General features: G+C 43.0%; 19 protein-coding genes across 19 annotated transcripts; 9 read left to right on the plus strand and 10 right to left on the minus strand.

Moving 5' to 3' along the window:
• Positions 1-18,475: 18,475 nt before the first annotated feature.
• On the minus strand, positions 18,476-20,733 carry P153DRAFT_395411 (uncharacterized protein; the record flags this gene model as incomplete). Its single annotated transcript, XM_033671400.1, has 5 exons — positions 18,476-19,776; positions 19,813-20,269; positions 20,324-20,392; positions 20,446-20,499; positions 20,665-20,733. 5 exons carry the CDS (start codon positions 20,731-20,733, stop codon positions 18,476-18,478), a joined length of 1,950 nt encoding a protein of 649 aa, XP_033525406.1.
• Positions 20,734-22,894: 2,161 nt separating this feature from the next.
• Positions 22,895-23,140, plus strand: P153DRAFT_272161 (DnaJ-domain-containing protein; the record flags this gene model as incomplete). The annotated part of the gene is made up of 1 exon (XM_033662912.1): positions 22,895-23,140. A coding segment is annotated over one exon (246 nt), but the record flags the coding sequence as incomplete, so codon positions are not given.
• Positions 23,141-23,265: 125 nt separating this feature from the next.
• P153DRAFT_365636 (PAPA-1-domain-containing protein) lies at positions 23,266-24,981 on the minus strand. The gene is made up of 3 exons (XM_033667863.1): positions 24,820-24,981; positions 23,681-24,554; positions 23,266-23,625 (listed from the first exon to the last, which is right to left on the minus strand). Exons 1-3 carry the CDS (start codon positions 24,909-24,911, stop codon positions 23,359-23,361), a joined length of 1,233 nt encoding a protein of 410 aa, XP_033525408.1. The 5' UTR covers positions 24,912-24,981; the 3' UTR covers positions 23,266-23,358.
• A 208-nt stretch (positions 24,982-25,189) lies between these two features.
• On the minus strand, positions 25,190-27,253 carry P153DRAFT_384239 (uncharacterized protein; the record flags this gene model as incomplete). Its single annotated transcript, XM_033670322.1, has 4 exons — positions 25,190-25,787; positions 25,836-26,189; positions 26,249-26,562; positions 26,618-27,253. 4 exons carry the CDS (start codon positions 27,251-27,253, stop codon positions 25,190-25,192), a joined length of 1,902 nt encoding a protein of 633 aa, XP_033525409.1.
• Positions 27,254-27,495: 242 nt separating this feature from the next.
• P153DRAFT_209056 (uncharacterized protein) lies at positions 27,496-29,468 on the minus strand. Its single transcript, XM_033662553.1, has 3 exons — positions 28,797-29,468; positions 28,699-28,748; positions 27,496-28,642 (listed from the first exon to the last, which is right to left on the minus strand). Exons 1-3 carry the CDS (start codon positions 29,214-29,216, stop codon positions 27,595-27,597), a joined length of 1,518 nt encoding a protein of 505 aa, XP_033525410.1. The 5' UTR covers positions 29,217-29,468; the 3' UTR covers positions 27,496-27,594.
• On the minus strand, positions 29,354-30,277 carry P153DRAFT_208978 (uncharacterized protein). Its single transcript, XM_033662552.1, has 4 exons — positions 30,214-30,277; positions 29,870-30,118; positions 29,798-29,819; positions 29,354-29,723 (listed from the first exon to the last, which is right to left on the minus strand). Exons 2-4 carry the CDS (start codon positions 29,987-29,989, stop codon positions 29,491-29,493), a joined length of 375 nt encoding a protein of 124 aa, XP_033525411.1. The 5' UTR covers positions 29,990-30,118; positions 30,214-30,277; the 3' UTR covers positions 29,354-29,490.
• Positions 30,278-30,796: 519 nt separating this feature from the next.
• Positions 30,797-33,442, minus strand: P153DRAFT_313255 (polysaccharide lyase family 4 protein). Its single transcript, XM_033664873.1, has 5 exons — positions 33,034-33,442; positions 32,301-32,973; positions 31,281-32,232; positions 31,188-31,228; positions 30,797-31,136 (listed from the first exon to the last, which is right to left on the minus strand). Exons 1-5 carry the CDS (start codon positions 33,184-33,186, stop codon positions 30,970-30,972), a joined length of 1,986 nt encoding a protein of 661 aa, XP_033525412.1. The 5' UTR covers positions 33,187-33,442; the 3' UTR covers positions 30,797-30,969.
• A 120-nt stretch (positions 33,443-33,562) lies between these two features.
• P153DRAFT_365640 (MFS general substrate transporter) lies at positions 33,563-35,366 on the plus strand. Its single transcript, XM_033667864.1, has one exon. It carries the CDS (start codon positions 33,618-33,620, stop codon positions 35,118-35,120), a length of 1,503 nt encoding a protein of 500 aa, XP_033525413.1. The 5' UTR covers positions 33,563-33,617; the 3' UTR covers positions 35,121-35,366.
• Positions 35,367-36,225: 859 nt separating this feature from the next.
• P153DRAFT_271805 (uncharacterized protein) lies at positions 36,226-36,630 on the plus strand (the record flags this gene model as incomplete). The annotated part of the gene is made up of 1 exon (XM_033662908.1): positions 36,226-36,630. A coding segment is annotated over one exon (405 nt), but the record flags the coding sequence as incomplete, so codon positions are not given.
• A 943-nt stretch (positions 36,631-37,573) lies between these two features.
• Positions 37,574-39,002, plus strand: P153DRAFT_209110 (isoflavone reductase family protein-like protein CipA). The gene is made up of 2 exons (XM_033662554.1): positions 37,574-37,848; positions 37,949-39,002. Exons 1-2 carry the CDS (start codon positions 37,819-37,821, stop codon positions 38,807-38,809), a joined length of 891 nt encoding a protein of 296 aa, XP_033525415.1. The 5' UTR covers positions 37,574-37,818; the 3' UTR covers positions 38,810-39,002.
• Positions 38,818-40,441, minus strand: P153DRAFT_430286 (arginine N-methyltransferase 2). Its single transcript, XM_033672828.1, has 2 exons — positions 39,213-40,441; positions 38,818-39,160 (listed from the first exon to the last, which is right to left on the minus strand). The coding sequence occupies exons 1-2, from the start codon at positions 40,248-40,250 to the stop codon at positions 39,002-39,004; spliced, it is 1,197 nt and encodes a 398-aa protein (XP_033525416.1). The 5' UTR covers positions 40,251-40,441; the 3' UTR covers positions 38,818-39,001.
• Positions 40,442-40,802: 361 nt separating this feature from the next.
• P153DRAFT_337175 (DUF726-domain-containing protein) lies at positions 40,803-44,624 on the plus strand (the record flags this gene model as incomplete). The annotated part of the gene is made up of 3 exons (XM_033665732.1): positions 40,803-41,260; positions 41,352-42,169; positions 42,470-44,624. Exons 1-3 carry the CDS (start codon positions 40,862-40,864, stop codon positions 44,622-44,624), a joined length of 3,372 nt encoding a protein of 1,123 aa, XP_033525417.1. The 5' UTR covers positions 40,803-40,861.
• Positions 44,625-44,684: 60 nt separating this feature from the next.
• On the minus strand, positions 44,685-46,116 carry P153DRAFT_313273 (alpha-soluble NSF attachment protein; the record flags this gene model as incomplete). The annotated part of the gene is made up of 8 exons (XM_033664874.1): positions 44,685-44,932; positions 44,985-45,302; positions 45,358-45,369; positions 45,443-45,636; positions 45,686-45,784; positions 45,845-45,904; positions 45,958-46,021; positions 46,084-46,116. 8 exons carry the CDS (start codon positions 46,114-46,116, stop codon positions 44,831-44,833), a joined length of 882 nt encoding a protein of 293 aa, XP_033525418.1. The 3' UTR covers positions 44,685-44,830.
• Positions 46,117-46,441: 325 nt separating this feature from the next.
• On the plus strand, positions 46,442-47,059 carry P153DRAFT_374832 (uncharacterized protein; the record flags this gene model as incomplete). Its single annotated transcript, XM_033669542.1, has 2 exons — positions 46,442-46,457; positions 46,530-47,059. The coding sequence occupies 2 exons, from the start codon at positions 46,442-46,444 to the stop codon at positions 47,057-47,059; spliced, it is 546 nt and encodes a 181-aa protein (XP_033525419.1).
• A 2,128-nt stretch (positions 47,060-49,187) lies between these two features.
• Positions 49,188-51,789, plus strand: P153DRAFT_395424 (acetyl-CoA synthetase-like protein). Its single transcript, XM_033671401.1, has 4 exons — positions 49,188-49,308; positions 49,367-49,495; positions 49,544-50,066; positions 50,117-51,789. The coding sequence occupies exons 1-4, from the start codon at positions 49,299-49,301 to the stop codon at positions 51,411-51,413; spliced, it is 1,959 nt and encodes a 652-aa protein (XP_033525420.1). The 5' UTR covers positions 49,188-49,298; the 3' UTR covers positions 51,414-51,789.
• A 227-nt stretch (positions 51,790-52,016) lies between these two features.
• Positions 52,017-54,498, plus strand: P153DRAFT_313280 (uncharacterized protein; the record flags this gene model as incomplete). Its single annotated transcript, XM_033664875.1, has 4 exons — positions 52,017-52,380; positions 52,438-52,685; positions 52,733-54,200; positions 54,253-54,498. The coding sequence occupies exons 1-4, from the start codon at positions 52,081-52,083 to the stop codon at positions 54,496-54,498; spliced, it is 2,262 nt and encodes a 753-aa protein (XP_033525421.1). The 5' UTR covers positions 52,017-52,080.
• Positions 54,499-54,925: 427 nt separating this feature from the next.
• On the minus strand, positions 54,926-55,927 carry P153DRAFT_374836 (urease accessory protein UreG; the record flags this gene model as incomplete). Its single annotated transcript, XM_033669543.1, has 3 exons — positions 54,926-55,442; positions 55,498-55,638; positions 55,758-55,927. 3 exons carry the CDS (start codon positions 55,925-55,927, stop codon positions 54,926-54,928), a joined length of 828 nt encoding a protein of 275 aa, XP_033525422.1.
• Positions 55,928-56,799: 872 nt separating this feature from the next.
• P153DRAFT_355824 (uncharacterized protein) lies at positions 56,800-57,799 on the plus strand (the record flags this gene model as incomplete). The annotated part of the gene is made up of 2 exons (XM_033666600.1): positions 56,800-57,052; positions 57,108-57,799. 2 exons carry the CDS (start codon positions 56,800-56,802, stop codon positions 57,797-57,799), a joined length of 945 nt encoding a protein of 314 aa, XP_033525423.1.
• A 1,764-nt stretch (positions 57,800-59,563) lies between these two features.
• Positions 59,564-60,723, minus strand: P153DRAFT_209368 (uncharacterized protein). Its single transcript, XM_033662555.1, has 2 exons — positions 60,130-60,723; positions 59,564-60,076 (listed from the first exon to the last, which is right to left on the minus strand). The coding sequence occupies exons 1-2, from the start codon at positions 60,610-60,612 to the stop codon at positions 59,654-59,656; spliced, it is 906 nt and encodes a 301-aa protein (XP_033525424.1). The 5' UTR covers positions 60,613-60,723; the 3' UTR covers positions 59,564-59,653.
• Positions 60,724-60,948: the final 225 nt, after the last annotated feature.

A 60,948-nucleotide genomic window follows, 5' to 3' on the forward strand; every position in this document is an offset into this window, starting at 1 on the left:
GATAGATATAAAATATTAACTAATAATAATTTAGCTTATTATTTAACTCTACCTATTTAACAAACGTCTCCTATAAGTTATAATATCTACTAATACAACGTATATGTTGTTAATAAGTTAGTATACAGTCTAGCTAAGTAAAGAGGAAGAAGTTTATTTTTGTAAAGAAATAAATTATTAGGGGTTATTAACGCTAGAGTAAATACTAGTGTTATAGAAACGTACTAGGGTATATACTAAGAAAGGGAAAGAGTATAAGCTAGTTGCTTTAAAAAGGAGCAGAATTAACTTATATTCTCTAATAGATAAACTATGCGTAGCTAAAGCTATAGAACAAGAGTTAGCAGAGAATAAAGAGGATAAAATAGAAGATATAGAACTAATTAACGCAATATAATAAATTAAATAGGGTTATTTCTTGTAACATCTTTTAGATATAATAAAATCTTGCTTAACTATCTTAGCTATAAACTATATTTAGGGCAATAATACTATTACGTCTTGCAAGAGCAGAGAGAGCCTTTAGATCTTTTAAGATATATATTATACTCTAGGTTATACAGTTAGTTACGGTTAGGAGCTCTAGTTAACTGCGTAGTACAGTCTAATTAGCAGAGCTATACAGTCTTAACAAATAAGATTAACTCTTATATAATAAAGTATTGCCTAAATAGTTAGGTAAGTAAGAGGTTAAGGGTAAAGAGAACTAAATAGGCTTTATTGTTAATATATTATTTCCTAATTAAGTTAAATTAAGTAGACAGCCTTAATAGTTAGAACTAACAGTACTTTAAGGAATATACAGGCTATTAAGACTTACAGGCTGGTAAACGCTATTATAACAGTGCTAATAGTAGTAACAGCAGGCCTAGTAAGAATAGCAGGTATAGTAGTAACAGAGGAGAAGGAGTAGATAGTAGAGACAGAGGAGACAGTAATAGCAGAGGTAATAGTTATAACAGTTATAATAGTTATAACAGTAGTAACTATTATAACAGTTATAATAGTAGTAACTATTGTAACAGTAGTAACAGGAATAATAGGAGTAATAGGAGCAGTAGTAGTAGAGTTTGTGCTAGGGGTACTAGGAGTAACTAGGCTAACTAGAAAGCTTAAGTTTACAAAGCCTCTCTACACTCTAGGCAAATATTACTAGGCTAAACTCCTATTATAGACAACCTAGGTATTATAACTATAAACACTGTTACGCACCTTAATATATGCTAAAAAGACTTTAGTCTTGTAAAGGAACTTAAATGTAGAAAAACGGCTGCCTAGCTAGGCCGCTAGAGGGAAGAATATTCTAGGCACGGCCTGTTAAAATCTACTTTTGCTAACGTATTATAATCTTCTTTATTCTTAAAGTAAATTAAGATATTATTTAGATATACTATATAGGTATAATCTACTAAGCTACTTAAGGCTTTATAAAAATAAAATTAAAATATTACTATTATATTTACTAATCTAAAGAGTATAACTAGATACTTAAAATAGTTATACTTTATTTTAAAGGCTATCTTCTACTTATTACTCTTTCTAATCTATAGCTTATAGTAGGCTTTATAAAGGTTAAGTTTAAAGAAAATAACTACCTTTAATAATTAATCTAATATCTTACTTAAAAGTAAAATAAAGTATTAATTCTTAATTATAACTTTATTTAGTTTATAATAGTTTATATTAAGTTTTATTATTCTATTAGCTTTTAGTATAAAGAAGATTAAAGTACTTATAGGTAATTTACTAGAATAGATTTATTTCTTCTTTTAGGCTATATTAAAGTAGTCTTAAAGAATTTCTAGCTTATAGCTAAAGAAATTATAAATAAAAAGATTTAAAACTTTAGTTCTTAGCTTAAAGTTAATAAAGTAATTATATTCTTTATTAAGTTAAAGTATACCTACTTAATACTTACTAAATATAAGCTACTTATAGTATAGCTTCTTTAGTATAAATTTTAATTTATTTAGATTAAGTATATTATCTTTAACTACTAGATAAAAAGTATTTATCTTAATATTATTAGTTAGAATATAGGCTATACCTAGAGGTAGTCTAGTTTAATTAGAGTTCTTATTATATATACTAGTAAATATTTAATAAGCTACTATTTCTAGTATCTAGGCTAAGTCTAGATAGTTTTATATATAGTAGTAAAAGTAATTTATAATTTCTAAAGACTTATTCTTTAGCTAGAAAATTTCTTTTTAGTAATAGTACTTTATATCTTAACTTATATTTCCTTTTAGTTATACTTTACCTATAGGCGTAGGTATTCTAGAGTCTTTTTATAAAAGTTTCTTATATAGGTTTTTTTAGCTACTAACTAGAAGCTTATACGCTAGATTACTAAAGTAAAGAATATATACTCTTTTTTCTAGGCTTATATTATTAAGTAGTTATTTTATAGAAAGTAACTAAATTTTATTATTATTATTTACCTACTATTTAAACTTACTTATTAAGAAGTAGATCTTTAGATCTACCTTTTATAGCTAAAAGTACTTTAGTATAAAGTTATAACTTATAAAGTTTACTACTTAGAATATCTAAAAGCCTACTTCTTTAGTAGTTCTTCTTATATTTCTATTATAAAGTATAAGTTTATATAGTTTAAAAATATTTAAATAGTTACTATTAATAAAGCTTACTACTAGCCTTTAATAAAATAAACTATAAAGAAGATTCTTCTTCTTAACTATATATTAGTTAGTAATATTAATTTCTACGCCTAAGTTATATAGTATATAAAAGAGTATTATAGACCTATTAAACTTTTCTAAGATTATAGTAACTTTAATATATATTTATTTTCTTTTTAACACTAGCTTTAACTATAATTAAAAAAGATTTATAATTAAAGCTTTTCTTTTTCTAGGCCTTAGCTTTTTAAGTCTTAAAGTTAGTTAGTATTAGTTTTTTAATTTAATTTTTACTAACTCTTTTCTTTATTATTTTAATTATTACTAGTATTTACTACTTACTTACTACTTTAGGTTTAAGTTTAGAATAGAGCGCTAGTAAATTAGTTCTAGTACTATCTTAAGAGTTTTAAGTTATACCTTTTCTTATAACTACCTTAAGTTAGAAAGGTAGCTATTTATTTAGGCTTTATAAAGTTTAATAGCTTTAACTTTATCTTTATACTTATAGTAGTTTTTATATTATAGAGTACTTACTTAAACTTAAACTATTTAGTAATAGTTTTTAATACTCTATTATACTAAATTTCTTATTAGTAAGCCTTAAAGGCTTTTATTTATAGTAAAGAAATCTTTAACTTATTATTTATACTACTATTTATAAGCTTAAAAAAGCTTTAATAAAGTAGTAATTTCTTATAGTTTAGGTATAGTAAGAATATATTAACTAAGTTATTAGTATACTACTTAAAGTTTTAAAACTTTAAGTAGTTTTTATACTATATAAAAACTAGGTTTTATACTAGCTTCTACTTCTTTATATAGATATTAGCTTAGGTATAAATTACTTTCTTATTAATTTTTTATTAAATTAATTCTTAGTATACTCTATATTAGATAGTACTTATTACTTAGTAAGTTCTAGTTATAAAGTCTTTTAGTATTTAGGTATACTTAAATACTATATCTATATTCTTAACTTACTAATCTACTTATTAAGAGGTAAGAATATAGAATTTTATACCTAATTTAGGCTTAAAGTTTACTATATTAAGTACTTTAATTAGCCTTCTTACTATATTAAATACTAACTAGAAAGGCTTTACTAAGGTAGTAAAGTATTCTAGGCCTAGGTATTATAAAGTAACTTAAAGGTATCTTTTTAGAATTATAATATATTTTAGGCTAGTACTTTAAAGTTATTCTTTTATAAGCCTATTTAAAATTAATTAAATATATTACTTACTACTTAGTAAAGCTACTTATATATAGACTCTTAGAAGTAATTCTTAAGAAAGTTATAAAAAACTAAACTAGTAAATTACTTATAAAACTTTATTAATACTACTTTCTAGCTATATTCTAAAAGAAAGTATATAGCTTATTTTTTTAATTAAAGGTTATTTTTAAAAGTTCTTATATATTTCTTTAAGTAGCTAGTTCTTTATTAAAAAGTAAGTTACTTTTTACTTAAAGGTTTTTTTTTCTTTATTTAAGCTCTTTATTCCTTTAATATAGGTAGCTAGGCCTTATTTTAAAGCTAAGTTACTTTTAGTTCTAAATAAAGATACTATTAGGCTTTTTTTAGGTATAATATTTTATTCTTTTTAAAAAGGTATTATTTATTTATTAAAGAAAATAGCTTTTATTTATCTTAAATTAACTACTCTTTTTAAGAAGAAGTATAAAAAATTTAAATAATTAAAGTACTATAAATAAGTAATTAAAATATAAAATAAATAGGTATTTATTAAGAAATTAGATAAATTCTTAAAGTATAAGCTCTAGAGATTTATAAGTACTATATACTAGAGCTCTAAGAGCCTTATACTCTTAGCTTAGAAGTTTACTAAAGGTAGACTAATAGGAGCTTAGATAGAAATACCTATAATATTAATATAGCCTATATACTAAAAGTAAGAAAGAGTAAGCTAAGAGGCTATACTAGTAGAAAGCTAGTAGATATACTTAAGTAGAAGTATATTACTAATATAAAAAGGTAGAAGTATAGTAAGTTAATAAGAAGAAGGTTAGTATAGTAATAATTAAAGTTATAAGGTAATATATAGGTATTTTATACCTATCTAGTATATATACGTAGGCTCTCTAGAACTACTATAATAATATACTACTTTACCTTACTTTATATATAACTAATAACTATAAAAAGTTATTATAATATAAATAAATAATAAATACTACCTAAGATACTAAGATTATACCTAGTAAACTACTTATAAAGAGCTAATAAACCTCTATAAAAAAACTATAGTTATAAACTTTATAAAGAGTATAATAGGTATTTATATTAAAGTAAATACTACCTATATAAAATAAACCTTTAAGAAGGCTACTAGTAATATACCTTATAAAAATAATACTAGCATATAAAAAATTATATAAATTAGTATAAATACTAACTATAAAAGTAGAGTAAGTAAAGAATAAATTATTATAAGTAAACTTTATATTAAGCTCTTACTTTATATAATTATATATTATAAAGCCTTTAGAATAAGGCTAAGAAAGTAATAGAGCCTAATAAACTATTTATATAGTTAATAGGTACTTAATAAAGCAAAACTTATAAATATAAAGTTACTAATAATAATATATAGTAAGTATAACTATACCTCTAAGAATTATAATCTAGAGATAATAGTAAATAAAACTATTTATAGAGACCTAATAGTTACCTAATAAACTAAACTATACTTACTAAAGTTATAAAAACTTTATAATAAGAATATAGACTTAGTATAGTAGCTTTCTAGGCTAGATTTAAAAACTAGCCTAAAGAAAACTTAAATAATTTAGTAATAAATTTCTTCTAAACTATTTTCTTTCTATAAAAGGTTTTTATAAAGTTTAATTAAAGTAACTATATTAATTAAATACTTATTTATCTACTCTAAAAATTCTAGTAGTTTAGAATAAACTATAAGAAGAGAGAAAGCTTTATTATAGGTATTTCTATCTAAGCTTCTATTAGTCTACCTTTAATAGACTTCTAGACTAAGAGTATAAGGCTCTTAATACTCTAGTATATAGTACTTATAAATTTCTAGAGCTTATACTTTAAGAATTTATCTAATTTCTTAATAAATACCTATTTATTCTATATTTTAATTACCTATTTATAGTACTCTTATACTTCTATAGTAAAGATAAGGCTAAAGTACTTAATATATTTAACTTTAAATTTATATTTAGTAGAGTTAAGATATAGTCTAGTATCTTTAAGCTTCTATAGTATAAAAAGTATATATTATTTATACTCTTTCTTATTCTTACTATAGATAAGAATATTATCTAGGTATATAGTATAGATTTTATTAAGGTATTCTTTTAGTATCTTATTAATAAATATTTAGAAGGTACTTAAGGCGTTATATAGTCTAAAGAGTATAACTAAGTATTTATATAGGCTATATCTAGTTATAAATACAGTTTTCTTCTTATTACCTTTAGCTAAATAGACTATATTAAAGGCTATATTAATATTTAAAATACTTATTACCTTAACCTTAGCTATATATACTAGGGTTTCTTTAATAGTAATTAGTATATTCTAATTCTTTTTTATAATAGTATTTAGTTAGTAGTAGTTAATATAGATATAGAGTCCTCTTCTAGGCTTCTTTACTATAAGGATAGGTATAGTATATAGAAAGGTACTAGGTTAAATAAAGCTTTTACCTATTGTATTATTAATATATATCTTAATTACTTTAGTTTTAGGTTAGGTTAACCTATAGATCTTTAGCTTTAGTAGAAAAGCTTTTTCTATAGAAATAGTATAGTCTACTTCTAGTAATTAGAGTAGTAGTTTATTTACTATTTATAGGTTAAATAGGTTCTTTATTTTAAAGTATATCTAATCTAGTACTAGAGCTCTAATCTATTCTTTTATTATATAGAGCTATTTTATTTTATTTATATATTTATTATAGTTAGACTATAATATAGTAGAGAGTTAAGTAATAGAGTTATAAAATACCTTAGTATTAGTTTTAGGTTATTATATAAAGCTAGTTACTAGGTACTACTAATAATATAGTTCTACCTCTATAATATCTTCTAGTTAGTATAAAGCTATTATATAGGTAGCCTCTACGCTAATTAATAAGATGTTCTCTAATAAAGTAAGTATTTACTATATCTTACTATTAGGTATATAGTTTCTATATATAGCTTTAGAGATATCCTAGTATAGGTAGTTAAGTATATAGTATAGTAATATATATATTATTAATTAAGATAAACTAAACCTTATAGCTAGCTAGTATTAGTCTAACTAGTTTATACCTAGAATAAGGTTATAGCTACTAATATTTATAATATAGTAGAAAATAGTAAATAAGTAGAAGCTATATTTAATAGTAAAGTTAATAGTATTAGTAAGTTATTTTATATCTTTACTATTTATAAGAAAGAGTTTAATTAGCTTCTATAGTGTAATAGTATATAGTTTCTACTATTTTACCTAGTATTAGTTTATAAAGTAGGCACTAGCTCTAGTATTTAAAAAATAGAAAGCTTTTTAGTTTTTATTATTTAAAGTTATCTAGTAGTTAAATTTAAGTTAGGTAGTAGAATTAAGAGTAGTTTTAGTATTAATAGTAGTAGTAAATATATAGTAATATTTATAAAAGTTACTACCTATTAGGTAGAGCTTTAGCGTAGTAAGTTTTAGTTATTAGTACTATTTAGTTACTTATTTAGAGTTTCTATATACTTTACACTATTTTAGCTTCTATATATAGTTTAACTTAGAAGCTAATAAAAATATAATAAGTTACTAATATACTCTTTTTTATTATATTTTTTATTAAGTGTATTTATAATATAAAAAAAAGTCTTCTCTTCTATTTTAGATTTATTATTATTAGTATACTTAGAAATATTATACTCTATATTAATAGTATTAAGGTTAAGTCTATAAATCTAGTTAAATAGCTTTAATTTATATATAATACCTTTATCTATTACTTAGTACTTCTAACTACTATACTTCTAGTAGACTTAATTTATCTAGAGCTTCTTTTATTATTTATTAGTTTAACTAAATATATTAAAGTAGTAAGTCTATATTATAATTAGAGTATAGCTATATAAGCTATTATTAAAGCTATTATTTTATACTTCTAGCGTCTTATATATTAATTATACGTGTATTAATAAGTTATAGAATTACTAGCCTATATTAATCTTTATTTAGTTAAGTTCTTACTTTTAGGTATAATTAAAAAACTAAGCTAGTATTTCTCTATATATTAAACCTATTAAAGCCTTTAAAGTAAGTTATAGGTTTATTAGGCTATAGGCTTTAGTAATAAGTTTTACCTAATTTTTAGTATTTAAAATAGTAGTAACCTTTATAAAGTATATTTTCTAGGCTATAAATAATTCTCTAGGCTTATACTTATATAACCTATTATAGAGCTTTATATAGGCTTTAATAATATACTTATAAGTTTCCTTACTCTAGTAAGAATTAAGGGCTTTTAGTAGGACTTTAAAATAATAAGTAGACTTAGCCTTCTCTTTAATAAGGTCTTAGGTATAGTAAGTAATCTTTTTTATAAGGTATCTAAGTATATAATAATTATTACAAATAGTACTATACTTATATATAGCGTTCTAGTACTATTTATTATATTTATTACTATTCTTACTATTCTAAGCCTTAATATTAGAAAGTTTAAACGTAATAGAATAAGTAGTACTTCTATATATAAGAGTTAGTATAAACTTATATAGAGTTAATTATTATTAAAACTAGTTATTAAGGTATTTCTATTACTTATATTTATAAGAGGCTAACTCTAAGAGTAGTTACTAGTATAAATTAGATAAATTTGCTAAGGATCTATAGTACTAGTTTTCTTCTACTTATAGTTCTTCTAGTAGCATACTAAGAGTTTTTAAAGTATAGGCAGTAGTATAAGTATTAGTAGTTAGGCCTACTAAGCTCTAAGGCTTTACTTACTAAGGTTCTACTAGGCCTAGCCTATTATATAAGCCCTTCTCTAGTAAAAATTCTTATATTTTAACCCTACTATAATATAATATATTAACCTATTACTAATGCCTTTACTTATGTCTATACGTATATTTTTAGCTTTAACTTATATATACTTCTACCTCTTTTACTCTTCTTTATTAATATAGTTAATACTTATACTAGTACTATTTCTAGTAGTAAGCAGTCTACTTCTACTACCCTTATACCTACCTAGTATAAAAGGAAGAAGGCTAAGATAGATACTTAGAGGGCTAATCTTACTAAAGCTAAGGCTAAGCTCTCTACTACTACTTCTATATCTATATTTAACTTATTTAGTAAAGAACCTAGTATAAGTTTCCTATCTAAGTTTTACCTATTTTTTTACCTATTTCCTAATATTATCTAAATAGATACCTACTTTGTAGCCTACTAACTACTTTACTTCTATAGTTAATATCTTCTTTATTAGTAAGCTTAACCCTCTTTACTATATTAACTATATAATATATCTAGCTACCTAAAGTAAAATTTATAAGTTTAATAAAAGTAGAGCTACTTACTATTACTACTCTACTAAGGTAAATTCTATTTATTATACTATAAGTCTACTAGAATTACTTTCTTTTCTTTATTTATAGCTAATATTTCTATAGATTCCTAATAAACTTAAGCTTACTATTATTTATATTTATAAGCTCTTACTACTTATTAAAATAAACTTATAGTTCTTTAAGTTACTTAAGAATATTAATAAGGACTTTATCTAAGATCTAAAAGAGGCTTAGAATAAGGCTTAAAAGCTTACTTCTAGCTAGAAGAGGTACTAGGATAATTATACTTCTAACTTAGTTACTAAGGGTTTACTTTATAGAATTACTAATAAGTTAGGCTTAATATACGCTAGTATTTAAAACTAAAACTAAAGCCTTATAAACTTAGTAAGTCTTTCTCTTAGTATCTAAAACTTTATTTTATACCTATTTTCCTAGCTAATCTAAGGGTTTTTTAGGCTTTTACTATTAATAATTAGACCTACTCTATTACTTAGGCCTTTAAAAAGGTTATTAAATCTTAGAAGCTAAGCTATTTACTTACTAAGTTTAATCTCCTACTACTCTATAGCTATAGTATTAGTATTCTAGCCTTTAGTTCTTTTAGTAGTAGCCTTTAGGCCTCTACTATTAGCTCTTCTAAGTATCTTTTTAGGTCTAGATAAGAGGGTTTAGTTTCTATTATTTCTAAGTATACTATCTTTCTAGAACTTAAGGCTACTAGTAATAGTAAGCCTAATAGGTATATTAATAACTAGGAGAATAGTTTCTAGGCTATAAATACTAATTAGGAATAGTTTCTACTAGCGTTTTCTTAGGTTCTTTAGTATTTATAGAATAAATACTCTAGATATTTACTAACTTTAGGCTAGTTAGCCTTTTACTATTTCTTTTTCTTCTCTACTATATATAGGTAGTTAATTTTATTCTTATTAATTCTATTTTCTTATAGCCTTTATATCTTTTTATTTTTCCTTAGCTACCTATATTCTTAGCCCTAGTAAAAGTACTTATTAGTATACTACCTATAGTTTCTAGTAGTACTATTACTAAAATTACTACCTTCTCTACTACTTCCTACTATTACTAAGACCTTTAGTATTATTATAGTTTATTAGAGGAACTTTTATAGAACTTCTTTAGTAGTTTACCTATTTTATTTTATTTATTTTCTAAAAAGGCTAACTAGCTATCTAGTACTTTAGCTTCTTTAAGGTTTTCTATAGGTTTTTATAAAGTTATAGTATAATTCTTCTACTTAACTAGGTATTATTTTCTACGTTTCTTACTATAGTATTTCTATCTTTTACCTATAATTTTTTTAATTTTTTAGTAGTTTTCTAGTTCTCTATTAATATTTTCTAATATACTTTTAAGTTAGTAACTATTAGTATCTTATCCTACTAGGGGGTTTTTAGAGTATAGCTGTAGCCTATCTATATAAAATACTAGGTAGATACTAAAAAGAGTATTTAATCTTATAGTATATAGAGAGATTACTTTCTTTACTTAAAACTTTATATTTTTTTAGTCTAGTTTCTTACTTAGCCTACTATTAAAGAAGTATTTACTATACTATAGCTATACTTAGTTCCTCTCTTATAGTTATAGTACTTCTTATTAATAGCAGTTAGCCTAGATTTCTTAGAGTTATTAGGCTTCTACTATTCTTACTTATATATAATCTAGTATTTTTATAAATTTTATAGTAAGTACTTTAGCTAACTTCTTTAGATTATTAGGCCTTTAATATTATTACTAAATTACATATTCTATATCTTTCTATACTATATCTATATTATATCTATATTATAGAAAGAATAGGCTAATACTAGTAAATACTACATTCCTTCCTTTAATAGTAATTTAAGGAGTAGAATATATTAGTACCTAGTTATCTTATTTTTAATTAATATAGGCCTATAAGTAGAATTCTATAGTACTATTTATCTTTTTAGTAGTACTATTAGTTTCTAGATAGTAGCTAGTAGATACCTAATAAGTAATACCTAATTTTCTATAAAGAGTTCTCTAAAAATCTCTAATAAACTAGCTACTATAGTTAGATATAATAGTATCTAGAAGCTAATAGTAAGCTATAACTCTTTCTATAAAAGCTCTTATTACTATTTAGGTATTTAAGTCTTTTAATAGAATAAGTATTATATCTTTACTTAACTTATTTATAACTACTATAAAGTACTAGTACCTATTACTTATAAGTAAATTAATAATAAAGTCTATTAAAATTTTCTTCTATACTTTATTTAGAAAAAGAAGTAGTTTTAGTAGTCTTCTTTTTAGTTCTTTTTAAGGCTTAGTTCTTTTATATATATTATAGTTTTAAATAAATTACCTTATTATAAATAATATTTCTAAAAAGAAGTAGTTATAAGCTAGAATTATATAGGTATTTTTATAGCCTAGATAGCCTATAGCTAAAGATTTATAAGTTTTTAAAATAATTTTAGTATATAGTTCTTTAGAATCTAGTACCTATTTTTACTCTTAGTAGTATAGAAACTCTCTTTTATTAATAGTATACTCTACTAATAAGACTTTTAAGTTTAAGTCTAAAAAGAACTTCCTCTAACCTATTTCTACAGCCTCCTTTACTCTCTTATATATTAGGTTATTTTTAGCTATAACTTTCTATATTCTCTTAAGCTTCTTTAAGCTATTATAGGCTAGAGTAGAGTTAGTAGTAATTTTTATAGGTATACTATTAGGTTCTAATAAGAGGTTATTATCTACTAGAGGCGTATTATTAGGTTTCTAAGGCTATAGACTTTATATTTAGTAGTAGAATAAAATACCTACCTCTTTCTTCTCTTTAAGTTAGGGTTAGCTTTTTATATATAGCTATAAGAGCTAAAATTCTTTTATTTTTATATACTTATTATTTTAGCTTATTAGTAAATCCTTTTCTTTTTAAAAAAGTATATTAGCTCTTTTATTAACTTTCTTTAGGTAGTATATAAAGGTTAAATTAAATTAGCTAAGTATATTTAACTAGTATATATACCTTTTAGATAGTAGCCTTATAGTATAAAAATACTTTAGGTTTTTATAATTTATAATAATAGTAAACTTTAGAACTTACTAGAGTTTAGTACTTTATTAATTAATATACTTTATAATAGCTAATAGCTTCTTATTATATATAGTATAGTTTACCTTAGCTGCTGTATTCTTTACTAAGTAGTATACTACTATATAAAGTAGCTTATTTTTTCTAAACTATAAGAGAACCCTACTAGTTACTTACCTAGAGGTATTATATTCTATTACTATTTCTAGGTCTAGGTTAAAGTTAGCTAATACTAGTTTAAAAATAAAGGTACTTTTAAGTTTAAAAAATACTATTTCCTAAAGTTTTCTTTATTAGAATACTACTCCTTTCTTAGTAAGTTTAGTTAATAAAGTAATAATTTCTAAAAATCCTTTAATAAACTATTAGTAGAAGTTAGTAAATTCTATAAAACTTTAAATACTTTTAATACTTTTTAGCTATTTCTAAGTATAGATTACTACTATCTTCTTTAGGTCTATTTAAATACTACTACTTACCTCTATTATAAACCTTAGGTACTTAGTCTTCTTAATACTAAAGTTATATTTATTAATATCTAGTTATAGGCCTACTACCTTAAGTTTCTAAATAATTATTTTAACCTAATGCTTATAATCCTCCTATAATTTATTTAAGTAAATAAGTATATTATTTATATAGGCTAAGTAGTATATATCTAAGTCTTTCTAGAGTACCTAATTAATATATTATTAGAATATACTAAGGGTATTAGTAAAGCTAAATAAAGTAACTAGCTATTTATATAGCCTAAATTAGGTATAGAATACTATTTTCTATTTATTTCTCTCTACTACGCATATCTAGTAGAAGGCTTAAATAATATCTACCTTTATAAACTATTTTACTTTAGTAATTTAGAATAGTATCTTATAGATAAGTAGGAGGAAATATCTATCTTTATATATAATAGTATTTAAAGCTTAGTAGTTTATATAGAATTATAGCCCTTCTTTAGGTTTCTTTATAAATAGGATAGAGGTAGTAGCACTAGATTTACTTACCTAAATAAACCTATAGTTTAGGTATAATTTAAGTTTCTTCTATAATACTAGTAGTTCTTTTTTTAATATATTATATAGTAGCCTCTATAGAATTTCTGCTAGCTTACTATCTTTCTTTATAATCTTAATAGAGTAGTTAATAGTAGCTTCTTTTAGTAGTATAAGCTTATTAGCTTCTTCTTTTAGAAAAGTTCTAAACTTACTTTATAAATAGCTTAGTAACTTCTTCTAAAAGTTAACTATTTTCTTTTTTTTTAGCACTTTCTTAATATCTACTATAAAGGTAGAATATAGTTAGATCTATTTATCTTTCTAAAATTATTTAGCCTAGGCTAAATATACCTGTATACTAATAGCTTTAGGAACTTTTATAAGTATTCTACCTTCCTAGCTTTATATCCTAGTCTAGCTACTATAGATAAATATAAATTTCTTTACTAGTACTAGTATTACTTAGTATCTATCTATCTAAGGTCTTTTTAAAATAAGGTTATACTCTTTATCTCTTTCTAGCTTATAGGCTTATATTTCTTTCTTATAGCTATCTATATCTATCTATATTTAGATAGCTACTTTTATCTAAGAGGACTTTTCTTTTACTTTAATAATAGGTCTTTATATAATTATAGTATACTTTAAATTATTATTTCTTATAAACTTTAAAAAGATAACTAAATAAGTTAAGTAGCTAGTATTAATTAAAGTAGATACTATAGCTATATTATTTATAATTATATAAATAGTTAATAGTTTTTTATTTAGCTAGTTCTACTAAAATAATAAGAACTACTCTTTTCCTTAATTTAGTTTCTTATACCTCTACTTATATCTATATATAGAAGTTTCTAGTTTTCTAAACCTACTATTTCTTTATCTAAGGACTCTTTTAGGTTATAGGTTACTATAAGAGTAGCTTAAGCTAGATAATTAGCTAGCACTAAGAAGTACTTATTAGTATAGTACCTAGGTTTTTTATAATATAGATATAGGTTCTTTTTTTTATAGAGGGAGTACTCTTCTTTAAAGGCCTATTTAGCTTTATTCTAGGTTTTACCTATTACCTTAATTACCTAACTAAAGTAAGCTTTTAAAAGTTCTTAATTTATAGGGTTATTTTAAAGAAACCTTATATATAAAAAGGTAAACCTAATCTTAGCTCTAAAAAGATTTTCCTTAATAGTAACTACCTAAGTTATTAGTAACTAGATAGTCTAGTTACTTAGCACTTTTATAAATATTATTTAGTCTTATAGGTTAGGCTATAGGGCGCTAAAATACTTTATTTTTAGGTTATTAGTATTACTTTTCTCTTCTACTTTAAAGGCTAGCCTTATAAATTCTATATTAAAGTATTATAAGGAAAGCTTCCTTTACTAAAAGGTTTAAAGTTTCTACCTAGCTCTCTTAATATATAAGTTATCTATAAATTATTTATCTAGAAATATCTATAGGCCTTTTATAGTACTTATCTTATTATAATCTATTTATAATAAGGTAATACTAGCTATAGGCCTCTTTAATTAGTTAAAGATATACCTAAGGCCTAATTCTAGTTCTTTAATATTATATTCTAGCTTATAGTTTATCTAGGTTTAGAACCTCTAATAGTCCTTCTAGTTACTATTAAAGTAGTTAGAATCTAGTATCTTAAAGTTTTTTATATAGGTTCTAGTAGTTACTATAGAAAAGGTTAGTTCTAGGACTACTCTTAGTCTACGTACTTCTTTCTTTAATTATTAAACTTTCTATTTAGAAGAAGTAGGTACTAGTAGCGTATTATTTTTAAGAAGGTTAATCTTCTAGGTTAGTATCTACAGTATATTATATAGTTCTTCTAAGAAAGACTCTTTATTAGATCCTTTAATTAGTTATTTTCTAGCTACTACTAATAATAGGCTAGCTGTTAAGATTAGTGTATTTATAAACCTTATTATCTATTATTTATCCTCTTAGAGACTCTAGAAAACTAGCTAAAGTTTTAGTAGAACTTCTTATTTATCTAGGTTCTATTCTACTATAGTTTATAGGTATGTTTTAATTACTTCTTATATAAAGCCTATCTTTACTAGCTATAAAGCTTCTGCTTTTAGCTTAGTAACTATAGTATTTCTTTTAATAGATATACTACTAGTAGTTCCTAAGGTACTTCTAATACTTAGGAGTGTTTTTATAAGTAAATTTAAATATAAGAGGCTAACTCTAAGAGTAGTTACTAGTATAAATTAGATAAATTTACTAAGAATCTATAGTACTAGTTTTTCTTTACTTATAGTCCTTTTAGTAGCGTACTAAGAGTTTCTAAAGTATAGGCAGTAGTATAGGTATTAGTAGTTAGGCCTACTAAGCTCTAAGGCTTTACTTACTAAGGTTCTACTAGGCCTAGCCTATTATAATATTTAGGGCTTTAGAGTAGTAATATATTAAATAGGTTTAAAGAAAGTCTAGTAAGGTTAGTTATATATACTAGTAGGTATCTTTATTTTATAATAGGTAATAAAGTATTATATTAGCTACGTTTATTTTCTTATATTAAGCTAGTATTAAAGTTTCTACCTAGGATTTATTAATCTCTATATATAGAAATATTAGTATATAAATAGGTAACTATATCTTTATAGTTATACTTTAGGCCTTTATATTTATTATTTTTATTAGTATAATATTCTTTAGTTTATTTAAGCTAAAGTTATATAGTAGCTTAGTTAGTATTAGTATTTTACTAATTAGTAAAATACTAGTTAGCCTTCTTCTTTTATATAGTATACTAAGTATTAACCTTAGTAACTTAGTTAGTTAAGACTATAACTTATAAGTATAAGTTAGAGGTATTTATCTTATAGTTATCTAGTTACTTAAGTAAGCTACTAATATTATTTCTACTTAAACTACCTATATCTTATAGTACTATAATTTAGTAGATATAGTTATTATTAGTAGCTCTTAAGTTATTCTACTTAGTAATAGCTTCTTATAGAGCTTACTTATAATTAGTATTAGTAGAGTTAGTCTAGTCTAATAATACTAAAGTAGTAAGGTACTTTTTTTTCTTAATTTAGTTCTAAAGTTATTATACTATAGCTTCTAAGTAATATATATAATTTACCTTTTTATTATATATATCTTAGAGTACACTAGTAGTATTATTTAATAAGTTATTATAATTAATTACTATTTTTATATACTATAAAATATTATATATAGTTTCTAATAGTACTGTAAGAGTATTAAAAATAAATAGTAGGTTAGCTATTATACTAGCTAGTAAGTTATTACTACTATTAATCTTATTAATATTAGTAGTAGAGACTTTAGAAAATACGCTAAGTACTATTAAGAAGTTAGTAGCTTCTCTATTAAAGTACTTCTTACTAAGGTTCTAGCCTATTAGAATTTATTAGTAGTTAGTATTAATATTTTTAAGTTTAATTTATTAGTTATTACTAAACGTAACTTATATAGCTAGGTTATTAGGCTTAGAAATTACTTAAATCTAATTACCTTAAATAATAAGATTAAAGTAACTATTAGTATTTTTATTCTAAATTATAGGCTCTTAAATTAAATTCTCTTTAAGAGTAGAGAGTATAATATAGGTATTTTAGAAAAAGCTATAGTATATAGAGTAGTATATAGTTAGTTAAGTAGCTAGTAGTTTAACTTAGCTTATATACTAGCTTAAGATTTAGCTAGTATTCTAAGTATTCTCTATACTAAATAAATAGTTTAGATAGATAGTATTATAAACTATAAAGTAAGTTAGTTAAATATTTAAGTAAAAGAGTTAGTATTTACTTCTTTTATTTTATATTAGTTATAGGCTTTATACTTAATTAGTTACTAATTAACTAACTAATTTACTAGGCTTACTACTCTTTTTTAAGTAAGCTATTTTTTCTTCTAGTACTAGTATTATTATTTAGTAGGTTAACTTTAAAGTTTCTTAGTTTTATTCTAAAGTATATAGTATACTAATTAGCTACCTAGGTATCTACGTATACTCTACTTCTTATAGTTCTTATAAGTAATTATATATTATACGTATAAGCTTTCTAAAGAATAGTCTAATTAGTAGAACTTAATTTAGTAGTAGAGTTACCTAAAGTAGCTAGTAGTATTTATAGTATACTAAAAGTAGTAAAGGTCTTATAAGTATACTATAGGTAAGAAGGTTAATATAATATAGTATAAAGAAGCTAATATAGGTTATATAAAATAGATAAGATAAGAGTTAATTCCTTTAAAAAGTAAAATATTATATAAAATAAGTATCTTAGTGTATAGAGTAGCTTTAGTATTCTTACTAACTTAGTACTAAGATTATATAATAGTAGAGTAAGTTACGTAATAATAGGTATAGAGGCTCTAATCTATTATATTATTTTTTCTATTTATTTATAACACTTTATTAGTTTTCTTATATTCTAATAAGTTTTTATAATCTAATTAACTTTAGTATCTAGTACTATATAAACCTATAGAATAAGATCTTTAACTTTCTTACTTTAATATAAATACCTAATATTTTAAGTAGTCTAGAGAAAGAAAGAGAAAAGTACTTACTCTTAACCTTAACCTATAGAATAGGTTTTATTTTAATATAGTTATTGTTTTACTAATCTGCTTACTTATATATCTTCTTATTATATATTTATTTAAATAATAGCTGCTTTTAACACTGTATTTCTATCTATCTATAGATTATACTAATATACCTACGTAAGAAGCTTAGAATGTATAGTAAGAGTAATCTAATATCTAAGTGCTTTAATATAGCGAGTATTAAAACAGGAGGAAGTAGAGGTAGATTAAAGTAGATGTTAGTTGCTATACTGGGCATAGTAGTAGATATCTAGTCTAAAGTAAAAGTCTAGGAAGATAGAAGACGAAGATAGCTAATTACAAGATAACCTCTGCTAAAAGATCTAGACTGCAGGTATATAGTAGTAAAAACGTGTGCGAAACCATCTGCTTTTGTACGAGACAACATAAGATACTGTCAACCCACAGCAACCCCTTATATGAACCTCTCCTCGTTCAACCCTCTCCTCATGTGAAGTCATCCTCGTTCAAACCTCTCCTCATTCAAACTCATCCTCGTTCAAACTCACTCTCATATGAACTCATCCTCATGTAAGTTCCTCATTCGAATTCTTCTTGCGCGAACTCCTCCTCATTTAGACTCCTTCCCAGTCAGACTCCTCATCAAAGTCAAATGTAACTCCAGATGCGTCGCTGTCGTCTGAGGAGGGATCAGGGTCGTTGTCGTTTGAGGAGGGACCAGGGTCGTTGCCGTGTAGTAGGGCAAGGCCCCGCTGAGGCTTTACTGCAGGCCTGAGATACTTATTTGCAACTGGGTATCGACCATACTGGGCCTTGAACAAGGATCGGAGCGTAGTGTGGGTTAGTGCGCCTGTGCTCGATGTTTTGATGGTTGCGTATTGTTCCCATCTATTCTTCAACCAAGCCTCAAAAAGCGGAATAGAACCCCCGAAATTCGAGCGAAAGGTAGCTGCAATATGGGTAGGCGCCGTCGCAAGGGATCTGGCTCCCGGATAGGTGGCTTTCAGCTTCAGAACGCTCAAGATTGATTTAATATCCTGCAGGAAAAATCGCTTGCAGTATACTAGCCAAGCTCGAAGTATAGCTGTTGAGGCACAAGTATGCAGCCACAATAGTCGTACAACTGCGTTTCGTAGTTGGTTGCGAGGACAAGTGAAATCCGTGACTGGTATGACTTGACAAGTAGGCCAATATAACCAATAGTTATCTGAACAAGAAAGGTATGTCGGGCGGGGAGCGTAGCCGTACGCTACCAGGGTCCCGAAATCGATTAGCCGCTCTATCGCAGAGCAAGCGTGTCCCATGTCGCTGACAAAAGACGTAGCAAGTGATGAAAATCTGTGGAGAGGGGGTGGCGTTATGACAACTCGAAACACCTCACCGAGGATCTGGTCTTCAGAAGATGTGTACACCAAATAGACGGATCCATCTATCGACAGTTTGAGTCCACGACTGCCCTGTGCGCCGACTCTTGCAACCTCCGTCACAATCCATTTGGATGATCGTGCGGCGTGTAGAAACGAGCTGAAGGATTCTCTATCCCAGAGAAGGCATGCCCGCGCCTTGCTACTATGCCATAATCTTGTTGTGAGTCGTAGATCAGCAACAGTGAGATCGGCCATCTTTTCGTTTCCGAACGTAGATTTGTTATACGAAACAACTGGCGTTATCAAGCGACGGGAGATGACATAAAAAATCAATACCCCCTGTTTGGCTGATCGGCTTGTTTGTGTTTCCAGGCCAAGCTTTCGAAGAACCTGGGACATGCACCCAGAGCTGATGTCGTAGGCTGACCCATACCGTGGTTGGATTGTGACATACGCGGCGTAGTGGAGTGTGACGACAAGCGGGGCCTCTGTACTTCCAAAAGGCTTACAAAGCAGTGACATATCCCCATCAGGGGGGTCGACCTCTGCTTCGTAGTCGTGTCAGTACTGCTCGACAAGCGGACACATCGTGTCCTCAAATGCTGTAGGGTTTGCCGAGTAAGTTGGGATGGTTATGGGATGTCCAACTACTGGCTGGCGGAGGAGAAGCAGCTCTATCAGTGGTTTGAGCATAGCAGCTCTTCCAGCGCCAATAAGCGTGTACACATCCGATAGAATATCGGCGTTGCTTGGATTCATCGCCGACAGTCGTTCATGGGACACTGGCACGTTGGGGTTTATTGACTCGACGATACGCGGCAGTAAAGTCGCGCGATACATTGGTGACGTGATTGGCGGATTGCCAGCAGCCAGTCGAGACGATGTGCGGGCTGTCTGCACCACTGGTACAGGCGAGGTTATCTTTCGAAGCCAAGGTAGCCTTCCACGGCGAGACTTTGGCTTTTGGACCCTTCCCTCAGATACGCGACGCAGGACATCTTCTGCATCATCGTCGCTGTCATCGATGCTGATGGGCATGTACTGCATGACTGTCAGCGATGGTTGGAGTGAGTAGGTGGGAACTGCGAGACATACCTTGCTGCCTTGAGCAGGCGGCTCGTCTTCAGCAGTGCTGTCATCGTCGTTGTACTCGATCTTCGGGCGCTGTATGACTGTCAGCAATGATTGGAATGGATAAGTCAGAAATAGAGCCGTACCCGTCTCGATCGCCGAACTGCTCGTCGCTGTGGAGGGGCTACGGCGGGCCTCAGCTATTATGTTGTTAGTGTGAGAAGAAGCAAAGTATGGGATTGTGTAATACCTGTGGCTGGAAGAAGTCTCTCAGCAATGATTGGCGCGTTCCTGGTTGTGTAGCATGGGCTGCTTTGGCTGTCAGGTTGTTAGCATATGTAGAAGAGATGTCTAGGCTTGCATACCCCAGGTTTGAAAAAGGCAGTTAATTGTGTCTGCCTAGGCGACAGCAGGGAATCCCGGCGAGGAGCCATCGTTTGGTGGTATGCCGTGAGTTGGACGAATAGAGTGGGTTGGTCCAATACATGCACGACCTGAATCGTGCGTTAGCTGGCGAAGTTTGGCAGTAGAGCGAGTGGAGTAATTTTAAACGAACGCCTGTGGGCGAGCTGACGTAATTTCTAGCGAAAGATGCTAGCCCGAATTGGCTCTCTCACCTGTGAGCCCTCACCTTCACTCTTCAGCAAAGCACCGTCTTACCTGTTGTCTGATCACATGCTAACTCAACTCTTTTACTTCGGTCTACAGAGGTGATGAAGGGCGTGCATCAAGACCCTGAGATACCCACGTCGTACCAGAATCCCGCACTGGGGCAGTTGGCATCTTCCGGTACGCCAGAGCAGCCCGTCGACCTGACTGTGTCATCTCCCAGAGAGACCCCTTTCGTCGTGCGACCCAACCACCGGAATCTTGCAAGATGTCTGCTTACCTGTGCTTTGTAGACGAGAACATCCTCAACTCGGACTCATTAGGACTCTCCAGTGATGTGAATTCTGACAACCCTGAGGCGCCACTGCCACTTGAACCATCTCCACTTGGCGGTCTACCTACTGGATAATGCTCGCGTTGCGGATCGTGCAGATTCTGGGGACCCCACAAACTTCAGAGATCTCGCAGACCCTGCAGATTCGGCGGGCTCGTGGTACAAAGACGTGCCCTTAAGCGACGTAGAGTCGCAGGATGGTGAACGTGAGCTCCCTCCGCCTACCACCGAGCTTCCCTCGGTCCCTGAGACTGTTACGCCGACTGCTGCCTCGAGTCTGAGTGGCGGGATTGACGGGAATGCCAGAGTCGACACACCCACAAACACGGTGGATGCGGTCTAGGTATGGGAGAGGTACAGGGCTGCGGTGGACGCTTACAACTTGCTGCGGAAGTCCAGCACTATCTCCGTAGATCGCTTCAACTTGCCGACTCAATCATCGTGAGCACATGTAAAATCGTCGAGGTCTAAGTGTAATTGAAACCCTACTATACAGAATCCTACTCTTGAGTAAAACCGAACTGTGACATGTAAGTAGTAGACTCAAGTTTTCCCCACGACGCAAGGGGACAGGGGGACTAATTGATGTACTAATGCTCGTCACGACAACGTAACTATCACTCAGTTGCCATATCTCACCGTATACCTGGTATAAGCCTGGTGTCCTTTTCGAGTCTCTGAGCGCCTTAGTATGTGATGTCCAATTGCACAAAACTCTTTCATCTAACCTCTCAATCACCGTCCACGAGAAGCAAGCTATGAACCAACAATGGGCATCAACGTCACAACGTCCACCCGCACACGATGACCTTTCACCTCACTGTACCACCGCGCTCCCTATAAAAGATGCATAACCTCCTATGTGCAAAAATCATCGCAATCTAATAGCACAACGTCCCAACTCATCACCTCTACTCAATCACCGGGACCAACAAGTCCACACAGCAATAATGGCCCACCACTACACCACCACCCAACTCGACGACGCCTACAACGCATCGTACAGCATGTACGAAAGCCAAGGCAACTCCCACAACGAATGCAGGCGCAAGGCCAGAGAATTCGTGCGTAAAATGAACAGCGATAGCTTCGAAGCTGACGAGCGAAAGGGCCATAAACACGGACGTTCGCACCATGGCATGTCCTCTGCATTCGACGACTTCGGTAGCATGGCCTCAGCGCTTCCCCGCATGGAGCCCCGTACTTCTCGAGGAGAAAGTACTACATCCAGACATGGATACCAGAAGCCAACGCGTCACTCACCGCGTTCATCCAACTCAGACTTCGATACTGACTTCTTCTCCGACTCGGACTTCTTCTCCAGCGCCTTTGACGACTTCCCCAGCCGAACAAGCTTCTTTGGCGAATCCTCACGCATGCCAGGAACGCGAGGCTCCTGCGCCACCGAGGAGCGAGCGCCAAAGTCGCATCGAGACGCCCCGCCGCGACGCAGCCGTACGTACACGACCGAAGAGCGAAGTCCACGTGGTTTATTCCACTCGCATTTCTACTCCCCCCCCTCATTCCGTGACACTTCGCCGCCGCGCGCCAGACGTGCGTATACGAGTTCGGACCGTACCGCACCGCCACGCTCAAGCCGAGGGGGGTATTCCACGCAAGAGCGCCAACCGGGGACATCGCACTATTCTTCCTCGCGCCCGCGCGCTGAGCCCTCGGGCGTCAAGCCACCGGTGTGTTTCTATGTCGTGCTCGGCGTGTCGCGCACGGCTTCGTCCGAGGAGATCAAGAAGGCGCATCGCAAGCTGAGTATGCGGTGGCATCCTGATCGGGTGGCGGAGGCGGAGAAGGAGCGGGCGACGAAGAAGATGGCGGAGATTAACCAGGCGAATGATGTGTTGAGTGATGGGGCGGCGAGAGCGTTTTATGATCGGACGGGGGAGGTTAGGGGGGTTGATTTGTGAGGATGGTTGGGAGATGACGAAGGGGGGTTGGGTGTGAAATGAGAGTATCTTCCTCAGAACATTACGATGTAGAAATTGATCAATGGAATCATGTTATGTATCTCGTCGTTTTATTCCAAGTTCGAATAGATTGGATGTTGGGGCACTAGAAGCCTCTCAAAAGTCTATTACATACCTCTACAAATACAACCCCATCATGCCACCTCCTCCACCATACGCCCACTAAATGGGTTCTTCGAAGACGGGACACTCGGTCCCGCAAACAAGCTGCCCACAGGCGCTTGGAGCCACTCGTCAGGAACGGCGAGCTGTGTGCCCTTTGCGTTCTGAACATAGCGAACAAACAACGGATTCGCTCGGTCGACCTCCAGGTCCTCATCCTGGCCAGACTCTGTGATGCCCATAGATTTACGTCCACGTTTTGGGGGCTGTTTTTTGAGGAGACGATTGATGGTGTCGGCCTTGGGAAGTTAGTCATCATTGGGACGATCAAGTGTAGATGATGGAAATGCATACCTTTTCCTCCTCCAGCCGTTTCTCGCTCAAGTTCTTCCGTCTCCGAGCCATTTCCGCTCTGCGCATGGCGTTTTCCTCTGCGGTGAAGTGCTTTTTCTTCTGCGCCTCGTTCGACAGAGCCATGAGGCCACCGTCACTATCTTCGTTGACCAGCGCGCGTTGACGTCGCGTCAGCTTGCTGAGGTCTGGCGTCTGGTCACGGCTCATGTCCTCGTCGCTGTCCATCTCCACGTCGTCGTCATTGGCTGCAACCATTTCGTCGTCGTCATCCTCCCCTTCTGCATCCTCGTCTTCGCCCTCGGCGTCCTCTTCCTCGCCCTCGAGATCAGAGTCCGGGTCGCTAAGCTCGTCGTCGTCATCGTCGTCCAGGCCCATTTCCTTGGCTTCGACGGCGTCTTGTGCTTTGGTGAGTTTGAGCGCCGGCTTGACGGGGATGCTCTGCTTTGTTGAGACGACTATGTTTGGCAGAATACTGTCGTCGACGTCGTCGTCTTCGTCGCCCTCAGCGTCCATGTCGTCGTCCTCGTCGGCGTCAGCGTCTACATCCCCCTCCTCCTCGTCATCGTCAAGGTCCATGGCGTCTGCCTCCTCAGCCTCATCCTCATCCTCGTCCTCGTCTTCGCTGTCAGCCTCTTGCACAACTCTACTGTTGCGCGAGGCGCGCTTGCCCGACACGATGTTCTGACGGCTGACGCTAGCCTTGGCAACCGGGGGCCCACTGGTGGCCTGTCTGAGCCTGCCGGGGGACGACTTGACGGTGAGGTGAATCGACTGGCGCCTCTCTTCGGGCGAGGAGCGCTGGATGACGACGGCGGCGGGTGTCTGGTTGGCGACGCCGCGTCGCGGGCGAGTCGAGGGCGCGGGAGGGGGGGCACTGGGAGCTGTCAGAGGGGCTGGGCGCGAGCGTAGGCGAGGCATGGCTGCTGTTGCTGCTGTTGTTGTTGATGTCGTGGTGGGTCGGACAGGGCAGGCGCGCACAGGTAGGCAGTCGAAGGATTCACGGCGCGTGAGATGGCATGACGGATGACGCACGGAGTGTCATGCACGCCGCCATTGCTATCTGCCTTCCTTGTACTCTCCTTGGCGGGTAAGGCGCGCACGCTGTCTTGGGACAGCCGCATGCACTACGTTGTACGTACCTGTTGGCATAGCCGCTGTTCACCGTCCCGTCTCCAGAGTCCTGGTACTCGGTGCTGATTCGCCGTAGCCGCTTAGTTGCGCGTTCCGTCATGGCTGTAATGCGTGTGTATACTGGGGCATCAAAAAGAGGCACAGGATTGGGTGGCGTTTGCGCGTCGTTACGCGTGGGAATTCGTTCCGTCCAGAGCTCCTACACGCGCTATCTTCCCCAGATTCGACAGCTAAATCCCAAACGGGTTAGACTCACTCAGATCAACAACTCTATTCCAAGATTTCTCCCGATCAATGTCCCAGCACGCAATGCAGAATGTCTGAGCCAGATGATGTGGATTCCCTCTCTATCTGGGTATCTCCCCGACGACCTGATCGTCACGACGCATCATTCCTCATAGTATCTACCAGCTTCTCAATCCTGCGATCGCTTGCGTCCTCCGTAAAGTTCACCACGTTGATTGGGTACTCAGCCAAGACTTGGGTTTGCATGAGTGCCTTGCGCTGTTTTCTATCAGCAAGGCGCACAGTGCCCTGTTCCAGCAACGCCACGTCCTCGTCCTGCATCTTCTCCAGCAAGAAGTAGAATAGCACCTCAGACAGGTACGAGTTCTGCCCCTGATCCCAAAGCCCTTGGGCACTTAGCACTAGGGTTCCGCGGAGTGCTTTGACTTCCTCTTTGCTTGTCTCTGATTCTGCTCCCTCTGCAGTGATCCTGTTTAGTTTCTCCAGTGTGTCGAATCCAATGTGGGAGAGGCTATTCATCATGAACGTGTACCAGGATTCTGAGCCGTGGAGTCGATAGAACATATGTAATAATATCTCGAGGCTATTTTGTGACTGTGCGACAAGCTCCGCTGGACTGAATCCGATATAGTCTTTCAGTGTTGTGGCACTGGCGTGTGGCCCATCAAACTTCACCTCGTGGGTGATCATAACGCCAAAAGTCTTTCGGACGACAATGTGGTACTGCATACTGTCTTTGAATCAGTTGATAACATTCGGTTTTGTGCGCGCGACATACTGCATCATGAGATGGACAGGGAGCACAACCACCGCAGGCGAAAGAGGAGTCGGGAGGTTCTGGCGCCATTGCTTCCACCGCCTGTAGAACTCTGCGGCCTTGTCCATGGGAAGCGTCCCCTCCGTACCTTGCTCTCTTGCCCGCACCGCCTGCTTGGCCACGTCGTGTGTAATGCTGTGAAACTCGCAGAGCGCCACAAATGTCGGTCCTAACAACAATGGTACCAGCAGCTGTGTTCGTGGATATTGCAACCAGATCTCCCCAAAGAACTTTTGAGCTATTCGGTGATGGGGAAGTTCGGCCTTCGGTGGTGACGATAGAAGCGGCCCCGTAAAGTAGAAGAAGGCAGTTTTCCTGAAACCACAAGTTAGCATCTGATTTTCTGCGGATCATCACAGTTGCTTATCACGCACGCTTGAAGGTTAAAGAGAGCCCATGCAGTGACAGTCTGCGTAACACGTAATCTCGGGTCGAGCGATGGGTCCAGCTCTGAGAAGAGGTCTAGCTTTTCCGCCATGAGCAGCGCTTGGGTCCAATAACGGTTTCCTATCTTGTCCAGGGCGTTTTGTGAGTACGAAATGAACATGACTGCAGCAGCTTGGATTGTAGTAAGCCTGTTCCTATCAACTTCCAACTCCCAAAGGCGATTGGCCTCGGCTTGGAATCGATATCCCCACGTCTGCGGGTTCCAGAACTCAGCTCGGTCGCTCACGGTCGCGAGTCCATGCTAGATGGACTGTGTTAATGACTACGATTGCCGAGAGCAGGAAGGGAAGCAGTACACAAGCCGTTGCAAGGATTGCGTTGACTAATAGGCCCGAGCAATAATCTTCACTTCCTGCGATCATGTCGTCCAGGAAAATGTCCTTGTGGAAGAATGAGAAGAAGGGGTACTCGAATTGAAAGTACACCTCCAAGAGCTTCTTCAAAAATGCGTCATCGCTCGAGACGGATGTCCATCTCGACGGTCGCAATGCTGGCGAACGCAGACGTGCGTCGACAATCAGTGCTGCATGATACGGGACATTGTATAGATTGGATTGGCTCGCATGTCGATTCAACGATTGCTGGGAATCACTGGCTGTGTCTTCGAAAAGCGATTGGAACAGGCGCGAATTGAGGTAGATATTGGGCGTCCGCGTGAACAATGGACGAATATCTACAGCGAATGGCAGTGTGAATCGACAGCGAGTGTCTGGCTGGAGAGAAAGCTGGGTGATTAGATCACCATCTCGGACGTGTCTGACCACAGTTTGGGCATCGACTCCGTCCCGAACTCGGCGCACAATTTCGTTGACGGTGGCTGGAGGGCGAGTACGCAAGAGATGATACAGTTCTTCGTACGGAGTTTGTCCGCTTGTTGCCTCGACTTGTCGCCGCTTTGACAAAGGCCCCGCAGGCGATGTATCCTGTTGCATGGCAGCATATCCTGAGACAGTGCAGATGCAAGGTCAGATATGCGAGTGTGTAATCCGTAGAGAGGCTTACATGACTCGGGCTGCGGAGTTTGCAGCGAAGCTTCGGATCAGATAACCACTCACTGCGCAATAGTCATACGTCATTTGGAGTCGTGAATTACAAGGTTTATTGCTTTGTCAATAGAAGCCTAGCTCTTAGCAAGAAGGACCTCGATACGAAAAGGATCTCACCCGGTTCCGGCCATGAGGATTATGGATGTTCCGAGAAAGTGTTCTAGCCAGTAAGGACTGACTTTGTGGAAATCCCAGATCCTCAACCAATCGAACCCAACAGTACCACATTACCAATCCCACGAACTGTCTACGACTGCAAACGCACTGCCATATACTGGAGGCATAGGCAACGACGACAGCGACAATACGCTATCCAGGAAGTCGGGGTCGTCGAACCCCTCAAATTCAGGGTGCAATTGCGGATATACTGCACTCGTATCAACCTCCCATCTACCAGGCACAAGCAGGTAACCTCCGTATGCATCCGCAGATTCTTGCTCAAAGACATCTGCAAAATTTGCATGGTTTTGCGAGCGGCGAAGAGTGTTCAACACTGCGTTCAGGCCTCGATCGGCGACAGGGTCCATTGGCCGCATCCATCGAAGCCACAGAATTAGCTTCTTGGTAGACATGTTTAAGCTCATGTCGTCATTGGTTGAAGTAGAAGACTGATGGGCTTGTGCTAGGAGAAGAACAGCCATGGCTCTCATGATGTACAGTGAGAGGCACCACCAAGGCCCGTTCTGGAATATACGCTCGCTAGGTTCGTCAGGGAGCAGTCGTGTAACACCTTGAGCCGCTTGAATACACTCCGCGGCAACTTTGTGCGCTTCGATGGATGATGGCCCTGCGTTGTCGTTGCGCCTTCCGAGGCAGGGACGTGTGATTAATATCATGGAATCAAACCAGCTGAAGTGAAGTATCAACCGCTCCCGGTCTGATATTGCTGGGAGCAGCTTCTCGAGTTCAGACTTTAGTTTCACGACCTGCTTTTGGATGCTTGGCCAAGGAAGAGTTGCTGCTCTGACCGAGTATAGAGACGACATAGCCCACTGCGCAACGACGGAAATCTTGAAGTTGAGTTGCAATGCTATTTCCGAACGTCCTTCTCGGTACTCAGCCGGAAGGCGAGGAAATGGGGTGTTAATTTCATATTGTGGAATGGCGGAAGGACGGCCAGTGACAGAACATAAGAACGTTTGGAGTGACAGCAAACTCCACCAAACGCGTGAAAGTTCGTCAGTCTTATCAGGTAATGAACTATTTTCTTTGTTCTTGAGGTGCATACCCAACGCGATGCCGACGCGAAGCGCAAGTCCAATCGTGACCCATGCTCTGGACCCATGACGTCAGTGACCTATGCGAGTGCAAGTCAAAGCCATCATACTCACCTTTCAACGTAGCCAACTGCTAATTGGTAGAATGAAAGAAGTCCAAACGCCTGCGACACTTAGTAACAATGAAATAACGAGCGTATATAATTTCTGACCTGGACCAGAGGTAAATTAGGAGATGTGGTCAATAGATCAGCGCTCCTAGACCTAAGAAGTTGTATAGCTCTCGACATGTACAATGCATGTTCATGTCGTTGGTTTTCGCCTGCCTGTCTCTGTGTATTTATCAGGTAATAGTGTCTGGATCCAATGGCAAAAACCAAGTTCAGCATTGCTAGCCATTCAGCAGGAACCATTTGCGATTCCTCGTAGTACCTGCGGACCTGGCCTTCGAAATCCTGAGGTATCATTGGCAACCAACCGTGGACCTGTCCGAGATATTGTTGTAGAAGTTTTGAGGCAAGTTCGAATGACGGAAACTGGTGAACATCGACCTCATCATCTACTTCCACGTTATGGTCGTAGAGATAGAAGCTCGAATCGGGGCAAAACTCGTTGGAAGACCCCTCCACCATATCTGACGGTGCAACGTAGCCCTGTTCGCCGAGTACGGCGGGGTTGTTGTGCAGGCTTGGGAGCCACTGACCTGTTGCGGTTTCGTGCGGAGGTGGTGCATCTAGGTTCTGGTGGGTGCGTGCCGACTTCACGGTGTCTGAACTGTTGATCTGTAGGTGGGTTGGTAAACCAAAGGTTTGGTTCGCGCTTGTATCCGTAGCTGGCTGTTGATAGACTGCTTCTAGAGATATTGGCGGTGGCAGATGGGGGTAGTCCTCGTCAACCTTAGTCTGCTTAGAGGTGAATACGATAAGATGAGGAGAAACTCACCGCGTCAAGTGCATCTTCGATCATTTTCCTCTGGTCAGCGTAGACGTTTTGTCTAAGATCTTTCAAGAGCGCGACAAGGAGTCGCTTGTGCTCTAAAACATCCTTCAACCGGTCCCTCCGGCCTTGCTCATACGCGCAATCCAGGTCGCATGTCTTGCACTCGAAGCACCGAGGTAGCTCTCCCGTGCACTTGGTTTCTGAGCGTGTTGTCAGTTGCGCAATTCTTGTATTGCATTGAGATATTATTGGTAGCGACAGCATGTGATCTCACTTCGGTTGCGACAGGATGTACACTACAGGATATGAGTACCTCTCAGATCATAGGCCTAGTGTTGAGGCTTACCGCCTTGGTAGCTCGTGTTCGCTTCGTCACCTGTGGCGGAGGTGGAGGTGGCTCCTGTCTGGGAAGAAGTAGACGCCCACCATGAAATTGCGCGTTAAGAATGGCCCCGGAATCACTCATCGTGGCATGAACGATGGTGTCTCCCCGCGTGAGATTGCAAAGTGATGTTCTTACGAAGAAGTGATGTCTGCACTAACACCTGGTTGGCTCGGTCTATCAACCCGAGGCGAACGTGTCGATTTACGATCGCTACATCGAGATCTGTTTGTGAGGTGAGTGAACTCAATCAGGAATATTCAAGTCTAATGCAAGCCTCCAATGCAATGAAAAGAACTTGCTCTTACCCTTGGAATAAGCCAGAATCTTCAAGACCTAGCCAGCTCATCATTTAGCAATACAGCGTTGGATACATGGCAACAGTCAAGACTCTACCTTGACAGATTGGCATTCTCCATGTATTACTCATATCAGAGCCTCTGGAGACTCTCTGATCAGGTACGGATGGGCGGGGTCAATGAGGCTCTCACTAGGTATAAATGTTTGGCCAACTTAACTTTGGCTAGCAGGGGTTAGATTCGATGTGGTTGGTATCACTTTTATTTTCTAATCGCTTCTTGTCGCTACACTTTAATCCCTGCTAGTTAGAGCTAAGTTGACCGAACTCTCACGATAGGCGAACCGAATCCGATGGCGTAGCGGTTCATGCGTGGGTTGATCTTGCCTATCATCTCACGCACACATGCTTGGTTGGAAATGCATACTATACCGAAAAAGGCCAATCCACTTCGCCATGTGCATGAAACCACCCAATTCAACAGAGGTGGTAATCGATTAATTACTCACAGATTTGCTCCAGTCTTGAACGGACTCATACACATCATTGACAATAAGTACTAGAAAGCAACTTCTGTTTGGTCTCAAATGAATGGTCTCTGAAACGATGATTCATTATTCAAATGATTTACTTAGGACAACACTGAACTAAACACCCTTGCTTAACAAGACGTTCGATATCTTTGAACGTTCTCCCCTATCACGGCAGATGAGAGATGCCGAATCAAGCGTTCGTGTCACAAGACTGTATCCAACTATAATGATCTTCACTTCACCTCCAGCCTCATAGCATCGTATTGCACATATACACTCGTTGGCAATAGGGCGCTTTCGTAGTTTGTCGCGTTGTATGGCAGGCTCAGAACAAACCTGTTTTCGCCTTGCTTCAACAGCTTCGTGTCGAATTCGAACTTGTGTCTGACATTGTAGCAGACTGGCACTAGGTCAGCGATGAAGATCAGAGGCATATGGTGGACAAACTTACTAACAGCCGAGCGCACAATGCAAGAACTGCTCTGGTAATAACTTTTGGGTTGATCAGCATTCGGTTTATTGCGAGCTGAAGGGGTCTACTTACGGCAGAACCCAAGGCTCCAAGTCCTTGCCGTTTGCGTTCACGGTGTATGGAAGGTTAGAATAGGGTTCGCTCGCGTTATATATATCTGTATTACCGGCCGCACTCTTGAACCCGGCAAGCTGTACCGTGAAAGTAGCAGTTGTTTTGTTGCGCAATTGTTGCGCTGATGCGTCAAAGAGGATCGTCCAGTTGTTCACCTTCTCGACAACGGGTTCGGGACGCTCATAGTCTGCTTGCCCGCCAAATGAAGACCAATGGACAACGTTCAAAGCTGTGGCAGGGTCGTCGCGTCCCACTTTGAATTCAACACCTTCTGGGAAATCTTTTACAAAGTCGTAGGCGCCCCAATATAATCTATACTCTTCTGTGAGGAGTGGGTGATCCGGAGAGGGCGCATAGCCATGGCGGTATTCGCCTGAGCTCTTGTCGGGCGTTCCAATACGAAAGATCTCATTGCCTGCACTCTCTTGACTCCAATCGACACTGGCTGTCGTGGTCTTTCCGGCCGAAACGAGGATGCCGTCCTGGATGAAATCGCCGAATATGGCATCAGCGTAAACAGTCAGACGATATTTCCCGGCTTTGACTCGTTCGATATTGACTCGACCATCCTGCGGAATCTCATGCCAGTATTGATAAGCCTTGGTGTCATAGACATTGTCTTGGAAATCAACTCCACTTTGTGTCAGAATCGCGATCCCGTTTTTGGCTCCTTTGGGAAGGTTGACCTTTGCTTCGAATTTCCCGCGCCCAGCCGATGGTACCAAGTTCGGAACATGTTTAGATATCGAATCGTAGAAGTCGGCGTTCCAATTCGGATTGAGGCCGTACTGTTCAGCATCACGGCGGAGCTCGTCGAGAGATCCCCCCTTATTGAAGTGATAGTACTGTGGCCCGAAAGTGCGGTCAAATCCATCGGTGATATTAGGTGTTTGCATTCCATGGTGATTCGCTTTTATCAGTTAGTCCCTTGCGAACTTACGACCCAAGTTGATCGGAAGTTTATTATCGTCCACTTACATTGCAAATAGTTATACACGATTCCGTCAACAACAAGGTCTGAATGGAGAGGCCCACCAAAATATGTTTCCACGGTGTTCATCACTAACCAAGCTCCGAACGAGGATCCGTTGCTACTCCCTGAACCATCTGCGTACATGCCGTGTGCTCGGTGATTCCTCCAAGTGTCTTGGAAAGTGTACTTTGTAAAATATTCTCCGACTCCGGTCACATAAGGATCGGTAGGGTTCGCAAGCTTCCAAGTGGCATCTTGAACCGTTATTTCCCCATCTAGGTCAGGCCGGGGAGCAGCGAACTTTTCGTTCGTAACAAAATGGGTAAAGAGCGGTGGATCGTGATTTGGTCGGAACATCGTCCGAAGTTCTTGTAGATTTCGGAGGAAAGGGGACGTCTTGTTGTGATATACAACTCGAGAGAAGGTATGGAGGCCAGTTTCTCCCTCCTTGAGAAACCAGTACTGTTCTAAACGTTGACCAGTACCAATGTAGGTCTCGCCCATACTGATACCTCCATAGTTCTTTCCAGTTGAATCTACTCCGTGAAAGAGCTCGTAGGTCACATTTGACCCCCGACCGGGCGTCCAGAATCCGCCAGGGGATGGGATACAGTAGCAATCCAAATATGGGCCGATTCCAGTGCTACCATCCTCTTTTCCCAAAAGGTTCTGTCCATCCTAAAGTTGTAGATCTCAGATCAGTATGTGAATCGCATACTACAACGGGAGTCTACATACGAGTGTGAGAACGTTGATTGCGCCTTTAGATTTGCTGACTGACGCAACGAGTCGATCATTGGATAGAGTGAGACTGCTGTTGTTTTGCGTCGCATTGAACAAAGCCAACCCCGTCGGGAGAAGCGCTGCGATTGCCGCAAGTTGGTAACGCATCTTCGATTTTCGAGATGGTCAAAGATCACGGTCTCCTTGAGCTTTAATTATATCTCTTCTTTTATATTCGGTCCACGGGATAATATAAAACATCCTGGTAAAATCCGGGGTAAATGGGGGCTTCGGTATGAGAAAGGCCGAGGGCGCCGGTGGTTTCTATTCACTGTCCCTTCGAGTCAGGTAGGCTTGTTATGCTGTTACCGCGGTTCAAGTGTTTTGATCTGCTCCACACGCTACGCAAGCTACGATGAGTTATGTTTGTTTGCATGTCTAACGATCGCGCGGCTCAACGGAGAGAATTGAGGGTTCCGCCGCGTCATGTGATATGTTACGTCATGTACTTACCGCTACCGCTTCACAATCGACATACCACCATCCGACACTCGCATGCACCCGAGGTACCAGTGGTCAAACAGTTAATTTGAACAAGTATGGGCTCGATACTAAGAGATGGAAGAGAACGCGAGGATGAAGCATTAATACCGCACGCGGACTCAACCGCGGACAATATCGTTACGTTCCAACTCAACGACCCAGAAGATCCTCGAAATTGGGCAAGCGCCAGGAAATGGATTATGATAGCAGCGATTATTCCTATCGATCTGAGTGTTAGCTGGGGAGCATCCGGATTTTCACCTGTGGCTGGCGACTTCGCACGCGACATGCACGTGTCGACGCAAGTGGCCACCCTGGGATTGAGCATGTATGTGCTTGGTCTCGCGTTTGGCCCTATGACTCTAGCCCCATTGTCTGAGTACTTTGGCCGACGCCCCGTTTACATCTACTCCTATGGAATCTTCCTTGGTGCCCTTCTGTGGACTTCGTATGTCAAGAGCTTAGGACTGTTCTTTGTGCTCCGCTTCTGCTCTGGATACTTTGCTTCAACTACTATCTCGAATTTTGGAGGCACCATCGCTGATCTTTTCGAACATACCGACACAGGGCCTGCGATGTCAATCTTTATTTGGGCTGCCACTGGAGGCTCTCCAACAGGTTTTGTGCTATTCTCCTTCATCGCGCATGGAAGGTCATGGCAGGCGGTATTTCGTGTCATGTTCTTCGTTTGCCTCTCTTTCTGGGTCATCCTGGTGGTTGCACTCTATACGATTGGGGAAACACGACAAAGCGTACTCTTGTTAAGGAGGGCAGAGATGCTGCGCAAATCGACGGGAGAGGATGGCCTGGACGTTCCCGACGAATACAAGCAGCGAGGACCGAAGCATCTATTCGGCACCGCACTCGCGCGGCCATTCCAGTTCTTATGGTCAGAGGCAATCGTCCAATTCGGCGCCTTGTATAACGGTTTCCTGTACGGTCTCTCGTTTTTATTCAATGGAGCTTTCCACATAATATTTGGTCCAGGGGGATATGGCTTTGGCACAATCCAAATCGGTATTTGTTTCCTTGGTCTTGTTGTAGGCATCAGCGTCGGCCTATTCAGCAATCGTTTCCAAGAGAAGCATTATCAACGACAAATTGCTCGAGCTGGCCGTGACGTTCCGGAAGCACGGGTATATCAAGGAAAGCTGGCAGCGGTAGTTTTACCAGCAAGCTTGCTTGCATTTGCCTTTAGTGCTACGCCAAAGGTCCACCCTTTCGTTCCAGTACTGGCGTCCGCCTTCACGGGTTACTCTTTCTACACCTTGATTACAATGTCGTTGACTTACACCACGGATGCCTACAAAACATACTCAGCCTCAGCCCTTGCTGGTATTGGACTTATCAGAAACCTGGCCGGTGCTGCTTTTCCGTTAGTTGGAAGAAGTCTTTTTTTGAGGGTGGGATCACGAAATGCAAGCCTCGTGTTGGCTGCGATCGCTGTGCTCCTGGCGCCTATTCCCTTCGTGCTAGAAAAAAGAGGCGCGTCGTTGCGAAAACGGTCTCCGTGGGCAGTGGCACATGAAGATGACGAGAGCGAGATTAATACCAGCTAGCCGGTGTCAAGCATGTGCATAATGGGGCACGGCAGATTAACATCAATATGGACTCCATCGCCTGCTACGCCTCAAAGATTCAAATGCACACAGAAGCAATTTATGTTAGGCCCTCGAATTAGATTTGGGAATACGATGGAAGCTATTGGTGCTGAGACAAGATCCGTTCGGCGTCAGGCAGACTCTTTACAACGTTTCCATAGAAGACGCATATTCGTAGCTTCAAATATATATTTATCTTGGGCGATCAAGGCATAACCCTTCCTTGTGACACCTTCGCTATCAAGTGGTCTGTGTAAGCTAATGTTTATTGGTCTGACAAGCTTTGTTTCTGCATACTCTCGTACGATGTCGCTCACTCTTGTATCCAAAGATACTCAGCAACCATAGGCACTCGTTTCATGGAGTTGAAGACTAATCTAGTTTCTGCGAAAAGGTCCAGACTCTGCTCAACTTGCATGGCTTCATGCATGCGCGGCGGCTCAACCTCGAAGATTTGATCTTCCTACCACTAGGCTATCTTGCCCCCACTGGCCCATTGAGCCAATTCGTTTAACCAACTGGACTCAGAGAAGTTTCGGATGCACCTCAACCTCTAGTTCAGAATTGTAGGCGCGTATATTTACAAATGCTGTCCGCCAACGGATTTTGCGGCACAGTAGCCAAGATGCGGGCGCTAAATGCGCGGTGAAGCAGTGGCCGATCTGAAAACCTCCGACTTGCTTAAATGTGCATTTATGGGAGTGATTCCTCGCGGTGTGGACGAATATTTGCAGCCTCGTTTCCTAACTCTCCTTTGTTTCTATGTTCAGCGTTCTGTGAATGCATCTACTTACTTGAAAAATTGTCTACTTCTCTCTGTCTTTTCAGCGACAGCATTTATTGGCGTTCTTTTCTGCTCTGCCTATATTATTTCTATTCCCGACGACTCACTTGACCTGACGAATAAGTTCTCGCACAGTGTACCCGTCATCTTGTCAATTCATTCTCCGTCGATCGAAACCACGTTTCCATCATCGCTCAAAAAGCTCTTTGTTCTAAGGACTCATTACATCTTGTTTGTTAATTATTTCCCGCTTTGGAGATGAAGAATTGCCAGCCGTTCACGCAACTTCCAACCCCACCCACCACACTCGCATCATGCGCAGTCCCCGTCGGCGGCTCGAACACCTCCATCCTTGACGCGTGTTGTAATGGACACATAAATGCCATCGCCACGTACTCCGCCCCGGACTCTTCATCAAATTCTGATTCAGAAAATGGCTGCTTCCAATACTGTGTTACAAACAATCCACAGGCTGTGAAAACCTGTCTGAGTGAGAAGCTCGGGATGTATGGCGAGAGCGGACCAATATTTGAGTGCTTCAATATGGCGGATGTCAAAACGGGAGGAATTGGAGGTGGATATAGCAGTGTGGGAGTGAGGTTGAGCATAGAGGGTGGATCGGGGTGGATGTTGGGAGCCGTACTCGGCATAGTAGTTGTTGCCACAATCATGGGTGCTGTATGAAGAACGTGCAAGCAGTATATGACCGTATTCGGTTACGATGATACTTTAACATGGTTCTTGTGTAAATCCACAAACCAGAAGGCTTTGGGACTTACCGCTGGAAAGGCCTTTAGTAGGGTTTATAGTATTTTGGCGGGACCGAGCTTATCGGGGTCCAGTTGTATCGTAGAACAAGACACACCTTTCCCTACGGTCTCTCGAGACAGGAGTAGATATCAGTGACCTCGATACAATTCGGAGATCGCTGTGTGGGTGTGAGGAATAGAGCAAGTTTCAAGCTCTGCGGTTGACAACGAGTAAAGCATAAGCTGATCAAGCGGCGGCGCAGCGATTATGATTTGCTCCTGACTAGACATCATTTCTAATCCTTTATCACACCTCACGCCAAATACGCACGCGATAAGTCAAAGAACATCATCCCCCATAGCCAGAGGTCATGCATTATACCTGCAACATATAACTAGGCCACACACATAGAAGCCATGCCGTGAAGAACCAGACAAGGAAGAAAACGAAAGCGAGCACGAAAAATAAAGTTTGTATTGTTTTCATGTGAGGACCAACATACGTTCCTGATGACAAATCATTGATCACTTTATTTGGTCCTTGATGTCGCAATTCCTTTGATGACATTCTGGCGCAATGTGCCGTGCTTTTCTCGCAACAAGGCCTTCGGAAGTTACTTTCTAAGCCTACATTGTTGGCGCGGGATTGATAAGAACGTGTTCAATTTGGTTATCCCCGCTCGTAAGTCCAGTAATAAGGCCGAATTAAAGCCAGGACAGAGCGGCAAACACTGATCTGTAATCAAGATTACATCTGCATAGCAAGAAAATCATGAAAACAAGCGAGTAATTATTCCGCTCCCATGTTAGATCGCAACGCCATAAGTTGATTAGGTATACATGGGATTAAGTGTTGTCTTTGAGATGATGCACCTATCAGGCTTAAGTCCGAGTGGATATGTCCGCCATATTCACTCGGACCAGATCGCTCCGATTTTACTACTGCGACCATGGGTCTTGAGTATGGCATCACATCACGTCTTGCATAAGCTTGCATGGTACGCGGTATAATAGATTCTTGAAATCCATCTTCAATCGCAACCTCAAGCAGCTCAACACATCATCCTCTACATCATACTAGCCTGTTACATCCTTCCAAGTCAACCCGTCAACATTATTCACTATGTCTTATAAAAACGTCATCATTGTAGGGGTAAGTTACACTTTACTTTGCTCCAAATATCAACACATACAGATATTTCTCTCGCGTCCAATTGATTCCCATTCGATATCACTCAACTAACGTCTTCCAGGCCGGCGGCAACCTCGGCACATCACTTCTCGACACATTCCTCAAGCACTCCTCCTTCGAAACCAGTGTCCTTTCTCGTGAAGGCTCAACATCCACCTTCCCCGCGGGCGTTAAAGTCCTCCAGGCAGACTACGACTCACTCTCGAGCCTGAAGAACGCATTCCAAGGCCAAGATGCCGTCATATCCCTAGTCGCCGGCTCCGCAATTGCAACGCAGCCCAAACTCATCGATGCCGCCGTCGCAGCAGGCGTCAAGCACTTTATCCCGTCCGAATTTGGGAGCAATACGGATGACGAGCGTATACTAAAAGTTGTGCCCATCTTCCAGCCCAAGGTCGACGTACTCGAGTACCTGAAGACCAAGGAGAGCGAGATCAGCTGGACGGCCATCTCCACCGGTGGGTTCTTCGACTGGGGCCTCCAACAAGGCTTCTTCGGCCTGGATGGTGCAAGCAAGACGGCCACGCTGTTCGATGAGGGCAAGGCGCAGTTCTCAGCCACTAGCTTGTCGCAGATCGGCCTTGCGACCATCAAGGTCCTCGAGAAGCCCGAAGTAACTAAGAATCAGTTCGTTCTCATTGCTGGCCACACGACTTCGCAGAATGAAATTTTGGCTGTGGCGGAGAAGGTTACGGGGAAGAAGTGGACTGTCAAGAATGTCAGTGCCAAAGAACATGGGGCGGACGGGTTGGCGAAACTACAGAAAGGGGATTTTTCTGGTATCGGACTATTGATCCAGGCCGGTCTATTTGGTGCCGAGGACAATCTGGGTGACAATTCACACTTTGGGCTGTGGAATGAGAAGATAGGGCTGGAGAAGGAGAATTTCGAGGAAACGATCAAGACAGCACTCTTGGGCTGATAGATGCTCCCTATTCAATCATGCATGAAGAAATAGATGGTACACTCATTTCAGTCGTCGACTTAGTATGAGACGAAACAGAATGAATTTTTTAACACAAATTGAGGTCTTTCTCTAGGGGTGATGTGCCGGTATATTCCTAGTACATCTCTGCTTCTCTCCACGAAGACATTCCGCTTACACTGGAGAATCTCATTTGATGAAGGTGTTCACTGGAAGTCGGTAGATGTCGATTGTCCAGTATGGCCTCCTTGTACCCTCCCACTGCTTGCTTCCGTGCAGACCTGAGGGTACCTCGATGTCTTCCCAAGTCGTATCAAACCCAGCTTCGTACAGGTCGATCTCAGCAACCTGTTCAAACGTAAGTCAACGGTTGCAATTCATGTCACATAGCAGCACATACCTTTGTGTAGATATCGTAGCAGATCTGGCGATCGGCTCCCAGACCGTTATACCACCCGAATTTGCCGTCTTTGGCAAGCAGCTGGATGACGTACTCAGCGAAGAACTCCCTCAGCGCCGCGTAGTCTTCGGCAAATGTGTCGTAGTAAATTGCATCAAGAACTAAACCCTGCTCGACCAACTTCGGCAAAATATCCTGCCATCGACCCTCGTGAATGTGGACGTTTGGCTTGTCATACCAGCCTTGCTCTCGTAGTCGCTTGTGCACCTGTGGATGAGCTTCGATGATGTGGTGTTCGGCAGGATCATGTGTCTGAATGGCAGTGTCGACGATTCCCATTCCGTGACCCACGTTCATGACCTTAAGACCAGACTTTGGGATCAGAGTCTCAGCATGGCGCTGCATGATTTGGGTCTCCCAGTCCATCATAACAGCGTTGTCGCTCTCGTCGAGAAGAATTCCGGGCTTGTACCGTAGCTGACTCTTCAAGTATGCATGGTTGTCTAGTGAGACATCGTCGAGTGCTTGGTCTTCAGTGGTCTCCTGGATAGGTTTTGCCTCTTCCTCGGACACTTTCTGCTTTTTGGCAGCAGGCTTCTCCTCAGCTGCAACATCGTCCTCTTCTTCTTCTTCAGTTGCGTCACCTCCCAAGCCCAGAGCCTCCATCTTCGCGAACAAGATTTCCGCACGGACACCAGCTTCTACCATTATGTCGTAGATCTTTTTTTGACCCAGACGCAGCGCAACGCAACCAGGTGTTTCATCATTTTTGTTCAAATCATTCCAGATAGCTCCATTTTGAAGCAGCAGCTCGACTGTCTGGACTGCATCATCAGCTGCTTCTCCTCCTTGGTCAGCCTTTCCGCATGCAGCAATGGCAGCATGTAGAGGCGAAGTTGCAACTGTTGCCGTAGGGTCCTGAACGTTGGCTGAGCCTTCTTTGAGCAGAATCTTTAAGGCCGGAACATCGTGTCGCTCCGCAGCAGAGATGATACGCTTTGCGAGGAGAATGTCTTCTTCTGTTGCTTGGTCGGCCATCTTGGATTGTTGTATGTTTTTGTGCAAACTTTGTGCAGGTCGTGGGATTTCATGTCTTTTTTTTCTGCAGGGATTACGAGGGGATAAGCGAGACTTGCCTAGTTAGGTCAAGCGCCATGAATGTAGAGCCTTACGAAGTCCAGTTATGGTACACGCGTATCAGGAACAGATACTCTTCAGACATTCTGCCGTTGCTACTCCAGTGATAGACGAATGAAAGTAATTATTCTTAGTGAGGGACCACTGGTTCTTACGACGCTCAGTGATTAGCTGCTCTGTTAGTCACAGACAAGACACGCGTGTGTAGGCGCGTTTTGTCGTGTCCTCTAAGGATCATTATGATATTGTTGAGGTGTTCAAAGCTAACTACGCGTCAGTGTGTGCCGCGAGCAGAATCATAGGTGTTGGGAACATGTCGTGTCGAGGTGAGTTGACACCTGCACGTACTCAATCAATCATGTGGAAGTGTTATCAGGCCGAAAGCGGAAAGGCGCCTGGGTTTGCCTCGGTCCAGTTCTAGGGATGTATCGCGCTCGACTGCGCGCTTCGACACCCTGACACGCCCATCCTCTCTATCTGCGATTTCCACCCTTTGACGCGTATATTCCAACATGTCGGACAAACCAGGCATACCCGCGTGGCAAAGCGCCAGCAATTCCTCTACACCACCCGCTGACCCCGAGTCGACGACGTCCGAACAGTCCGAACAACCTGAACAGCCTGAACATCCTGAACATCCTGAACAGCCAGTAGAGGACAGCGCGACACCTGTCGCAGGGGAACTTACGAGTACCGAGAGCGATGAAGAGACATCAAGCCCATCGTTGTTGGAACAAGCGTCACGGTTCCTCGATGATCCTACAATTCGCGATGCGCCTAGGGAGAAGAAGGTTGCGTTCCTGCAATCGAAGAATGTTGCGCCCGAGGACATTGAAAGTCTACTAGAGACGGCAACAGAAGTGAGCACATCACCAGATCTTGAAGAACTTGGAGAACGGACATGGGCTGTGGTGAGTGACAAGTTTCCTGTGTTAGCAACACACTACTCATCAGATCATGCACCACCGAGGAGCTAAGGACAGAAAGTACTGACTCTCTCAGGCACCTCAAAACCCCGCCCAAGCCCCGGCTCCCATACCTCAGCCTCGCGAGCTGCCCCCAATTGTCACATACCCGGAGTTCCTCGCGCAAACCGAACAACCTCCGCCGCTCATTACTACCAAACGCCTGTTGACCACAGCCTATGTAGCAGGAGGACTCATGTCGACCATATATGGACTATCAAAATTCATCATCGGACCCATGGCGCAGAACCTCGCAGAGTCACGGCACGATTTTGCGACCCATACACAAGACCAACTGAAGGAATTCAACCAGAAGCTAGGTGACCTGGTATCAGTCGACCCGGCAAGTGTATCCAAGACAAGCGCTTCAGAAATGGGAGACGATGTGTCGGAAGCAGACTCGGACCCCACAGAGCTGTACCACCGCGACTACGGAACACAAACTACTCCCAATCTATCCCGACGGCCCTCACATTCGTCCAACCCCGACCCCGAGCCCATCGTTTCAGCCCAAGAAGATCGGCTCAAGAAGATCTCCGCTCATCTGCGTGAAATAACAGCGAACAAAACCCACGACCGCGTATCTGCAGGTTCAGTGAGAACAAAGGTGTCTGACTTGACTTCGTACCTGAGCGAGATGAGCTACCAGAACCAGTACTATTCTAGTTCCAATAACTTCTACGGGTCAAGTTTTAGCCTGCCGTCGGGCAAAGATGGGAAGAACGATCAGATAGAAGTTCTTAAGAACGATATCAGAGCTGTCAAAGGCGTTTTCCTTAGCGCAAGGAACTTCCCTGTGGGTGGGCAGAGTGTATCACCGATGCCGATGGGAAAGGCAGATCGATCTGGGACTTGGTGAAGTAGGTTTGTAAGATGTATAGAATAATGAAGTTACAGTTTCGACCATCACCAATGAATCCTGGGAGTAGACTATATTAGGATGAGTTTCCGAGCGGGGGTGTCTTTCGCACTCACTAAAACATGGAGATGCCTAATACAGCCTGCAACTTGCTCCTGCCCCGCTACTACAGAAGACTGACGTCATGCCTGTCGTGGTAAGTCCATCATGTCTGCAACCTTGACACAAGACACTTCGGTCCTCTTCAGTCAAGGGCTTTGAACATATCTTCTACTTTCCTTGTTGCGCTTGCAAAGTATCACGATGCAAAGCTTCACGTCAAAATTGCCCTTCGGGCAGTCGAAGCCCTCACACGAGGACGAGACATCACTTACCACGCTTCTCACTGCAGATCAATGCGCCGATCTTACATTCCTCATAGCCACCATCACGGCGACAATGCGGCAGTCGCTGCTAGACACATTCACGGCCGAAGAAACACCACTTGATGCAACCCCCTCGCAATCAGAGGAACAGGCACTCGCAACTGAGCCTTCTGACAGCGCAAATGTGTCCGATGGAGACAAGATCAAGAAACAGAGAGAAAGCCGGGAAGCGGACACAAGGCAAGAGTTGGCGAAGCCAGAAGTGCAGGAGCTCAAGAAAGCCATGTTGGCATATTTTGACGGGTGGAGAGGCAAGGTCATTGGTAGAGTTGGTGAGATTGTGAACTCAAGGCATGAAGCAAAAGAGCAGACGAAACATGTCAAAGGCGAAAAGGTGGAGGAGCTGGTCAAGAAATCTGAGGCCGTGACGACTAGTATTCGTGATCTAGGCGAGGGCGCTGAAGACGAAGACACTGCTTTCAAAGCACTGTACCCTCCCATCGACACCGTCCTGACAGACCTGGAAGAGAACAAGAGAGCGTTGATTCTACACTCCCTTGTTCTCATCCTACTCAGCCTGGAAACGTACTCAGCACATTCACGCATCCTAGTCCTCCACCTCACGAGCTCGCTCAACCTCAGTCTCTCGATTCTCAAGAAGGACGAAGAGACAGTCGCCCAAGGCCTCCTAGAAGCAGCCTCCCAGCAGCTCAATGCCGACGCCGAGACGAAAAAGGCAGCTGAGGCATCCCAAACAGCACGCAAATGGAAAGTTGGCCTCGCATCCGTCGCTGGCGCAGCACTCATTGGCGTTACGGGCGGCCTCGCAGCCCCACTCCTAGCAGCTGGTGTCGGTAGCGTAATGGGTGGCCTGGGCCTTGGAGCTACAGCCGCAGCAGGTTATCTCGGGACATTGGCCGGATCCAGCGTCCTTGTTGGAGGGTTGTTTGGTGCATATGGAGCGAAGATGACCGGTCGAGCCATGGACGACTACGCACGCCAAGTTGAGGATTTCGCCTTCCTACCCATACACCACTCACAGGACCCTGAAAAACAAGACAACGGTGCGCGCCGCCTCCGCGTCGCTATTGCTATCTCGGGCTGGCTGCGCGAACCAGATGAGGTTGTGGCGCCGTGGCGTTACATAGGTACTAGCACAGAAGGCTTCGCGCTGCGCTGGGAACTTGATGCGCTTCTCAACCTCGGACATAGTCTCGAGACATTTGTCATGAGTAAGGCTTGGGGATACGCGAAGGCGAAGATCATCGAGCAGACAATATTCGCTGCGCTGATGGCGGGCTTGTGGCCCCTCAGCCTCCTGAAGATGGCGTCGCTACTCGACAACCCGTATTCGCTCGCGAAGTACCGTGCTGAGAAGGCGGGCGAGGTTCTTGCTGATGCACTGATTAACAAGGTGCAAGGTGAACGACCGGTTACGCTTGTGGGATATTCGCTGGGTGCGAGACTCATCTTTACCTGCCTCCATAAGCTCGCAGAACGCAAAGCGTTTGGCCTTGTCGAGAACGTTGTCCTACTGGGTGCAGCATGTCCGTCTGATGCCGCAGACTGGCGGTCCATTCGCGCGGTAGTGAGCGGCCGCGTTGTCAACGTGTTCTCAAAACAAGACTACATCCTCGGCTTCCTTTATCGTACATCTTCCATCCAGCTCGGCGTCGCTGGCCTGCAGCCCGTCCTGGGCGTGCATGGCGTGCAAAACGTCGATGTCAGCGAGTTGGTCGACGGCCACCTACAATACCGATTCATCACCGGCTCGATTCTGCGCAAGATCGGCTTCGAGGATGTAGATGTGCACGAAGTCGAGCGTGCGGAGTCTGAGATGGCAGCCCAGAAAGCAAAGGAGGAGAAGGAGAAGAACCAGAGGGATGGTGAGCCTGTGACAGAAGAAGATGCTGAAGAGGAGAAGAAGCGGTTGGAGACGGAGGTCAAGAAGAAGAACGAACAGAGTTATCTGCAGATTATGCAACAGAAGACGAAGAATATTGATATCGGCGGCTTCTTGAGTGGCAAGGGAGGGAAGGCTGAGCCGGAGAAGGTAGAACACAAAGCGGGCCCAAAGACGGATTAAGTTAGTGTGGCCGCAATTGGGAAATGTCATTAGGGAATTGATACGGACATGGCATGGTACGGAATATACGATATGAATCGGACGGAAAGTGGAAGCAAGACACGGGTAGCGTCTAATCATTGCATTTCGTGATTCCTCATCAACGCCTCAGGTTCAATTCATGTATCATCGAAGCCGTTCAAAACACCCACTCTCTAGAAACACATCTAAGAAAAGTCCTCGCCCCCCTCCTCAATAGTACCCTTAATCCTCAAAAGCAGCGTCGTCTTCCACTTGTCCAACTTACTCAACTGGTCATATTGAAACAACTATGCACGTCAGCACACTCCGTACCCCAAACACCCGATCCAATGAACATACCTTATCAGCAAACACCTCCTGATCACCATCCTGCACTGCTTGCGCCAAATCCGCCAGCAACTGGTGTTCTCTCTGCTGCGTAAAGCTTGGGTCCAGCTCCCTATACCTGTCCAGCGCGGTGTTTACACCAACCTGGTCGCCTGTGCAGAGCTGGCAAATACCGGCTTTGAGAAGGTACTCTTTGACAGACCAGCGCATCAGGTTGTTCGAGATGGAAGTCTTTGCGACCTTCTCGTACAGCTCGATGGCTTTGTAGTAGTCTTTACCCTCGAGAGCGACGAGGTCGGCTGTCTTGAGCCAGAGTTTGTTGGCGAGGGCCTGGGTTGGGGGGGTTAGTGGGTTCCAAGAATTGAGGGGAGGGGGTGGTGGTTACTTCGGCGTTGTCCTGGGTTGGTGTTAGCGTATGTTTTCAAATATGTCTACCTCAGTAGGGAGATATGGATATGCTTGGGACTTACGCTCTCATACCAGCCGGCTGCTTCCTCATATGCGGCTGCTGCGCGGGTGTTGTCGCCAAGTTCAGTTTCATACAGCTCGGCGAGGTTCTGCTTGTGAGTGGCTGCACGACGGAAGTTGCCCTTGCTGCAGTAGTGTGCAATGGCTTTGTCTAGACACCGAGCAGCTGCTTCTGGGTCATCCTTACGGTAGGCCTCTGATATCAGATTAGAAATCTATCACCCAGGAAGAATAGTCGATCGTACTGAATGCTTCTGTGAGTGTGTTTGCCTCGTCGTCTGGCTCATTCAGCTGCTGGCGTTGAACTGATGCTGCCTTCTCAAAAGCCTCGCCAGCCTCCTTGCCTACAAAAGGTCAGAAGACTATACACAAATCGCGATTTTAAGGGTGATCAAACTCCATACCCATCTTCTGCATCCGGAACGCATTCGCAGCGGCGATGAACTGGTCTGCTGCAGCCTCATCTATCACGTGCATTAGTCCATCTGTCGACCCTATTCCACCCATCTCTTCGTACACTTGTCTTGCCGCCCACCGAAGAAGCTAAATCCACCCGAGGCCTTCTGCAGCGATGTTTCTGCCTGTCGTAGCACCTCAATATCAGTTATCTGTGCTGTGGCTGAGTTTCGAGAGCGAGCCCCACCTGACGGAGCAGTGCTCGCGGATCGCCGGCCATGTTTGCTGGTTTCTAAATATCTCGTAGTAGGGATTCGAATAGGGGTGTGAGCCAGGAAGATACAGTGCAATATAACGCGGTTGTTATGTTAGCTTGTCGAGACAGCTGGCTGCGTTTCAAGGGCGATGACGGCACGTGGGGCGGAGCTGACGCTGGACTCAATTCCGCTAGCGCGTTTGAAGCAACCCAAGCTCGACGACACGGAAATTGTTTTCGTAGGGCAGTTTTTTGTAACTATACTGGACGACGTCGTAGCTCGATTGAAGAGCGTGTGAAGACACGAAAACACCGCACACAAGCTGCACTCTTCACGCGAATATACACCATGGCCTCTCGTCTCTGTGCCAGGGCTGTCTTGAGGCTGCCGCGTTGCTCACGCGCCTACATAAGCACACAAACGCCGCAGCATCCAGATCCCAAGTCCCAAAGTCCAGTCTCACACGTCAGGGCGAAGGACGGGATCCATCCTGACGAGCTCGAGCAGCTTCTTGCCAAGCCAACCTGGTCCGTCGAGTCCCTCCTGCCACCAAAGACGCGCGCCCCCGATGCTCCGCAAATCTCCTCCAAGCAACTCCGCCACCTGCTACGACTCTCGGCTCTCCCGCTGCCCGAGTCGCGCGAGCAAGAACAGAAGATGCTGGACACACTAGCGGCCCAGCTGCATTTTGTTGGCCAGATACAAAAGGTAGACACAACAGGCGTGAAGCCCCTGGTGGTGATCAGAGACGAGACCAAGGCGGCAGAAGGAGAGCAAACGATCACACTAGAGACGTTGAAGGATGCGTTGGCGAAAGAGAAGGTTGTAGGGAAGCATCACAGGCGCATACAGAGGGACCCCACGCCGGTGGACGCGAGGGACGTTGAAGGCTGGGATGTCCTGGGCTCGGCAGAACGCAAAGCTGGGAAGTATTTCGTTGTCGAGAGCGAGAGACCCCAGGAATGAGACTAAATCGCGGATCACATCACGCTGGTAGCCACAACCGCCCGCCCTATCATATATGAAAAAAAGGCTTGAAAAATCATATGCTTGAACGACAAATACCACAAGTAATCCCAAAGAAGACCGCACAAACTTCAGCAATGCCTGAAGGCCCTCGGATACCTATACGCGAGCGAAAAGTTTGACACTCAATCCCCTGGATATCCTTGAACCTCAATCTTTCGCAAAACGGAGCGACGACAAGGTATTGTGGAGCGCTTCAATACCCTTTCCCAAGCTACGTACTGCAACACGTGCAAGGCTTGCTTCCGTACGGAGCGACATCACAGTCGCAAAAAGGGGCGTCATCCTCGAAGTCGGACAACTCTGGCGATGGTAGCCGAGTTATTCTAGGGGTGGGCGGCGGCTTAGTCTGCACATGCGCAGGAAGAACCGGCGGCTTTGATTGTTGCTTGGTTGCCGATGACGACGGCGGTGACGACGGCATATCGAAGAGTCGTCAAGGGGGTTGGGGGCTTCGATGGTCTTTACGCCTGGAATCCGGTTGACGATATTGCCTCGAGGGTCTCCAGGCTATCGTAGCGTTGGCGCGTTGAAAAAATAAAGAGCGGCTGTAGTCGGCGTGGGGACGGAATGCTATTCAGGTTATAGCAAACGACAAGCCACGACAGACGCTTCGTACTCGCATTGGAGGGTGAGCAACGTGTTATGAGCGATGGGGGGTGGGTGATGAGTGGTGGGTGGTGGTTGCGAGAAGGACGAGTGAGGAAAAGGAGGGGTGGTTGCAAAAGGTGGGCGGCAGTCCAAATATACTCCCACACAGCCAACGCGCTAAGCCGACTCCGACCTGGACACATCACTCCTGTCCTAACCTCACGACCCCTCGGAAGTGCGATAGCACGAACATCACTTGGCTCCGCTACTCAACGCTGAATTCGGATAGAGGCTTTTGTCTCGAAATAAACGCCTTATTTCTTGCGAGTCTCTATGCCTTGGTATGCCTCCTCCGTCAGCATGGGCGGCCTCTGGAAGAACGTCGCTGTTTGACAAGCGATCCAACACAATAGAAGCTCATACACCTGCGAGAGAGTCTGCTGGGGCGAGGATAATCGATGCATCCAGATTTGATAATCTTCCGCCTTTAACCTCGACGTCGCTATCACGATCTTCCTCACTATTCTCAACATCTCCGAGTCTTGGTTCAGTTTTGTCTCAATACAACTTTCTCTTCCCTATACGACTATTCGGCAGACATTGGAAGACACTACGTCTCCCGCTGTGGAGTTATGACTGTCATTGTGGTCCTGAACTCTGCTCGAGACCTGTGGCGAACTGTCAACCAAACGAGCATTCATAAATGCCAAGGCCCCACCAACACCGGCAAAAGTTCATAGAACGCAGGCATTCTTGTCTCTTCGGCAACGCTTTGTGCTCTAACAAGACAAAAGTGTGATCTTGAAGAAAGTCTGCGCAACTCTCTACAACTACAATTAGGATATTGTTACAGATCGCTATATATAGTAGTGTTTTGGCCAAGTCAAGAAGGTTACTTGCAAGTGCATGTTCTTGTTTTCAGCATGTGGCTGGTAGATAAAGAGAAGAGCGTGCAATAATAATTGGGTCTTTCTATCATTTTACCTGTGCATAATGACGCCTTCTCTATATCAATATCCAATACCCTGATGATTCCTTATGTAGTCGATTCTAACATGTCTCCTCAACCCGCTCCCTCAATTTTTCAAGCTCAAGGCTCGCCTATGCTCCACGGAACTGATAACGATGTACGGTTTTAGCTAATTTCGTGCGCTTTGTCTTGACGACCTGGTCATAGCCAATGCAAAGGTGGTTAGCCAGAGTCATTTTGTTGACTAACTCAATCGCCAGCCCAGCAGTACGTGTAGCCGTGTCAGAACTCAAGGAGTGGGTGAGTAGTTGATGCATCTATACGTCTATACATAGCACATGCATGGTGTTGATGTCGAAAGCGACTAGATACGGACGCAAGCGAGCATCGGACGGCAGCTGAAAGTGTGGGGTCGGATAGACTACACCGCATGCGAAATGGCGGCGCGTGACTTTGGAAACTACGGCCGAGGCCCTGACAAGCGGAATCGCGGTCGGCAATTCATGGGCAGTGTTGTTCCCGGCAGTCTACCGATATTAATTGAAAGAAGGTCCATCAGACTCTCCTCTGTCAGTCTTCCCACTTTTACTCCAAACCGTGTTCGCAACTTGACCGATCATGGCTCTCGGTTCGTGTTCCTCCTTATCTAGACTTCGCGTCGCGTACCTCGGACTGACAAGATACAGCACTACCAGTTGCCGCGGTTGCAGGTGCCAGCGCCGCCGCCGCCTACATTGATGCCAAATTCCACATCACCAAGGACCTGAAGTCGATCCGCACACTGACCGGCGAGCAGCGTCGTCTCCAGAAGACTGGTGAGATGCCCGGCCTGCACCGCAACGCGCACAACTAACCCGCTGCAGTCGCTTCAAGCAAGGGCCCCAGTCTCTTCTACCAGTTCGAAGCCCAAGTCCGCCGCCTCCCCGCCAGCGAAGAGTGCATCTGGTCGCGCGATGGCTCGTACACGTGGGCAGAGACGTATGCGAACGCCTGCCGCTACGGCCAGTTCCTCCAGCAGAATGGCGTCATCCCCGGCAAGCTGATGGCCATGTACCAAATGAACCGGCCGGAGTTCCTGTTCACGCTGCTGGGATCGTATGCCGTGGGCACCGCGCCGGCGTGGATCAACTACAACCTGGCGGGTGATGCGCTGGTGCATTGCTTGAAGGTCGCCGATGCAAGGGTCCTGATCGTGGACGAGGACGAGGGGTGTCGCGCTCGCATCGAGGCCGTGAGGGACAGGCTGGAGGGCGAGCTGGGCATGACCATCAAGATCCTCGACAAGAACTTGAAGGGCGAGATCCTGCGCTCAGAGCCCAAGAGGCCCGAAGACCATTTCAGACAAGGCGCAACGCCCAAGGATGCTGCGTTCGTCTTCTACACCAGGTAGGTCACGTTCCTCTTGCACGCCAGATCAATCGCGCTAACATGAACAGCGGTACGACCGGCCACCCCAAGGCTTGCAAGTTCCCACTCGCAGCGACAGCCGCTCTCTCCACGCGTATACCCAACATGGGTCTCAAACCAGGACCCAACGGCGACCGGTGGTATGTCTGCATGCCCCTCTACCACGGTACTGGAGGCACGACTGCCCTGGTCTGCCTGATCACCGGCGTGACAACCTGCATTGGTCACAAGTTCTCCACTTCGCGCTTCTGGAGCGACGTCCGAGAGTCGAGGTCTACCGCCATTGTGTACGTGGGAGAAACGGCTCGATACCTCCTCAATGCTCCCCCAAGCGACCTGGACCGTAAGCACAACGTCAAAGCCATGTTCGGAAACGGCATGCGTCCAGACGTATGGCAGCGTTTCGTCGATCGCTTCGGTATCGAACTTGTCGCCGAATTCTTCAACAGCACTGAAGGTGTCCTTTCTTTGTTCAACGACTCCCGTGGGCCGTTCACTGCCACTTCGGTCGGACACCAGGGCATCATCAACCGATGGCGCTACCACAACACATACGTTCCCGTAGAGATTGACCATTCTACCGGCGACATCGTGCGGGATCCCAAGACCGGTTTTGGTGTACGCAAGTCGTACGAAGAGGGTGGCGAAATCCTCGTCTACATGCCCACTGAGGATTCCTTCGTGGGCTATTACAACAACCCCGAGGCCACAGAAAAGCGTTTTGTGCGCAACGTCTTTGCCAAGGGTGATCTTTGGTACCGCACTGGCGATGCCCTGAGACGAGATGCCGATGGGCGGTGGTTCTTCATGGACCGCCTCGGCGACACATTCCGCTGGAAATCCGAGAACGTCAGCACAGCAGAAGTCGGCGAGGCACTCGGCAGCTTCCCAGGTGTCCAGGAAGCCAACGTCTATGGTGTAGAGGTTCCGAACCACGACGGCAAAGCTGGCTGTGCAGCGCTCCACATCGATCCTGCACACCGCGACAACTTTGACTTCAACGCCCTGCTTGCACATGCCGAGTCGAAGTTGCCAAAATACGCAGTCCCAGTATTCCTAAGAGTGCTGAAGACGCGCACCCTCATGCACACCAACAAGCAGAACAAAGTACCCTTCCGAAACGACGGCATCGATCTGAGGAAAGTCCAGGAGCGCACGGACAAAGAGGCCGTGGAGCAGTCGGAGCCCGAGGGCGAGTACGATACTTTCTACTGGTGCCCATCAGCGCTGTCTCTGCGAACGAAACTTGCAGCGGGCGATAAGGGTTACAAGGTGTACAGGATGGAGGACTGGGATTCGCTTAAGGGGGATGAGGCGAAGCTGTAGATCTATGTTGATTTAGCGGATCTGGGTGCGTGGAGTTCTTCTTGTATACTGTTGGATAGCGTCTCGGATAGCTACTTGATCTTCAATGTGAGCGTTCTTGTTCTTGGCCCGGCTGGCTTTTGTGGTTTGTCTGGTGTTTTTTTCTTGATCTCGTATGTTTCTTGTTGTGTCGATTGTTCTTTGGACTGTAGGGCATGTCATGTTTGCTCTCACTTGGTCGCTGCTGGGGTGTTCTTGGTTCTCGTTCGTCTCTTTGCATTTGAGCACCGTTTGTATGGACTGGTAGTGCTTTCCGTATCTGTCGGGGCTGGTGCGTCATCTGGAGCCATCTCGTGCACAACTCGACGTTCACCCACACACTTTCACCCACCGACACATGTTACAAGTGGCCGTTTTGGTCAGCTCACGTTTTGGCCTAAGACATACTGACGGTTCACTTCACCAGGATGGAGCGCCTCATAGCGAACTTCCGGAAAGTTCTACGCGCTCTTGTTTGCTGTTTCGCCACTCTTTCACTTTCACTTTCACCGCAATCCCGTACCGGTACATAAAGCTGGCCCCGCCGCCTACCTTCTTACCTCCTCTAAACTGACCCCATCGATTGTCTTTGCTACGAAAATCTCTTCTGCCCTTCTCTCACGTCAACTTCGCATCCACGCTTGCCAACATGGCGACCGACACACCCAGCGAGTCTGACCATGAGAGCACTGACACTTTCATCACGTCCGTGGCGATTGATCCAGATGCTGTCACCACGACCTCCCTGAGGGCTCTTCAGTCTGCAGATCAGCGCAAGGTCATGGACATTGTAGACAAGTTGCGGCGTACTGGTCTCAGTGGTATCGTAGAGTTGCCACAACTTGTAGTCTGCGGTGACCAGTCCTCGGGCAAAAGCTCTGTGCTCGAGGCTATCACGGAGATTCCATTTCCTCGGAAGGAGAATCTTTGCACGAGATTCGCAACTGAGGTATGTAGACTCTAAGATATCATCATGATACCTTGCTGAAAACTGCTCCACTACCAGATTATCCTTCGCCGTTCGCCCTCGTCTACTATCTCGATCACGATAACTCCCGACAAGGTCCGCCCGAAGCCGGAGCAAGTGAAGCTTAAAACCTTCAGCAAGTCCATCGACGACTTCAGCGAGCTTCCGGATATCATCGAAGAAGCTACGCAGGCGATGGGTCTCGGGGTTGTAGGTGGAACCAATTCCCGGGCCTTTTCTCGCGATGTGCTTTCTATCGAGATTACTGGTCCGGATCGCCCACAACTGTGAGAATCATCCTTGCTGAATCGTGCCACTTACTGACTCTTTTCAGCACGCTCGTCGACCTCCCAGGTCTCATCCATGCCACGAACAAGGCTCAGACGGAAACTGACAAAGAACTGATCCTCAACCTCGTCAGAGAGTATATGAACAACCCACGCACCATCATCCTCGCCGTTGTCAGCGCGAAGAATGACTTTGCCAATCAGATTATCCTCGATCATTGTCGTAAGATCGATGAGCGAGGTCGTCGTACGTTGGGCATCATCACCAAGCCTGATTTCCTCTCAGAAGGCTCCGAAAATGAGCTCAGCTGGATCGATTTAGCTCAGAACAAGGACATTTATCTGGAGCGTGGTTGGCACATGCTCAAGAACCGCGGTGACAAACAGATGAAATTCACCTTTGAACAGCGCAACCACGACGAGAAGCTCTTCTTCAGCAAAGGCCGATACGCTGATATTCCTCGTGAGTGTGTCGGCATTGACTCGCTACGAGATCGTCTCAGCAAAGTCTTACTCAATCACTTGATCAAGGAATTGCCTTCGCTCAAAGACGAGATGGCACACAAGCTGCAAGTCACGCTTGAGGATGTCGAGAAGCTGGGAGAGAAGCGTGAAACCTTCAAGGAGCAACAGATGGTAGTCATGAAGATCAGTATGCGCGTCAATGACATTCTCAAGTCTGCAACAAAAGGCTACTACGATGCACCATTCTTTGGAGCGATCGACATGAAAGCGGATGTTGACGCGTCGGAAAACATTCGTCGCTTCCGAGGTGTCGTCCAGCATCTTAACATCGCTTTCGCCAAGGACATGCGACTAAGAGGTCACAAGTTCGCGTTTGGTGCCGGACCTGGTGATGACAAGCAGGACACTGAAGAGGAAAAGAAGGCCCAGGAAGAGCTAGAGAAGCTCGGAGACGATGCAACTTTGTCCTTCCTGCCCAAGCCCAAGAAGCTTACACGCGAAGAGGCCATTGACTGGGTCAAGAAGACGCTGGAGCGTTCTCGAGGTTACGAACTTCCGGGTACATTTCAGCCTATGCTGATCTCACAGTTGTTCTGGGAGCAGTCTCTTCCATGGGAACAGATAGCCTCTGAGCACATCAGTAGGGTCGCTCGTGCTTGTAAGGAGTTCGTGTACATGGTTCTTGGAGAAGTTGTCCCGACGGAGTTTCAAGATCGACTTGTAGCCCTAAACGTGGACGCCGCTCTCGCCAAATCTTTGAGCGATGCGAAGGAAGAGCTGCGTAAGGTTCTCAAGGACAAAGCCCGTCACCCAAGCACATACAACAACTACTTCACTGCCACGATTCAGAAGACGCGTCAACGGAAGCACCAGAAGATAACCAAGGATGCTGCGAAGTCCTCGGAAGAGGCTGTGGTGGATCAAGCAGGAGTAACTCATACCAAAGTCGATGGCGGCAAGTTGGACAAGGCGATGGACAAAGCCATCGAGCAAGACATGGATGTCTTCTCTAGTCAAGAAGCTCTCGATACTCAGCGCGCATACTACAAGGTAAGTCAAACCTCAGCCACTCAATTACTACCATACTAACTTGACACCCAAGGACGAGCTCAAATACTTCGTAAACGCCATCGCAAAAACCATCATCGAACGCCACCTTGTCGAGCCTCTTCCCGATGTCATCCTCTCACCCCTCGTCGTGACCCAGATGACGGATAAGGAGATCGAGTTCGTTGCCGCTGAGGCACCCGAGATCACTCAGCAGCGCTCGCACCTGGAGTCGAGGAGGGTGATGTTGGAGAAGGGCCTTGAGACATTCAGGGAGGCTATGGGGGGCTTGAAGCGATAAGCCTTTGGGTAACGACAGAAAGTGAACTGTATCTTATCTCTGGTTTGTATGCGAGGATGCTACGTCTGGCCAATCTTGTTACGCACGTAGTTCGTTCCGATACGGACCATCGCGGCGAGATAGAGAATACAGCGAAGACATCATGCCACATAGAGTATGTATAACGCCTCCAAATACTGCAGTTGAACCAATTGGTCGTGATGTTATTATCTTTGGTCTTGGTTTGGGGCTACTGTTGTTAACCTGCAATCAAGGCATCTGTGAACACAACATGACCACGAAAACAAACAAACAATCCCGAAGTGGCTTATTGATGTGTTGTCTTTTCGTTCACAGAAAACAGGCAATCCACATTTCAAGGGTGTGCATCCTCCGCGTCCACAATTCAATAAGCGCTCTCCACTTCAGCCCAGCGGCTAGGGGGTTCTCACGCCATGCTGTAGCTCCGCTCTTTCCCCTCCTCGTTCTCAACCATATCCGTTGGCTCAAACTTGTTCTTTCGTGCCTGCGTCGCACCGGAAGCCTTCCAAGCCGACAGTATCAGATCCACAATTGCATCCACGCCCTGATTGCTCTTCACCACAGCAAAGATTGTGGGCCCACCCTCGCGCATCCTCCTGCTATCGCGCTCCATGACATTCAGGTCCGCGCCCACAGCCTCCGCCAGATCGATCTTGTTTACGACCAGCAAATCCGACTGCGTGATGCCCGGCCCTCCCTTGCGGGGAATCTTGTCCCCGCCTGCAACGTCAATCACGTAGATGATGAAGTCGGCGAGTTCGCGCGAGTAGTTTGCTGCAAGATTGTCGCCGCCGGACTCGATGAGCAGGAGGTCTGTGTCAAACTTATGGTGCAGGTTTGTGAGCGTGGTGAGGTTCACGGATATGTCTTCACGGACGGCGGCGTGGGGACAGCCACCCGTTTCAACGGCGACGATGCGCTCGCTACGGATTTGATGTGAGCATTGCACCGCTGGAAAGAGAGGTTGCGGAGGCTTACGCGGGTAGAGCATGGTTCTTCGTCAGAAACTCGCAGTCCTCACGTGTGAAGATGTCGTTTGTAACGGCTGCTATCGAGTAGCGTGCTCGCAGTTGTTTGCAGAGAGCTAGCATGAGGGCAGTTTTGCCGGAACCAACGGGACTGCCTTGATCAACTTGTTGTTCCATGCAGACTATTCATCCCAAGCCACTACAACGTCCTTGCGATCGATTGGCGGGTGGGACGAGGCACGTTATCGGAAGAGCAGAAAACAAGCTTACCCTCCAATCCCCACAGTGAAAGACCTGTCCTCCCAATCCCTGCCCTCGATGATTGGGAGCTCGCGTCCCAGAAAGCTTCCCGGACCATCGAGGATCTCGTGCGTGTGCCCGTGGTCAGCGGCGGCATGCGAGTGTGACGCGCCGCTATCATGAGAATGGCCGTGAGACATAGTGAAGAGTCGATTACTGCTACTAAGAGACGCTGAATTGATGTGAGAGTCGCCGGAACAGGTTATCGAGGTGAAGAACAATCATCACGCAGCCAGCAGGAACGAAGCTTGAGGTTGACGATGGTGGGGCAATACCGAATGTGGGGTTTGGCGATCATATTGACACGGGTATCGACAAACGACCGTCTAGGGCTGAAGCATTCACGCCATGTTTACAAAACGTCTTGCACGCCTGAGCTGAGGAACAGGTTCTATTGTTGTGTTGATATGTCTCGATGCAGCCGTGGCTGACTGAGTCGACGCGCGCGCACGCTTGGACCCTGGTAGGATTCGGGTTCTTTCGCGACGATGCTTGCATGAAACTATTGACTGCTTTGCCCCTGCATCGTCAGGGACGCGCGCGGCATTTCTACCCTCCGAACATCAATACGGGTTCATCAACGGGCGTACCTGGATCCTTGCTAGGATCTTCCCTTTTGAGGTTCCACGTCAATGTCCATGACTCCTTGGGGCGTTGCCGTGCCTTGTTTGTCTGGCTGCGTCGTCCACGCTACCCAATTGAGCTGTAAACAACACCTCATCTCCGTTCAAGTTCTCGCCAAGCTCTCATCTCGTGTTCAAACGGTGCACGCCATGAACCGGATTTTCGGGTGTCTTGACAAGCCAGCGCACAACTCTGGGTATGAGGAGATATCGTGCAAAGTTTGGTTCCGCGGATTAGTCCCAATACGCCTCAGAGTCGCTAAAATTACCTTTCGACCTGTTCGCCATATACACGCTAGTTTATGCCCTTCATAATTACAAGACCATCGACTCTCTTCCCTTCTATCCGTCCCCACAAACTAACATATTAATACTTTTTAACTTTTACTATGCCTGTCACTTGGGAATCGTCGTCAAATGCCTCTCTCATCATATGGGATATCGAGCGAGAGTTCCAGAATGCCAGCGAAGCATATGTGCAATGGCAGGCACGGCATCGACGCAGACGCTCGACATGGGCGTGGTTCGGAACCAAGAGCCGGGATGATGCCCTCAGGAAAGCATTGAGGTTGGGACGCCAGGTGCGAAAGCTCATAGAAACTGGCAAAGCAACTTTTGGATCACGTTTCGAGGAGGGTGACTGTGAGTATAGGAGTACTTAGAATGATACAATGTATACCAGGCTGACAGTAATCAGCAATATGTCACACAATCCTCTCGGCTCAACTCTTGCGACTTCAATACGAAATCCGCGTCCCATTATATGGCAAGGCACTAAGCCCTACACCAACCTCCATACCATACGAAGAGATCATCACAGCCGCAAAGGGCATCCGTCGCGTTTGTCTCACCGCTCTGACTGAGCAGTATGCTCGTTTCCGATCACCACTATCCACACCTATCCTCCCACCTCCATGCTTCAAATTGCAGTTCTGTCCATTCGCAGAACAACTCAAGAAGGACCTGAAGAAAGCAAAGCCAAGTGAACTCCAAACAAAGAAGCTTCTACCACACCGTCATCACGATGATCGAGAACTGTGCCCGCACTGCAGCATACGCATATCTGTAACCCCACACTCCGGACTGCCGAATTACAGATCCATACTGTTCTCCTCGCACACTGGAGGGATCTGCACAACATCCGACGACAGAGCCACATTTGCATGCACAAGCTGCCACAAGACCTTTGACGACTCGTACGCATTCCTCGATCACGTTTTCCAGAAGAAAATCGGCAGTGACAAGAGCTGTCTGGGCGGCTCGAGAACACGCTGGATCATCAACAAGGAGTTCAACCAAAGCGATTCTAGACTCTTGGACCAGTGCTTGAAGAACTGCGTGGACAGAGAGCTGAAGAGGGCTAAATCACAACTAATGGTGGTGTCATAGACTATCGTGAGAGTGTGGAAATTGGACTCGATGCACGCGATTGAGTAGCGCCAAGTCCAGCTATCGAAAGGGCAACGAACATCACGACGGCGCAGTCAGGTCCCAAACTATCTTCGACGTGGAGCGGTCCATCCTAATCCTAATGACCGAAATCAACCGACGTTACCATTCGAAATAGGATTGTGCTCGCCAGACCGCACAGTCATGACCCCCTCTTCTGAGACGAGTTTATTCTGCGAAGAGACCATTCCTCTATTCGCTTCTTGATTCAAGCTCTCCCTCCCCTCCTTCGTACACGAATTCGTTTCTTTTATCACATTTAGAGGTGTATCGAACACTCCAGCATATACCCTATGCAAGCTCACGTAATCTCAAGGTCAGAGAAGCTTGTCTCCACAACCCTTGCAGTTTTCTTTTGTTAAGACGGATGAACATTCCTTTTCTTATGTCCTAATGGGGGGTCTTCGCCTGTACTCATGCTCTTCTCATTTCTTTTCGTATTACGCAGTAATGTCTATATCAACGTCTCACGCAGCTTTACATGTATCACTAGACAACATAACACTCAAGATATATATGAGAGTTCTTTCATTCTGACGAACGATGCCTTCAATACTAATACACATTGCTTACCATCATCACGGTCGTCGTTCAGCATCATCCCAGCTATTTCTCACGTCAAGAACACACGCAGATCACACGGCCAGACTTCGGATCCCATCCTTCTTCACAGCCGACTCATCCGTCTTGACACTTCAAGCACACAGGATGAAACAACTCGGTGCCGATACACCAAGATCCGTGCAACCTTTCGTCGTCACCAAGCTGATCTTCCACTCTAATAAAGTGCCAGTAAAGGTTAACACAGCCGATATTCCCGCCTTCTATCGGCTCTCTGCTTGAGCAGCGCACGACAAGGCGTTTGAAAACAAACAGCTCACAAACAGCAAATTAGTCGACCCAGCGCGTCGGTAGCACCACCACAGCGAGGCAGCCCGTCAAGATAAACACACTTACAACCCACCACAAGAAAGTGTCACGGCAAGTACCTACACAAAGCACCACCCAAACTCTACAATACACACCTTCACAACACAACCCATAAACCAAATTAAAGCCAACACAAACCCCACTCCTCACCCACCCGCCAAGACCCATATTTCCCGAGCCAAGCCGAAACCCACTTTCTCCAAGCCTCGAAAAAGCACTCCCCTTCCTGCTACACAATCACTTGTTCCGCCCCCATCCAACCGTTTTCTCGAGCAGGCGTGTCACACTACCGTAAACGGCACGCCCAGAGCGGGACGTGTGGCCGGCGGAACTAGGCGGTCTTGGTCGAAACACAAGACACAGCGGTGACAGGGGGGATGTGATTGCTGTTCTGCTCACGCGCAGCGCGGCGGAGTGGGAGGTGGAGAGATGAGTCCGAGTGTCGGGAAAGTTTCTTACGTTTACGAGAAAGATGTCATTCCAAAATCGAGAGTGGTGGTCATGTGAGAGATAGAGTGTTTGAGAGAAAGTTTCAATGGTACGATTCGAATAAAAATGGGGTATATCATGTGGAGAGCCAAGGTCTCGTAAAAGCAAAAAAATCCTTCTCGTGCAGGACAAAGCCTGCGGTGAGATAATCAACGCCGTGCTGTCGTGCCGGAGCAGCAGACCCATCCCTTCCATTTCAATCCCGTAATCCCGTAATCCCGTTTACGCCGTTCCATATGCCGCTAAAATGCCGTTCTTGCCGTGGCTATCAGGGTACAAAAAAATCCTTTGTCGAGTCGAAGGGGTGTCGTGAAGTCGCTTCCGCGCAATCGTAATCGTCGAGTCGCGAGTGAAAACCAGTCCTTCGAGGCGCAATCATCTCAATCCTCGTGCAAGCCATTTCTCCCACCAGTTGCGAACGCTTAGAATGCTCTCTTTGCCGTCGTTGTGGTGTCCGTCTGGACTGCTAGGGCCCCCGGGGTCACCCAGTATCGCAGAAAAGAACGAGAAGCAAGCCGCGACCCATGCAGCGATGGCAATACCGAAGGCGACGAATGGCGAGAATAGGTGGATTACAACCAGGAGAGGCGCGCTGTATTCCGTTTTTGAGTTGGTCGAGTACACGAGGTGAAGCTGTAGATTGAGGGCGGGCGCGAGGAACGATTCGAGTTGCGACGACAGCGAGGGGCGTGTAGAGCAGAATCGCAGCGGATACAAGGCAAGCGAAATGATCAATGCAGCAATCGTCCAGAAGGTGATGGCGACGGAGAGAAGAGCGCATGGGCCAGAAAGATAAAACTTTGTGTATGTTAGCCATTATATCTGTGGTATAGTAGCATATGTCCACATACCAACAACTGCCACGCCTTCTCCTCAGCACCCCCCTCTTCGTATTCGCCTCGGTCATGCACCTGCTCTTTCTGTGGTGATAAGTCGCGGTTCAACGACTGGCGACCCTGCGGCGAGCTGTACCCATCGTTCTTCTCGGGATCTAGATGTGCCTGCGGTGGATACGATACAGGCCTGCCGTCTACCACGGGTACGGAGTACCGAGCTTCTGAGCCTGAGTGATGTCGTCGTTCCGCGGAGGAGATGCTGCTGTGGGGGCTAGGCGTGCATGGCGAGAAGGGATATGAGATGACGGAATCGTGACCACGACCATTGCGGCGACCGCGCTCTGTGTGAACACTCTGTCGCCGCTCACAGGCGTCCTTCTCGTTGTAGATGTGGTTGCATTCGTTGGGCGCGGGGCTCGACGACGACTGTCGGCGTTGATGTTGAGGGCCTGGCTGGCGTGTGGCCGGAGAGACGACCGGCGGATACAGGGCTGCCATGGCCGTGCAGTTGGTTTTCACGCTATGTGTCGGCGGGCATCCACGACTTGTTACGGGCCTTGAGGACAGTCCAAGTCGGCGAGGCAGCGGGCATGTTATAGACGAGACGACGGCTTCCGCCAGGAGACGCAAGACTCTGGTTACATACCACTTACAACTCAAGAAGCTTGGTAGGCGTCTTGGGCTTGGCAATTAGGCTGGGCAAGCTGGGCAAGCTGGGTCATGGCGTCTGCAGCGAATCACCGTGAAACAGGTCGAGGAGCCCACACGACGGAATTCACGGCAAAAGCAGGTCCGTCCTTGACAGTGCAGCGTTTCTTTGTTGTTTCCTTGGGC

This window comes from Dothidotthia symphoricarpi, assembly GCF_010015815.1.
Source record: "Dothidotthia symphoricarpi CBS 119687 unplaced genomic scaffold P153scaffold_7, whole genome shotgun sequence".
NCBI lineage: Eukaryota > Fungi > Ascomycota > Dothideomycetes > Pleosporales > Dothidotthiaceae > Dothidotthia > Dothidotthia symphoricarpi.

Coding starts and splice junctions, on each gene's coding strand:
- P153DRAFT_209110 (XM_033662554.1), top strand. CDS start 37,819: ATGTCTTATAAAAACGTCATCATTGTAGGG. Junction 37,849..37,948: donor AAAACGTCATCATTGTAGGG/GTAAGTTACACT, acceptor AACGTCTTCCAG/GCCGGCGGCAACCTCGGCAC.
- P153DRAFT_365640 (XM_033667864.1), top strand. CDS start 33,618: ATGGGCTCGATACTAAGAGATGGAAGAGAACGCGAGGATGAAGCATTA.
- P153DRAFT_208978 (XM_033662552.1), bottom strand. CDS start 29,989: ATGAGTGATTCCGGGGCCATTCTTAACGCGCAATTTCATGGTGGGCGT. Junction 29,820..29,869: donor GAACACGAGCTACCAAGGCG/GTAAGCCTCAAC, acceptor CATATCCTGTAG/TGTACATCCTGTCGCAACCG. Junction 29,724..29,797: donor TACATCCTGTCGCAACCGAA/GTGAGATCACAT, acceptor CAACACGCTCAG/AAACCAAGTGCACGGGAGAG.
- P153DRAFT_209056 (XM_033662553.1), bottom strand. CDS start 29,216: ATGGTGGAGGGGTCTTCCAACGAGTTTTGCCCCGATTCGAGCTTCTAT. Junction 28,749..28,796: donor CTAATTTACCTCTGGTCCAG/GTCAGAAATTAT, acceptor TAAGTGTCGCAG/GCGTTTGGACTTCTTTCATT. Junction 28,643..28,698: donor GCAGTTGGCTACGTTGAAAG/GTGAGTATGATG, acceptor TCATGGGTCCAG/AGCATGGGTCACGATTGGAC.
- P153DRAFT_430286 (XM_033672828.1), bottom strand. CDS start 40,250: ATGGCCGACCAAGCAACAGAAGAAGACATTCTCCTCGCAAAGCGTATC. Junction 39,161..39,212: donor GCTACGATATCTACACAAAG/GTATGTGCTGCT, acceptor ACGTTTGAACAG/GTTGCTGAGATCGACCTGTA.
- P153DRAFT_365636 (XM_033667863.1), bottom strand. CDS start 24,911: ATGACGGAACGCGCAACTAAGCGGCTACGGCGAATCAGCACCGAGTAC. Junction 24,555..24,819: donor AACAGCGGCTATGCCAACAG/GTACGTACAACG, acceptor GACAGCTCCCAG/TGCCCCCCCTCCCGCGCCCT. Junction 23,626..23,680: donor AACGGCTGGAGGAGGAAAAG/GTATGCATTTCC, acceptor TAACTTCCCAAG/GCCGACACCATCAATCGTCT.
- P153DRAFT_313255 (XM_033664873.1), bottom strand. CDS start 33,186: ATGCGTTACCAACTTGCGGCAATCGCAGCGCTTCTCCCGACGGGGTTG. Junction 31,229..31,280: donor TTGGAGCCTTGGGTTCTGCC/GTAAGTAGACCC, acceptor TCAACCCAAAAG/TTATTACCAGAGCAGTTCTT. Junction 31,137..31,187: donor CATTGTGCGCTCGGCTGTTA/GTAAGTTTGTCC, acceptor ACCTAGTGCCAG/TCTGCTACAATGTCAGACAC.
- P153DRAFT_395424 (XM_033671401.1), top strand. Junction 49,496..49,543: donor GCGTCGTCTCCAGAAGACTG/GTGAGATGCCCG, acceptor AACCCGCTGCAG/TCGCTTCAAGCAAGGGCCCC. Junction 50,067..50,116: donor GCGTTCGTCTTCTACACCAG/GTAGGTCACGTT, acceptor TAACATGAACAG/CGGTACGACCGGCCACCCCA.
- P153DRAFT_209368 (XM_033662555.1), bottom strand. CDS start 60,612: ATGGCAGCCCTGTATCCGCCGGTCGTCTCTCCGGCCACACGCCAGCCA. Junction 60,077..60,129: donor AGAAGGCGTGGCAGTTGTTG/GTATGTGGACAT, acceptor ACATACACAAAG/TTTTATCTTTCTGGCCCATG.